Genomic DNA, 70,567 nt, shown 5'->3' on the forward strand with positions numbered 1-70,567 from the left:
AGAGAAACATTCCCTGTTCAGCTGGCTGAGACTTCCGCTGATTACAAAAACAACCCCTGCCCCATAAATCTCCCCACTAAAACCGGTCTACTCCTTCCTATGAAAGTAAAAGACACCCCCCTGCTCCACGCTTACCCCGACAGTGTGGTTTCCACTTCCGGGGCGCTCTCCCTACGGCAGTAGCCTGAATAATTTCAATGTCTTGAACTGTCTGCTTTTTGGCTTCAAAGGGTGCCTGTACCGCTCATGCAAACACAGTAAATAACGAAAATGAAACGCCAGACATGGGTTCTCAGAGGCGCAACCTAGCGCAAATCTCCCAGCCAATCATAGGAGAAATCGGCCTCCTCCCAAGCCTCCAGCCCAGTTCCCTGGTCCCTCGCCCATAAAATCACATCCGCTTCCTGGAGTCTCTCCCATAGCCTCCGGAAGCATTCGTCCAGTTCATGAGCCACGCTCCCGAAAGGGCCGCTCTAGGAACGGCGCGGCGCACCTCCGGAAAGTGCGGCCTCCACACCTTCTCCTGTCTCAGCCGAGCTGGGCGGCGTGGTTCGCGACAAAACACCCAGCCGCTCTCACATAGACACCCACTCGCTCCCTCTCCCGGCTCCGGCGGCTCGCGGCAGCCAATCGAAGGTCCAGTTTCTGGCCAGCGTCGCGTCCCTGTGACGCCGGCTAAACCCCGCCGGCGCCAGCTTCCGCGCTGCTGCCCCTCTAGCCTGCCGGTGGGCGGTTCCTCCCGGTTGTCTTAACCCTTCAATTCCGAGCCGGCCGCGCTGCGTTTCCAACGCAGAGGAAACGAGGCGCCGCGCTGGCGCCTGGACGGCTGGAACCGGCTCCGGAGCGAGAACGCGCGTGAGAGAGCCGGAGAGAGACGGAGAGCGAGCGAGCGAGCGCGCGCGCGGGAGAGACTGAGAGCGGGGGCGGGGAGGGGTGGGTGGGAGAGAGACTTTCAAAGAGACAGAGCGAGAGGCCGAGACCGAGGCTGTCCTTAGCACAGGCTGGGTGTCTTGGGACTCGAATCCCTGGGTTGGGCCGGGTGGGAGCGGGGCTTTGGGAGAAAGCAGGTGGTTTTCCCCGTCGTCCATATCTCGCCAATATGAGAATGGCGGTCGTGCACTCTGCGGGTGGCGTTGTTCTGTTTCCCTGCTTGGGGGTGGCTCTTTTTCGGCGGAGAAAGAGGATCCCGAGACGCCGCGGGCATTCGTAGCCGGCCGGGCTGCACCTGGGCTAGGATCATGTTCAGCGGGTTCAGAAATCACCGTGTCCTTGGCATCACCTCCCTCCCCACCTCCTCTCCCACCGCACGGCAGGAGACAAGTGACTGGAGAGTTTTCAAGGAGGACTGCATTGCCTCTATTGAAACAAACCGTCCGAGAAACCCTTTCTCGGACGTGTGACAGAGAGACGGTCATGTTGTGACATATGAGTAGACGTGCGTTTAAAGGGCGCTGTGATTCCTGCATTCGTGCGCAGGAATGGCCCAGGCCATTTGTGTCCAATAGCCGCACAAGCTGCAGAGTCTCATGTTTAGAGAAGGAGGGCCTGTCCGTCGTCCACCTTGCTGGAGTACAGGCGACCCTGGGCGGTAGCCCTCTGCGCCATCAGAAATGTGCTCTGAGTAGGCACAGATTTCCATTCGCATCTCCACTACCATTTCCCTCTACTAACATACCCCTGTTGGGTGCGTTGGATTTGTGCGTGGGTGTGAGGGTAGTTTCATATGTTTCCTCGCAAAAGGAAAAGTGAATGGCCTTCCTTGGCCGAGCTTATCAGGGTGCTAGCAGTGGAGAGAGAAAGGACTACTGTATTCTTAGGAGCAGAATCTCAACAACTCCCTGTAAAACGGGCAGTGTGTCTTACCTGGAATGCTTTGGCATTTAATAAAATGTCCTGTGAATACTTTTCATAGGGAAGCACTGTTTTTACTGTTTCTGGTTGGACAGTGGTTACATTTCAAATCGTAGTTCAGAATTCGTGCAGTACCCAAATTAAATCTCTACGTGGCAGTAATCCATTTTCTTTCCTTAGTGTGTGGTTGGAAGATTAATTTGAGTAAGTGTTCAGTTCTGGGCTGGGCAATCGTGCCGGGCACGGGAAATTTAGGTTCCTTAAGGGAAAGGCCTGATGTGCTAAAATGAAATCTAAACTGTATTTAGCCGCTTATGACAATATGAAGGTAAGGAGAGCCACAGGTAAGTATATGTCTGTGAATGCGAATTAAAACGGGTGACAATATAAAGAGAGATTGGTGTCACAAATGGTGAAGTGGCTTTTGTATTTCAGCAGACCTCAGTGAGAAATGGTCACCACCACTCCCTAGATGTGTGACCTTGAGTGAGTTGCTTAACCTCTCTGATCCTGTTACATCGTCTGCAACTGGGGATGACGATATATATCATAGCAAGCCCTGGGAGAAGCTGTTCCTGGCCACCTGGGCTATGGTGGTTTTGACTTCTGTGTCAGAAGTACCCCCGTCTCATGCCTACCATAGTTGTCTTTTTGTTTTGTTTTCTTTTGCGGGATGGTCTCACCTGTCACCGAGGTTGGACTGCACTGGCCTCAACCTCCTGAGTTCAAGTGATCGTCCCACCTCAGCCTCCCCAGTAGCTGGGACCATAGCTGTGCAGCATCATGCCTGGCTAATTTTTTAAATTTTTTGTTGAGATGGTGGTCTCGCCCTGTTGCTCAGGCTAGCCTCAAACTCCTGGGCTGAAGCAGTCCTCCCACCTCAGCCTCCCAAAGTGCTTGGATTAGAGGCGTGAGCCACCATTCCTGGCTCCTTGGACAATATTTTATTTCTCAGATTAAGACACGTCCTTGGGATGGGGCTGCATTGGATAATTCACTGAAGGCACCGCTGAATGGAGTGGGCCCTCAGTAAATACCTGGAGGAATGTGACCTGGCCAGTGAGGTTATTTTCTTTTGTAGGTGAAAGGTGTAGCAGTCACTCGGCCTACACCCACAGCATCGACCTTGTGAACCCAGCGACCTGACTGCCTTGGGTGAGTCTAGGCAAGCTCCATTCTCGCCAGAGCGGACTTGCTCCTTGTCTCCCTCTTGCTGCTCTGGCCACTCTTCTTGGTCCCTCCCCTGTTCCCCTCCCTGGACTCCCGGTTGTACTCCCGCTGCTTTTCTGTGTGCTCACCTGCTGGGAGACCCCTGATGCCAGCACCACGCTTCACTGCTGTCTTCATTTTCTTCTTTCTTTCTTAAAAGTGGGCATTGCTGGCTTTACTGACTACCTGTTCTTTTGTTACAAAGCTGCTAAAAATTGTATCTCCTCCACTCCAGACCCAGTAGGATAGAGATGATCTGTGTAGATATCAACAATATAGAACGTCTCCAAGTTGTGTGTAGGACAGACTCTTTCCTTAATCTGTGTGGCGTTGCGTGGCTAGGAGTTAGATTCCTTTGCCATGACACGGCATGAGACTAGGAGCACAGTTTTCAGCACCCAGCAACCTTGCATGGATCTTAGTCATTTTGCTGTAGGATTTTGCCATTTCTAGAAAAAAGTCCGTATATAATTGGGATTATTAAATGAAATCTGTGTCTTTAAACTGAAATAAATGCACTTTATAAGGGTATCTCATATCTTTGTGGAAGATTGAAAAAAGCATTGCATGTGTTTCAAAAGAAACACAAAGCTCTTCCTGGCGCTCATCTCCAGGACGTAGTCTGGATTCACTTGCTTAGCTGTTCTCTTTCTCCTTCCGCACAGGAGAATTGAAGCGAATGAGAGTGGGGAGTGTGAGAGGTGTGTTCGGTGCAGCATTTCTGGCATGGGAGCAGAACTGGTCAGGAGGAAGTGACGGTAAGGATTCGCAGCATTGCACCCGATCCCCGGGCAGCTGTGGACATGTGGGTCAGCCCCTAGGACTCTGCTGTCTAAACTCTTCCCTCAGGATTACTTTCTCGCTTAGGTGTCAGGGGAGGCTGAACACCCAGAGAGGCAGTGCCACCAAGGGTGTGTTCATCTGCAGTCAGGGAGACCTGGGAGGGAATTCTGTCCCTGAGTGGTTGTGTGATCTGAGGGAAGTTACTTGACCTCTCCATGCAGGAATTTCTGCCTTTGCAACGTGGGAAAATATGGATTCTGCAGGGTTGACTTGACATACTCAGTGAGATGTTTATCACGGGCCCCACATCCTTCTTGTTTCATTTGATAGATATTTGTGAATGTCCACTGGGCTCAAGGCTCTGTGATGGGTGAACAAGACAAAGTCCCTGGCCTCTGTCAGCTCCTGGGCTAGTGGGTTGACAGAGAAATAACCATCTGTTGACAGCTGAGTGGGATTGGGGCTGGGACAGGGGAAATACAGGGCGTTTTAGGAGCTTGGAGAAGGCTTCCTGGGAGAAGTCCTATCTCAGCTGAGTCATGCAGGGTGAATGAGAGGTGAAAGTCTTGCCAAGGGCCATGGCAGTCCCAAACTACAGGCACCCATCACTATACCCGGCTAATTTTTATTTTTAGTAGAGATGGGGTTTCACCCCGGTGGCCAGGCTGGTCTCGAACTGCTGACCTCAAGTGATCCACCCGCCTCAGCCTCCCGAAGCAGGGATGACAGGCGTGAGCCACTGTGCCCAGCGTGATTGTAAATGTTAATCATGTCCACAAATATCTTCCCAGCAACAACTAGAGTAGTATTTGACCGAAAGGGACCAGGCACCAAGCCTGGCCGAGTTGACCGATAAAACCATCACAGTGAGGGATTGGTACCCAGAGGCATCACCTCTCATGCTGAAGGTCTGACTGGTAAACTGTCTGGGTTTCCTGTCTCCAGTAGTCCTTCTCTTTCTTCAGTAGCTGCATGACATGATGCAGGAAACTTGAGGCTGTGGTGTTTCATGCAGAGATTTTTGATACAAGGTCTTTTACCTGGGGGCAAGTGCCTGTTGAAGAAATGACATTGGTGAGATGATGAAGGAAGGGAAGTCACATGTATTGCTGCAGCTGCTCCCCTCCACACACACAACGGACTTCTCTAGGCCTCACTGTCCTTAATGGCTCTGTCAGGGATCATGAGCAACTCCATGGGTGTGGTTTGAGAATCTCTGGATGAACCTACACATAGGACGGTAAAATGTTTCATTTCACAAAATTGCTGGAGGGAGAAAGAGAGAAAAGAGAGCGATGACTATGCGGGCCGGTTGTCAGTTGATGTCTCCAGAATCTTCCTATTTCTTTTTTTTCTTTTTCTTTTTTTTTTTTTTTTGAGACAGAGTCTTGCTCCGTTGCCCAGACTGGAGTGCAGTGGTGCAATCTCGGCTTACTGCAACCTCCGCCTCCTGGGTTGAAGTGATTCTCCTGCCTCAACCTCTCTATTACCTGGGATTACAGGTGCCCGCCACCACACCCAGCTAATTTTTTTGTATTTTCAGTAGAGATGGCGTTTCGCCTTGTTGGCCAGGCTGGTCTCAAACCCCTGACCTCAGGTGATCTGCCTGCCTCGGCCTCCCAAAGTGCTGGGATTGCAGGCATGAGCCACCACACCCGGCTCACATTTCTTCTCATAAAAGTGTTTGTGGCTGGGAGCAGTGGCTCATGCCTATAATCCCAGCACTCTGGGAGGCTGAGGCATGCAGATCATGTGGAGCTCAGAAGTTGTAGACCAGCCTAAGCAACATGGCAAAACTCCGTCTCTACAAAAAATACAAAAATTAGCCGGGCATGGTGGCTCACGCCTGTAGCGCAAGCTGCTCAGGCGTCTGAGACTGGAGGATCCCTTGAGCCCAGGAAGCAGAGGTTTCAATGAGCCAAGATTTTGCCACTGCACACCAGACTGGGTAACAGAGCGAGTCCCTGCCTCAAACAAACAAAACAACAAAAGAAACATGGGGGGTGGGGGTTGTAAGGTCTTTTCTCTCTCTAAGAATTGGCTTTCTACATGTAGAAATAGATCCTGAGAGAGTCCTTGTGACACAGAGAATTGGCTGGGAGATAATTGGGTTAAGATCATTTTCCAAACGTTTCACACATAACTGTTTGTGTCAGATAGTGGTGGCCCAAAGGATGTCAGGGAACTAACTCGTAGGAAAGATAGATTGCAATTTCTGAAAAGTTAAGAACTCTTTCTGGGATGTGTGTGTGTGTGTTTATATGTGTTTGTGTTCAGTACATATTCAAACTGTTGCTGATAGGGTTCTGTCTTTCTTGCCCCAGTGTGTGCTGATAGCCACGATTTGGTGAATAAACATTCAAAGGACCAGTATCCTCTGAAGAAAACTAGTGAATTCTTGGTTTCCACGTTTGTGAAAAGAATAGAGCCTGGGAGGCTGATCTAAAGTTTCCATTTAGCATTTAATGTCAATTTTTGGTTGCACTCATCCAAGATGTATTTATCAAAACAATACAGAGAGATACCCTTATCGCAAAATATGCCATTGGGTTTTTTCACTTAACCTACAGCAAGATTGACTTTTTTCCCTCAGGAGTACAGTTCTGTGAGCTTTGACACGGGCATCCATTCTTGTCACCACCACCACAGTCGGGATCCAGAACAGTCCCATCACCCCAGGACACTCCCTGGAACTGCCCCGTTGCGGTTACCCCTTCTTCATCCATCATCCCTGGTGTAAAGTGATCTGTTTCCTTCCCTCTAGTTTTGTCTTGGGGAAAGTGTTATGTCAATGACACCATACAGTTTGTGGCCTTGTGAGATGTTCCTTCTTTTGGCCCAGTGAACATCTCGGATGAGTGTCAGATGCCTCTGTCATAGGCTGTTGTTTTTTCATGAAGGCAGTTTCACTGTGTGGAAGACCACAGGTGTTCAGCCATCCTTCTACTGAATGACATTTTCCTCTGTCCAGTGTGGGGCAGTTTCGCATCGAGCTGCTTTTACAATTCAGTGCGGGCTTTTTTGTGAACCTAAGTTTTCATTTCTCTAGGGTAGATACCCAGGAGTGGGATGGCTGGGTCCTATGGTAAACATCTGTTTGACTTACAAGAAACTGCCAAACTGCTTCTCAAAGTTGCTGTGCTATTTCGCCCTCCCAGCTGCAAAGTGTGAGAGTTCCAGTCACCCAACATGTTCTCCTCGCTTGGCCTTGCCAGTCTCCATGGTGTTAATTTGCATTCCCCTAATGCTGAATGATGTTAAATATGGCTTCTTGCGCTCCCATTCAAGTCTTTCCCCCATTTTCTAGTTGGGGTGTTGATTTCCTTATTGTGGAGTTTTGAAAACACGCCATGTATTTTGGATATAAGATCTGTCAGGTCGGTGATTCTCAAACATTTCCTCCTAGTGGTGCAGCTTTGATTTTCATTCTCTGAACACACTGGCTCTTACACAGCCAAAGTTGTGTTGTATTATGTTGTGTTGTGTTGTATTGTGTTGTGTTGTGTTGTGTTGTGTTGTGTTGTGTTCTGTTTATTTAGAGACAGGGGCTCGCTATGTCGCCCAGACTGGAGGGCAGTGGCTCTATCTCGGCTCACTGCAGCCTCTGCCTCCTGGGTTGAGCAATTCTCCTGCCTCAGCCTCCCCAGTAGCTGGGGACTACAGGTATGTGCCACCATGCCAGCTAATTTTTGTATCTTTTGGTAGAGACGGGGTTTCACCATGTTGGCCAGGCTGGTCTCCAACAACTGAACTCTAGTGGTCTGCCCACCTTGGCCTCCCGAAGTGTTGGGATTACAGGCAGGAGCCACCACGCCCGGCCAGAGCCAGAGTTTTAAATTTTGCGAAACTCCTATTCATCCATCTTTCCTTTCCGTGGATCATGCATCTCAGGTCATGTCCTAGCCTCCCCTCACACAGATGTCCTCCTACGGTTTCTACCAAAAGTCATAGTATTGAACTTTGGCGTGTAGGTCTCTGAACCCTTTTTCCTTAATTGCGTGTAAAGGTTGAGGTTGAGGTGCATCTTTTTGCATAAGGATAGGCCACCTCATGTATTGAAAAGCTTATCCCTTCTCCATTGGATTCACTCTCACACCCATGTCAAAACTCATTGGACACATTTCTATGGATGGATTCGTGGACTCTATTTTATTCCATGGATCTACTCGTCTACCCCTGTAAGCCAGCAATCTCGATTATTACAGCTTTAGAGCAAATCTGAAAATCTGGTAACATCATCTCTCTAAAATCCCTTCTGCTTTTTGAAACATCAGATATTCCACGTGAATTGTAGAATCTGCTTGTTTATGCATGCAAATGTCCCTCAAGGATTCTGATTGGCAGGCACTGCATTCATTCTACAGATCAAGTTGGGGACAATGGACTGTTAACTTTTTTGGGTCTTTAAATATGGGAACACATTGTTTCTCTCCATTTAACTAAATCTTCTTTGATTTTTTCATTACCGTTTAATAGTTTTGGGCATACAGACCCCGTCCACGTATTTTAGCTTTATACATAACCATTTCATTGTGTTTGTAGCTTCTGTAGAACAGTATTATTTCTTAAATTTAGGTTTCCGGTTACTCATAGGATTGTTTTCCGTGTGTTGAGTTTCTCTCCTGTATCGCTGGTAAGCTCTCATTAATGAGCACTAAGCTCTTATTAGCTCTGAGAGTCTGGGGGAGATACATTGGTTGTTTCACGTAGACGATCACAGGACCTATGAAAAGGAGTACTTTGGTTTCTTGCTTTCTCCGGCGTGTGCCGTGACTCTTCTGGCATTATAGCACTGACTAGGCCTCAGCGTGACGTTGAATAGCTGTGGTGAGAGTGGGCGTCCTTGCCTGGTTCGCATCCTTCGGCAGAAAGCATCCAGTCGTTGACCATTAAGTGGCTTGTTAGTTGTAGGTCTGACTGTACACACCCTTTTTCAGGTTGAGGAAGTTGTCTTGTGTTCCTAGTGTGCTAGAGCTTTTATATCACCAGTGGACTTTGAATCTTATCAAATGGTTTTTCTGCATAGCTTGATGTGATCCTGTCATTTTTGTTCTTCATCTGATCTCTCAATCTGTGGGTTACATTGATTGATTTTCAGGTGTGGGAAGAACAACCCTTGCCTTCCCGCTATAAAACCCACTTGATCGTGGCTTATTCTTCTTCTCACATATTGCTGAATTCAAACTGCTAGGTTTTGTTGAATACTTTGGTGCCTGTATTAGGAAAGAATACTGGTCTGTCCTTTTCTTGGTATCCCTGTGGTGCTGGCCTCATAAAATCAGTGGGGCGCATTCCCTCTGCTTTGTTTCCTAGAAGAAGTTGTGTAAGTTGGTGATATTTCTTCATTAAACGTTTGGTAGACTTGGCCAGTGAAACTGTCTTGGCCCAGAGATCTTTTTGCAAATGTGTCTGCCTGTGAATTCAGCTTCTTTAAAACATATAGGACTGTGCACACAGTTCAGTGTTTGAAATCCATCCTGTGTGAGTTTCTGTAGCTCGTGGTTTTCAAGTATGTGCTACATTTCCTGTGACCTGTGGAATGTGAATCCGTAGAGTTGCGTGTATTCTCACCATATTGACCCTTTTATGTTTTCCGGGTCTGGAGTGAAATCTCTTCTTGCATTCCTGATATTGGTAACTTGTTTCTTTGCCCTCTTTTTTCCCAGCCAGTCCTGCCACGGGTGTATCAATTTCATTGATCACTTCAAAGAACCAGCTTTTTTTCTGGATTAATTGAATTCATCTATGTGTTTTTCTGTTTGAAGTCTCCTGGGGGTTTATGCTTCTGTTGTTTAGCAAAATAAATTCTTATCCACACTAGGAATTTGGAAACGATTTCCATAGGCATGAGCAGCCTTTTCGACTAGATGCAAACCCAGTGGTCAGGAAGGCGAACATACAAAAGGGTGTGTCCCCATGGTGCAAACGCTTACAGTTGAGTAAAAGTCTCCCTTGTGACTGGATGAAAATGAACGCTCATGGGCAGAGCACCTGTGAGTCACACATTGATTATTCTACAAATGATGCTTGGGAAGGGGCTGGAAAATGTCAGCAGGCAATTGACATCGTCGAACTGCATCGCATCCTTTTGCACCCCGTGTCACGTGGATGCATTAATCGGTATCATTTCTAAATCCTTTATTAGATGACATTAATATTCTAAGCTGGTGAGATGTGTGATCTCACGTCATCCTCAGAAGAAGCCTAGGACAGGGTCTCTCTATAATCCCCATTCTACACACAGGAAGTGGAGGGACAGAGAGGTTGAGTAAGATGAATAATTCTGTGTTTTCTTGTCTTATCACCTTGCGTTGCAGTCTGGGTTCTGCCCGCACACATTCCTCGCTACCTTCTTGGTGTCTGAGAACCTCCAGCTTCACCTCCTTTTCTGGACCTGGCGGAGCTTCCAGCTGGGACCAGACCTCCATGGATCCACTCCAGAAACAGAATCCAGCATCGCCTTCCAAATCTTCCCCGATGACAGCTGCAGAGACTTCCCAGGAAGGTCCAGCGCCCTCTCAGCCTTCATACTCAGAACAGCCGATGATGGGCCTCAGTAACCTGAGCCCCGGTCCTGGCCCCAGCCAGGCCGTGCCTCTCCCAGAGGGGCTGCTCCGCCAGCGGTACAGAGAGGAGAAGACGCTGGAAGAGCGGCGGTGGGAGAGGCTGGAGTTCCTTCAGAGGAAGAAAGCATTCCTGCGGCATGTGAGGAGGAGACACCGCGATCACATGGCCCCCTATGCTGTTGGGAGGGAAGCCAGAATCTCCCCGTTAGGTGACAGAAGTCAGAATCGATTCCGATGTGAATGTCGATACTGCCAGAGCCACAGGCCGAATCTTTCTGGGATCCCTGGGGAGAGTAACAGGGCCCCACATCCCTCCTCCTGGGAGACGCTGGTGCAGGGCCTCAGTGGCTTGACTCTCAGCCTAGGCACCAACCAGCCCGGGCCTCTGCCTGAAGCGGCACTCCAACCACAGGAGACAGAGGAGAAGCGCCAGCGAGAGAGGCAGCAGGAGAGCAAAATAATGTTTCAGAGGCTGCTCAAGCAGTGGTTAGAGGAAAACTGAGACGTGCACCCACGTGGGATGGAGACCCGAAGGGACTCAGACGGAGCCGCCGTGTTGGCAGCGCCTGGGTGTGGGCCCATTTTGGGGACCAAACAGCAAGCTGCGGTCGGATGAGTGCCAGGACCTGTGTACCGGGACACGTGGGAATCCTCCCAGCGTGATGCTTGACCGACCCGAGGAAGGTCCTCATCTTTCGTGCCTGTCATTCTTGGATGGCTGTGAGGCATTCCTTGGCAAGGGACGCTGCGTACCAGCGGTCCTCGCCACGTCTCACATGGCTCCTGTGATGCATGTTGTTGCTTTCCCACCCGGGATCTCCATCTCTCGTCCCTTCCTGCTGTCAGTAAGAGATCACATGTCTGTGTAGTGTGAATGCCTTGTCGCTGTCCTGTGCTTTTGCACCATTGAGTTGACTGCCTCTGAGAAGCAGCACTAGGCCTGTTGAAATGCAATGTGCTGCCTTGAGATCCAGTTTCAAGAATGGGCAGGTAAACGCAGTGTGGGAAAGGAATGTGGAATGAGAACTTGGTGGTTCACCGCTATACTATTTGTGTAAATGTTTATGTATGTGATAAGCTACATGTATGTAAATGTTGCAATACCCCTAACAGTCGAGTAGTAGTCTCCCTTACAGGAATTTTTGACGGGGTTCCTCATCATCAATACCAAATAAATACATGTAGGAATGGAAAATGGGTGTAGAATTCAGGTTTGTTCCTCAGTATTGGTTTGTTTCTCATTAGATCTGAGCTGGCTACCTTGAAATCTCCCAGCAGGGGATCCGGGTTTATTGAGGGAAGCTCTGCGCTGTGGAGACTGGGAACGGGGGAGGGAGGGCACCAGAGAACACAGCCCAGTCACTGTTTGAGCCCTGCAGCGGGACCAGCATCCAGACCAGCGAGGCAGGGCCATGGCTTCGAAGAGAGGCTTCCTGTGCACAGGAGACGTGGAAGCAGAGTCCGCCGCCCACGGTGAGAGCCCTGCGCATTGGTGCTGGTGCCCTGGCTTAGGGGCTGCGGCGCCATTGCTTGTTGTGTGGTGGGCCCGGGTGGGTGAAACTGAGCAGCAGTTTGCACCTGCTTTGTGAGAACCAGAGCATCCTTGGGTTCTTCCAACATCTTATTGGGATTTAGACATGTGTGTCTTTTAATTTTAGGAGGCACAAATGACTAAATCTACCTGTTTTTTTAACCTCTGCAGAATCCTGAGATGTGAACCCAGCCAGTACCCGTGTGACTCCTCTGAACCGAAAACAAATTCTGCTTTGTGTCGGTCTGTTTTAGGTAGTCCCCAGAGCTGTCTTGCTGCAAAAGTCTACGCATCTCCTGCCGACAGAAGTGGCTTGAAAACAGGTAAGTAAGTGTCTTAGATTCTGATGCTGAGATCTCATGAGAGAGTCGACAGTTGAACTGACCTAGCTCCAGGGGAGAAGGGAAAAAAAAGCAGGGCTATTCCTTCTTGAAACACAAAGGCCTAAATGGAGACCAGTGAATCCGGGAGGGTTTCAAAGGGGTTCGAGGCGTTGCCCTTTGGCTGATGTTTCCTAGGGTTCTGATGGTATTTTCCCCATTTCCACATGTCAGCTGCCTTCCTCCACTCCCACACACCCATCCTCTAGCAACATTTTCAGTTCCGCTTTATGAACTTCGAAAGCAGAACACCAGAGAAGTTAGGGAACTAGCCCACGGTGGCACAGGCAGTAAGAGGTAGAACTAGCACCCGAACCTAGGCAGGCTGGGATCGGAGCTGGCCCCCCTTCAGCAGTTCACCTCTGTGAAGGCTGTGGGTGAAGTGCCTAGAGCCGGGCTTTGGTGCTCATTTCATAGCTGGTAGCACCAAGTCTTGGTGAGATCCATTGCTGAATCCTCCACACAGTGCCGTGGGCCAGGTACAATCATCCCCACCTTGTGGAGAGTTTGTGCAGGTCCTAAAGTGGTGGCCAGAGATGCATGCCTTTGTCTCACTCCCCAACCACTCAAATGCTCTCTGCGGACCTTCTCAGTCAGCTCAGCAAGCACACCAGGTCCGTGCTGCCAGTGACAGTCATCATTTCAGCAATCATCAGGGTTTCCATTTTCTCACCTTGCCTCTCTCCCTTCTGGGCTACATCGACTGTCGTGGTGGGGAGGTGAGGAGGAGTTGCAGAGGTAGCCCCGCTCCGGGGGATTGAGCGATTCATCAGGGAGAGAGATCCGACCCCATCTTAGTCTGTGTCCTTCCACTATATCATGAAATACAACAGGCTGGGTGCTCTGGATTGGATACGGTGTGTTTATCCCCACCAAGAGTCAGGTTGAAGTTGAATCCTCAGTGCTGCAGTGTTGGGAGGTGGGTCCTAGTGGGAGGTGTTTGGGTCATGGTGGGGATCCCTCATGAATGAGTCAGTGTCCTGTGATGCCATCCTGTTGGGCTGAGTTCTTAACTCTCACAGGTATGGATTAGTTCGCAGGAGAGTGGATTGTTCACAAGATTCTGGCCTCCTTGGATTCTCTCTCCCTTCCTTCTTTCCATGTGATCTCGTTGCACACGCCAGCTCCCCTTCCACTTTCCACCATGAGTTGAAGCAGCCCGAGGCCCTCACCAGATGCAGTTGCCCAAAAATGAATGTTTCAGCCACCAGAATTGTGAGCCAGATAAACCAACTTTTTCTTTTTAAAAAATTTATTTATTTTAATTTTTTTTAAGAGACAGGGTGATGCTCTGTTGCCGACGAGAGTGGAGTGGCACGATCATGGCTCACTACAGCCTTGAACTCAGGTGGGATCCTCCCACCTGAGCCTCCCAAGTAGCTCAAGGATGTACTGCCATGCCAGGCTAATTTTTAAATGTTTTGTAGAGATAGTGTCTGGCCGTGTTGCCCAGGCACATCTCAAACTTCAGGCCTGAAGGTGATCCTCCTACCTTGGCCTCCCAGAATGCTGGGATTAACAGGCATGAGCCACCGTGCCTGGCCTCCAGTTTTCTTTAGAAATTACTGAGTCTCAGGTATTCTGTTATAGCAAAGCAAAATGGACCAAGACAGCTGGCAATTTGTAATGGAAACAAATTTATTTCTCGCGACCCTGGATGCTGGGAAGTCCAAAACAAAGGTACCAGTATCTGGTATCTGGCAAGAGTCTTCTTGGTGTTTCCTCACGTGGCAAAAGGTGGAAGGACAAGCCGGGGAGAATGTTATGTCCTCACATAGCAGAAGAGGAAAAGAGAGAGCAAACTCACTTCTGCAAGCTCTTTTCATAGCAGCATTCATTCACTCACGAGGGCTCTGCCGTGATGGCCTAAACACCTGCTGTTATTCCACACCTCCCAACACTGTTGCAGTGGGGATTAATTTCACTGTGAGTTTTGGAGGAAACACAAATATTGAAACGCTAGCAGATACGCATCGTTGTGTCAGAGAACAGGTGGTTGATCCCATGTGGTCCCAGTCTCAGGAGATGAAAGGAGTGAGAAGGATCTGAGTTGGAAAAAGCAGGCATCAGGGGCTTGCTCAGGGAGGTCACAGATGCACAATGCCACAGGGTCGCCAGGAACAGGCATGGAAGATGGGTGGGTGGAGGTAACTGAGGCACTCGGCACACCCTCCACATCCTCACCTCCAGGTCTTTGTCCCTGTACCTGTGTATGGGGGGTGGATGGGACTTGGGGGTCGTGTCTGAGACACCATAGTATCCCAAGTTATAGACTAGGATCTGCAGTCCCGTGATGTCCACAGGTGTCCAGCATGCGACATTTTAGAGTAGAGACCAAACCAAAGGCACCAGCAGGCTAGAGAGGATTGGGACAGAGAAAGGTGCAAATGCAGTGATCACGTGGGACATCTGAGTAGACCCGGAGAATGTAAGGAAATAGAAAGACTACATTAAAAATCTTCCCACTAGGGACAGTCTAGGCTCCACTGCCTCATTGGTGAAGTCTATCCAACATTTACAAAATACATAATACCAACCCTTCACAGATTCTTTCAGACTACAGAGGAGGGAACATTTCCCAACTTATCCTTTGAAAATTGTATTTTACCCTGCTACTAAAGGCAGATAGAAGCTGGGCGTGGTGGCTCACGCCTGGAATCCCAACATGTTGGGAGTCTGAGGTGGGCGGACCACCTGAGGTCAGGAGTTTGTGACCAGCCTGGCCAACATGGTGAAACCCCGACTCTACTAAAAATACAAAAATTAGCTGAGTATACTGGTGGGCACCTGTATTCCCAGCTACTCGGGAGGCGGAGGCAGGAGAATTGCATGAACCTGGGAGGCAGAGGTTGCAGTGAGCTCAGATCGCACCACTGCACTCCAGCCTGGGTGACAGAGCAAGACTTGTCTCAAAAACAATAATAAAATAGTAATAATAATAATAGTGCCAGAGACAGCAGAAGAATACCATAAACCAATATCCATCATGAATATGCGTGCAAAAATCCCCAACAAAATATTAACAAACCCCAATCCAGCGACACATACAGTGGGTCATGCAACATGACCAAGTGACATTTATTCTAGGAATGCAAGATTGGCTTAACATTCAAATTTCAGTTAAGGTAATCCACCCTGTTAATAGAGGACAGGAACTATATCATCATCTTCATAGACAGAGAAAAGTATTTGACAATATCTGACACCCATTAGTGATAAAATCATGTCTACACAAAGACATGTGCTCAGATGTTCACTGCAGCATTTTGCAGGAAGGCCCCAGATGGAAACAAGCCAAGTGTCTACCAACCAGTAAAGGGATAAAGAAGTGGTATATCCGTACAGCCGAATGTTACTGAGCCGTGACAAAGAACACACTGCTGATGCACGTTTGAGCCTCCAAGACATTATGCTAATTGACAGATGTCAGACACAGAAGACCACTTATTGCACAAGTCAGTTTATAGGAAATGCCCAGAGAGGCAGCTCTAAAGGAGCTTACTAGTTGCCTGGGTGGGCCTGGAGGTAAAGTAATGGGGATTGACTGCTGCTAGTGGGTACCAGCGATCTTTCTGGGGTGATGGAAGTATTCTGAAACTGGATAGTGGTGAGGGCTGCAAAACTGTGTGAATTTACTAAAACTCACTGTGTTATTCCCTTTAGGTACGTGAAGTTTGTGGCAAGCAAATTATACCTTAGTAAAGCCATTTAAAAAATGTAGTGCAAGTGTGACCGTAAGTCACGGAGGAAAGAGTATGCAGTCATTTTTTTCTACAACAGTAAGCAACATCCCCTCTCTTTCCCTGTTCCGCGTCCTGCCTACATGTCCTGCCTGGTCGCCTGGCCCCTCCACGTGCACTTGATGCTCCAGCCAGATAGACTGTGCACACCTGGGCAGAGGGAGTGCTGGTGAGTGCACATGTCTACGTGTGTGTCTGTGTGCGGTGTGCGCGCGTTCCTGCGCAGGCACCCTGTGGGTGCATGCACTAGTGACTGTCAATCCTCTGTCTGTGGGCTGGCTCCCATAATCCGTGCTACGTCCTGAATTCCACTGCCGGTTTTTCTGTTCACCAATCTCAAGGACCTGGCTTCAGTTTCCCTGGTAACCAGCCTCAGCCCTTAGCTTCGACCTCTGAGCACAGGAAGATAGCCAGAGTGGGGAGGGGTGGTGTCTCACCCACAGGGCCCCTGCCGGAGCTGAGCACCCCAATGGGATGAGTGGCAGCACGGTTACCAAGACAACAGAATGCTCGACCCCTTTCCACCTGCAAGGCTCTTCTCCCTCTCCTGGGCCTGCCGAGCATCAGGTCGGAAAGGGAAAGCTGTGGCATAACCACCCTCCTAAGTCCTTGAAATTGCTCTAGACGTGGCTGTAGAATAAATATGTCAAAAGATGCTCTTGAAAGAGAAGGCAACCCCTACTTTTTTTTTTCCAATTCATTAACTACAAACAAGGCTATGAAGTCCAAGGTTATATTTAAAAATCAGGGCAGGTGAAAGGGAGTGTGTGCTTATGTCTCTCAGCGTCAGCTGTGCATCAGGTCTCTCGTGGAGCATTTGTCCAAGAGCAGATGCCGGACCCCATCCCCAGAGAGTCTGACTTAGCAGGTCTGGAATGTGGCCCCAGCATGAGTATCATTTTATAACTCCTCTTATGAAAGACGAGGTGGCAGCTGCAGAAACGGAACCATCCTCATAGGAAGTAAAGCATATCTGAAACACAAGGTCCCTCGCCAAAGGGAAAGCAGGACGTCTTTGCTCCCTGCTATGCTGGCAGTTTCTAGGGCTAATAGATTTCCCGGGCTGAGGAAAGGTCAAAAACATTCAAAGTAATGTGAGTGCGTGTTTTACAGCTGACACTGTGCTCACCTTCTTCTATATTCCTGAAATCAAAATTTTCACGTTAACATGCTGCATTTGCCAGTGAAATTTATTGTTGTTTCTGGTGAGGGTCTCCTATGCTCGAGTTATTTTCTTTTTTTTTCTTTTTTTTAACTTTCCACACACCCTCTTTTTTATTACTATTATTATTATTATGATTATTATTTGTGTGTGTGTGTGTGTGGTAAGAACATTTAGCCAGAGATCTACTCTTTTAGTAAATTTGAAGTATACAATACAGTGTTTTTAGCTATAGGCATTATGCCATGTAGTAGATCTCTAGAACTTCTTTATCTTGCATAACTGAAACTTTGCAACTTTGACCATCAACCCTCCACTCCCTGCCCCAACCAGCCCCTGGCAACCACCATTCTACTCTCTGTTTATATAAGTTTAACTATTTTAGATTCCACATATAAGTGAGGTCACACAGTCTGTGTCTGGCATATTCACTTAGCATAATGTTCTCAAGGTCCATCCACGTGGTCACAAATGTCAGAATTTCCTTCTTTTTAAGGCTGAATAATATTCCATTGTATTTATCTACCACATTTTCTTTATTCATCCATCAATGAACACTTAGGTTGTTTTATATCTTGGTTATTATGAATAGTGCTGCAAAGAACATGGGGAGTATCTGGACTATAAATACCCAGAAGTGAGATTACTGGATCATATGGTAGTTATTTTCAAGGTGAGTAAAACACTGCATAGATACGTTCACGAGACATTGCACAGTCATTCCTTGAATCTAGAGATGGCTCAGATTTGTATTAGCCGATGTGGATGAATCAGCTCCCAGGCTTACTTATTGTGTTGAGATGCATTTTTCACATGTTATTATAATTAGTGATATCAGATGAATCCTTCTGCTTAAAGGGCCATAGAGGACTAGGAAATGTACGATGAAAAATACAATTCAGCAGTCCCTTGTTTCATGTGCACCCGTGGAGACCCACCTCCGCAAACTTCTCTTTATTTTCTTCAGCTATTTCTTCTGAATATTAACCTCTGTGTCTCTAAATGATGGGCTCCTACTGCCATGTCCCGATTTAGGGATTTGGAGGTTATCTGTTGAGTTCTCGGAGGAGATGAGCATTTCGGTCTCTGAGATATATTACAGGGCCCGGGTCTGCTCTTTGGCCTTCCCTGTGGGGGCCACCCCAGCCAGGGTCTGGGCCTCCACTCGGGTGCCTGTAGAGAGCCTCTGCCAATACGAAGCCTTCACGGGAGACTCTTTGCTCATCTGTGGCAATGTGGAGGTCATGGTTGGCTTTTTCCAGAGCCTTGCAGCAGAGTCACGGGGTGATCTGCAGCCAACCTGGCAGTATTCCTAGGTTCTGGGGTTCAGGAACTGAGTGGATGGCGGTGCCAACCCATGAGACAAGGGACACAGTTGGGGGTCACCCGCTGATTTGTTGGGCTTGTGGGATATCTGAGTGGACATGCTCCTGAAACCATGCCCTGTGGGGGCTCTGGGGCTCAGCTGGGATTTTCCTGGTGGAGTTCGTGATGCAGGAATCCATCAGCACACAAGCGGAGAAGGACGGAACCAAGTCTGGGTGGCCATGTGGGCACCCAGGGTCACCTACAGAATGAGGAGTGTCCAGGGCAAAGGTCGCAAGAGGGAGGAGGAGTCCCGCTGGGGGAGCACAGAGCAGTCTTGTGATGAGAGTGGTGGACCTATGGGGCTTGGAGTTGGGGTGATGGAAGGGGCTGGGCACTTGGTCTGGAGATTCACACCGAATGCCTGGTGTGAAGAGGTTTCTTTGTTTGGGACCATAGAAGCACGAGGAGCCATCAGAAGCCAGAAGAGGTTGTTCGTGTCTGTGGCCCTGGCCAGGATGGATTTCCAGCCTCTGTAAACCTAAGCCCTATCGTGAGAGCGGCCTCAAAGTGTTATCCCTCGTGGTGAGGAGGCTGTGCTTTTGGGCCCTTCAAGGGAGGATCAGAGAGACTTAGCCACAGGGTGACACAACAGAACTCCCCTGGGAGTTCTCCATGGGAACTGCGAGGGGCCCCGTGTTCCAGTATTCTTTGCAAATGCAAGGAGAGCCCCGAGTCTGGAGGTTCAGATATCTTGCAGCGAGCCACCTGTACCAGGCCGCCATAAATAATGGTGGGGTATGTTCCCCAGTTGAAGGAGCAGGGTGCAATGCAAGAAAGATTCCGGCCATCACTACCTGGCCACAGCCCAGGTGCCATCGGGAACTGAAGGTCTTTGTCAGGGAAACCCGTCATTGCAAAGCTCCTTAAACTCTCTGTGGGCGGTGGGGGGGGGTGGGGGGGGGGGCGGTCTCCGGGTGTCTACCTGGGCGGTACCCCCTGTAAGAAAAGGGGACCACATGGGGCATGAATGTGACAAGAGGAGAAGCATGCCCTTCCTCCAAATTGACCCCTTTAGAGATCCCAGGATGAGACACAAGGGCCCCGGGGGCCTCTCTGGGTCTGGTTCCTGGTGTGCATTTGCCAGACTCTTCGGCCTCAGAGCGCTGCTGGGGCGTGAAGAAGTGCTGTAGAAGTCATGATTTTCTCAGCGTCAAGAGCCCAGTCAGGATCTGGAAGTGGTGGCGTGGCCTCGGAGTTCCAGGTACTCGAGAGGCTGAGGTGGGAGGATGGCTTGAGCCGAGTTCAAGGCTGTAGTGATCTATGTTTGCACCACTGCACTCCATCCTGGGTGACAGAGCAAGACCTTATATCAAAAAAAAAACCCACAAAACCGAATCAGGCAATGCGTATATAAATGTTTTCTAAATCTTACAGCTCCATGTGAAGTAAGAGTGCTATTACTGATTTTGTTTTTGCTGCCTAACTGTGGCGGCTGCATCTATTAGTAACCGAGTTTTATTATTAAATGAAAACACTCAACGGGGCCCAAGACAGCTGACTCGCCCCGGGGTGGAGAAGCGAGACCTGCCCAAAGGGCCATGCCAGTGCACTAGGGCGCGTGGCGTCTGTGAGAAATGAGGAGGTTCTGCCTTGGAGAATGAGTTTCTGCCAGGATACAACGATGGGAGACAATTCTTGGGTCTGTCAGGAGCCACTGAAGTTCTCCCCTGTACCTGTCAACTCTTGGGAGGAAACTGGCATTATGTACATTTGAAAGAAATAAGAAGGAAAAAAGCCCTCCTTCTTTTAATAAGAAATTCTGGCTTGCTGCATTTCCTCCAGGCGTCATTCTCTGGCTGTAGAAACATTTTTTCACTCCACCCTCCAGGGCTCAGGCCCTGGGAAGTGGGGTCTATCTTAATAAAGAACACTGGAGCCCGGCGTGGCTGGGGATGTCAATGATGGCCCTCAAGGAGGCCCTGCTCACCTCGGTGACACTCTCATTGGCTGCTCCACTCTCTGTGTGTGTCTGGTTTTCTCCTCTTTCTGTGCTCTGTTTGGGGGGGGGGGGTCTATTTATGGGGCGTTAATATCATCTCAGATGATTAAAGAAGAGGTGGCAGCCATGTACACTGGTACACACCTGTAATCCCAATCATTTGGGAGGCTGAGGCCGGAGGATGCTTGAGCCCAGGAGTTGGAGACCAGCCTGGGCAACGTAATGAGACCTCATCTCTACAATGAATAAAAACATTAGCCGGCTGTGGTCGTGCAAGATTGTACTCCCAGCTACTGGGGTGGTTGAGGTGGGAGGATCTCTTGAGCCCAGGAGTTTGAGGCTGCAGTGAGCTACAGTCATGCTAACTATACTCCATCCTAGGTGACAGAAAAAAAGAAAAAGAGAAAGAAAAGAAGGGGGGAAAAAAAACCCTTCTTTTTATAAGAATCTTTGGCTTACTGCTTTTTCTCTAGGCGTCCTTTCCTGGCTCTGGACACATTTTTTGACTCCAAGCTCCATGGCTCAGGCCCTGGGAAATGGGGTCTGTCTTAATAAAGGACAGTAAAGCCTGGCCTTGCATGGGGAGGGGAACGACAGCTTCTCTATTCTGTGTGTCTGTCAGATTCTCTGCTCTTTCTGTGTCCTGTTTTGGGAGTCTGCTTATGAGGGGTTAAAATTGTCCTGGGTTACAGTAGGGAAGACAAGTATGTCCCATTCCCTTGCTACTGTGGACTGATAAGACAGTGTGCAGAGGAGGAGTCGCAGGGAATGGTATGCAGAGAGCACAAACTCACTCAAGCCCCTCACACCCCACAAGCACGCTGGTTTATTTATTCTCTCTGACTGATTTGACATTTGTCTTGCTTGTCCACCCTCTGGACTGGATAGTAAGGGGAAACAAACGCACTGGATTTTCGTCCAATCTGGTGTCATCTGATGCTGTCATGTAACCGGTCCATTTGTATAAATGCTCAGTCTGTTTTGGCGAAAATGATCAGTCTCTTGGATTGCCACCCCACCTCCCTACTCTTGTCCAAGATGGGGAAGGGGCATATATGGCTTTTGAGTCTCCATGGTGATGTGGGAAGGGGCCTATGACATTGTATGTTGACTGCAGTGTCCTCGGTGGTTTCTGAGGGAAGGCTCACTCTTGTCCCCAGGTCCTGCTGGCGACGCTGCCCTGCTCACCCATGTGTGAGGCTGGCATAACTTGCATTTTTGTCTCTCTCTCATCTTGATCAGGACCTTGTGCTCCCTGGCTGACTTGACCTCAGCCCACCTGTGCTGGCATCTGCGGACCCTTCTGAGTCTGGGCCTCATGCTCTCCCCGACCCCTGACCAGTGCTGTCCACTCCACAGCCTCAGCTGCAGGGTCTCCTAGCTCCTATCTGGCTTATGCTTGCTTCATGGTAGCACCGCTGGGTTTTGAATCAGCCACTTCCACATTCCCCTCTCAGAGAATGTAGAGCACTGAGGTCTCCCAAAACAGCAGGAACCAAGATCAGCTCTACAAAGTGAAATTCCTCAACTCCAGACATCCCTCTGCCCAAAGAGGCTACTGGGCCATTCTGCAAAACGAGCTCCAAATTTGCATGAGGTAAAACCCTCTTTTATTCGAAGCTTCTCTCCACTCCCTTGTCACACCTTCCTCCTCTGAGATTCCTCCTCTGAGATTCCTGCCTCTGGGGACCTCCTACCCCCTGTGACCAGAACAGGACACTTTCTTTGGCTTGTCTTTCATGTTCACCTCAGACTTGCCCTGTTATATCCAGGTCAAGAAGGTCACAGTTGGGAATTTGTACTTGGTTCAGAACAACGGTAGAATATGTTTCCAAGGGCCTGAGCCATGGAGCTTGGATTCAAAAAATGTGTCCAGAGCCAGGAAAGGACGCCTAGGGAAAAAGCAGTAAGCCAAAGGTTTACTGCTTCTTACTTATAAGAAGAAGGGGAGATTTTTCCCTCTTGTTTCTCTCTCTCTCTCTCTCTCTCTTTTTTTTTTTTTTTTTTTTGAGACACCCTCTCGTTCTGTCACCAAGGCTGGACTATAGTGGCACGATCATAGCTCACTGCAGCCTCAAAATCCTGGTTTCAAGAGATCCTCCCACCTCAGCCACCCCAAAATACAGATTAGGGACAAAAGCTCTATTGAAGGGAGTTGAGGAGGCCGTGGCCTCAGAACTCCAGGCAGCTTTTGTTGAAGGGCAGCACATTCTGTGCCAGCAGCTGCTGAAGGACATGTGGGGAGAGGGTGGGTTTTTCCTCCTTTGCTTGTGGAGTGCTCCAACGTAGAGGGGGCAGTTGATGACTTTGAAGGGAGGAGGGATCATTGCAGGAGCAAAGCCCCTGAGAAGGTGGGAGGTATGGGATCCTGAGCTGAGGTGAGGAGCTGGCTTCAGTTAGGAGCACTGTATGCAGAAGGGCGGCAGAGAATGCCAGGGCAGGCACGGGTAGACCGGGCTTGGGAAGCTCTAAGAGTTCCCAGTGGATTGCTTCTGTCTTCTCGATGAATCCTTAGGGTAGGCCACTGAAATGGAAGAGGGTTCCTAGCATACTTGGGGAGTATGTTAGCAATGGATGTAGGATGACAGTGAAAGTGAGAAGCAATCTCTCTTGGTCATGGAGAAAGGTACAACAGTAAGTAAGGCATTTTTTTCTCATCAGTGCTCAGCTCCTGAAAGGCCGGGCGCCCATCCTTTACTGCACATCGTGGAGGGGCGCGGTCTTTCCTGAGGCCCAGGGCATGAAGGTGGGCAGGAGGAGATCCCTGAAGACATAGGGGTTCTGGCGGTGGCTTGGTCAGCCCCGGGGGGGGGGGGGGGGGGGCGTTGAGATCGCCAGAGAGGATTTATAGAGTAAGGGCTGCGGGGGTACGGGGTGTGTGTCACGTGGGAAGCGTGTGCAAAGGCTGGCTTGGGCACTTTGGGAGGCCGACGCGGGGGGATCACAAGGTTAGGAGTTCGATACCAGCCTGGCCAATATGGTGAAACCTCGCCTCTACTAAAAATACAAAAATCAGCCGGGCATGGTGGCGGGTGCCTGTTATCCCAGCTATGCGTGAGGCTGAGGCAACAGAATCGCTTGAACCTGGGAGGCGGAGGTTGCAGTGAGCCGAGATCGCGCCACTGCACGCCAGCCTGGGCGAGAGAGCGAGACTCCGTCTCAAAAAAAAAAAAAAAAAGCCTGGCTTGGTAGGAGGAGAATGGCCTGGGGACTGACACAAGTCTCGAACGTGGCGCGGCTGGGGCAGTCGCGTCCCTCAGCCGTCAGCTCCCAACAGCAGGGAAGGAAGCCCTGGCGGACCCCGGGAAGGAGACAGGAGCCAACCTCCTTGGGCGCCGAAGTGCAGGCCCTGAGCCCGTTAATCTTACGCCAGGAACGCCCCACGGGTTGCGTGTTCTGGAGCTACAGGAACTTCCTGCGCGGTTGCTGTGGTTGCGAGGGCGTGAAAAGTGGGGGTTACCGGCTCCGCAAGCACTTCCTGCTCGGCTGCTGTGGTTGCGGTAACGGGACTAGCGCGGTTGCTATGGTTGCGAGGGCGTGACGGGGGGGGGTTCCGGCGCCGCAGGGACTTCTTGCGTGGTTGCTGTGATTGCGAGGGCGGGATTAGGGGAAGTTTTGTGCAGTGGTTGGTCCCTCTTCACTGTTCGCCGGAGCAATTGCGGCCCGTACCATTCCCTTCTCGGGTCGTAGTTCTCCTCCCTTTAGCCTGCCCCAGCCGGGCTGGAGGTCGAAAAGCAGAGGAGAAGATGGAATTTCCTCTGCAGTTGGCGGCGTTCGGTTTTTGCGGCCGGCAGGTGGCAATATTGCGCCATGGAGCCGCCCTGCTCGCCTCCCGCCCCGCCCTTCGCGGGCGAAAAAAGGTCGCCGAACCTTTTCCGAGAGCAGAGGCTTTTTTTGTTTGTTTGTTTCCTTCCCTGGGGTCTGCGCCCGTAGGTCCCAGAGGCTAAGATTCCGCCCTTTGAGGGGCCCCCTCGCTAAAACTCAGAGCCTGTGGACAAAGCCTTTTTGGTTTTTAAATCGGCCTGTCTCCTGCGAGGCTGCCCGCTTCCTTTAGCAACCCTCATTCTGCTGCGCTGAATGCTGTCGTCCTTTTTTTTTTGAGACAGAGTCTCGCTCTGTCACCCAGGCTGGAGTGCAGTGGCGGGATCTCCGCTCACTGCAAGCTCCGCCTCCCAGGTTCATGCCATTCTCCTGCCTCAGCCTCCCGAATAGCTGGGACTACAGGCGCCCGCGACCGCGCCCGGCTAATTTTTTGTATTTTTAGTAGAGACGGGGTTTCATCTGTTAGCCAGGATGGTCTCGATCTGCTGACCTCGTGATCCACCCGCCTCGGCCTCCCAAAGTGCTGGGATTACAGGCGTGAGCCACCGGTCCCGGCCTGGTCTCATCCTTCTTTTCCCCCACGCCGTCCTGGCGCCTGTGAACCTTCATCAACGTTTTTTTTTTGGTTTTTTTTTTTTTTTTTTTTTTTTGAGACAGAGTCTCGCTTTGTTGCCCAGGTTGGGGTGCAGTGTTGCGAGGCTCACTGCAAGCTCCGCCACCTGAGTTCAAGCGATTCTCCTGCCTCAGCCTCTTGAGTAGCTGAAATTACAGGCAGATGCCACCACACCCGGCTAATTTTTGTATTTTTAGTACAGACGAGGTTTCACCATGTTGGCCAGGCCAGTCTCCTGACCTCAGGTGATCCGCCCGCCTCAGCCTCCCAAAGTGCTGGGATTACAAGCGTGAGCCACCGCGCCCGGCCCATCAATGTATTCTTTCATTAGGGACTGCGTTCAGCCTCACTGGAGAACATTGGGAGGTGAGATAACGCAGAATAAAGAAAACGAATGTTAGCCACCGTCCCATCACGCAGCGGTGGTCATTCATTATGCTTTGTGATATTTCCTTAAGAAGGTTTTTCATCCATAAAGGTGCATTTTGCACATACTGAGATTCCTACTTCCGTCGCGACTTCAACATCCTTTTTAAACTCAGTTTCACATTTTTGAAAAATTCTTTTTGTAACTTTCATGGTTTTGATTGAAATAATAATGCAAACGTTTTCTGGAACGTTGAAAGTTCCTGTAAAACTTGAGTGCACAATTCATTAACTCGATATCCAAAGACAGCTGTCACTGTGTTATGAGGGCAGGAGCTGTGGTATGTGTGTGTTCCAGTCTTTTGTCCTCAGCACCTGGAAGACTACTTAGAATTTACTAGGTGCCTAATAAACATTGTGAATTAAACTGATATTTACATTTCCAGTCAATTTTCCTTATATATGTAGAGTTAATCTTTTCATAGCCCTGGATTATAATATAGCACCGGTTTTCTACATGATTTTTTTGTTTCACATTTTGTAGTGAGCATTTGCCTTTGTCGTTAACATTTCTTAAATGTTTAATTGTCTTGCATCGGTCAGGTCAATTCACTTACAGAAGATAATTTTACTTGTTTATGATATTCAGGAAAGAATTCAGGGCTTTGCATGTAAAACACTCCTCTCCTTAATTCCATAAAAATCTCACTGAAGCCGGCCAGCACAGTGGCTCACGCCTGTAATCCCAGCACTTTGGGAGGCCGAGGCGGGCAGATCACCTGAGGTTGAGAGTTTGAGACCAGCCTGGCTAACATGTTGAAACCCCGTCTCTACTAAAAATACAGAATTAGCTGGGCGTGGAGGTGCGCGCCTGTAATCCCAGCAACTCTGGAGGCTGAGGCAGGAGAACCGCTTGAACCCAGGAGGTGGAGGTTGTAGTGAGCCAAGATCACACCACTGCACTCCTGCCTGGGCAAGAGTGAGACTCTGCCTCCAAAAATAATAATCTCACTGAAGCTTGAGTAAGTTGTAGCCTAGAATTGCCTTGATAGAGACGGATCTTTTATTCTGTTTTAATCAGCTTTCAATATATTGGCTGTCTTCCATAGGACACTGCCCTAGATCAAATCAATTCATAGAACTGAGATTCTGGATGGCATGCTAAGGTTATCTGGCCCAGTGGTAAGAAGCTACAGTCAGCTTAGCTTGCTGCACTGATATAGTCATGTAATGATGTACTGGGGGCATAAAGAAAAATGCACTAAATATGAACTTAGGGGCCTAATTCCCAACGTGTCATTGGAGTCAGGGACACCATCACTTGACTGGAAGCACCATATGTGAGCCAAGGCTTATCTGACTGCAGTGGTCTTTCTCCATGTCTAGCTAATACTTGTGAAGCTGCTTTAAGCATGCCTCAAATAACTGAAAAAAATCACATACTTCTTTCCAAAAAGGGGGAGGGGGCTCACCGTAAACAGTACTGTACACAAATAATCGGAGTTAATTTATGCAGACAGCTTCTTTACCATAAAGCTGCGGTTTGATTTGGACAAGAAGTTCTTCACTAATATTCACTTCCTCTCACAGGGCCTCATGCAGGGCCTTGGGTCAGGCCTCAAGAGAAGTTCCTTTCTATTAATAGTTCCTGCCCTGCCAGCCTTACCTATTTGACTGAGTCACTTTGCTCCTCTGGGCTTGCAGCAGCATCCAGGGAGGGGTGTGGTGAGAGTGCCCCTGTTCCCAGCACAACAGCTCCTCTTTTTTCTCTTATGCATTGGATTTTTTTTTTTCAAGAAACATGCTTTTACTTTAACAAAAACTGAAATCCACTGGTCTACATGATTTCTAAGATTTCCTCTGTGCTTAGTCACCCACACATGAAAGGAAGGAAGATTGGACAGAAATGAAGTTATGAAAATGAGTAAGTACAGCCATCCATAGGAGTAGCAGCCACTACCAAGCAATCGCTCTGCTTAGGTCTCCAGCACTGTCAAGTTACTCTACTGGCCCTTGGCTTAATCAAAAGACTATTTGAAGATAAACTTTTATCTTTTGTTAAAGCTAATATATTTTTGCTGCCTCATTAAATAGATTAGCCTGTTTCCTAACTAAATAGTTATATAAGGGCCGGGCACGGTGGCTCATGCCTGTAATCCTAGCAATTTGGGAGGCCGAGGCAGGTGGATCACATGGTCAGGAGTTCAAGACCAGCCTGGCTAAGATGGTGAAACCCTGTCTCAACTAAAACTACAAATAATTAGCCAGGCGCTGTGGCAGGCACCTGTAATCCCAGCTACTTGGGAGGCTGAGGCAGGAGAATCGCTTGAACTCGGGCGGCAGAGGTTGCAGTGAACCGAGATCGCACCACTGCACTCCAGCCTGGGTGACAGAGACTCTGTCTCAAAATAATAATAATAATAATAATAGGCATATAAGAGCATAGACTGTAGCATCACTGAAAACCAAACTCTATAGAAATTTGAGTCCTTTTTTTCAATTTAGTGAGTTTTTCAATATCTTTTCCAAATAGCAAAACACAGTTTTTCCTATATTTGTTTCCCAGTGGCATCTTAGGTTGTATTATTTTGGCACAGACACCCTTTGTTTGTATTTTAAAGATGTAGGGACCCCGTCTCTACAAAAAATTTTTTTAAAATTAGCCAGGTGTGGTTCCAGCTACTCAAGAGGCTGAAGTGGAAGGATTGCTTGAGCCCAGTAGTTTAAGGCTACAGTGAGCTGTGATCATGCCATGGCACTCCAGCTTGGGCAACAGAGTGAGATCTTGTCTCGAAAAAAAAGATATAAAGAAAGTCTTTACTCTCCCTAAAATTATGATTCCAGAGACTGTATTCTTATCTATTTCAAATCATATGGATAAGATTTATTGAGCATATACTATGTGTTGGGTACTATATTGAGTCCTTTACATGTACTATTAGTCTCATTGATCATAGAAATATTTGGAGTTTGTTATTGGTTACTATAATTATTTCTGGTTAACAGATGAGAAAACTGCTGCTTAAAGAGACATCAATGCTCAGGTGTGTGATGCTAAAGATGTTTGTATAATGTGAACCCTATGATGACTCAAGGGACAGATTTCCTCATATTTTTTTTTTTTTTTCTTTTTTTTGAGACAGAGTCTCACTCCATCACCCAGGCTGGAGTGCAGTGGGGTGATCTCAGCTTACTGCAACCTCCGCCTCCTGGGTTCAAGCATTTCTCCTGCCTCAACCTCCCGAGTAGCTGGGATTACAAGCGCACGCTACCACGCCCAGCTAATCTTTTGTATTTTAGTAGAGACAGGGGGCATGAGCCACTGTACCTGGCTTTTTTTTTTTTTTTTTTTGAGACAGGGTCTCTATCACCCAGGCTGGAGTGCAGTGGTGCAATAATGGTTCACTGCAGCCTCGACCTCCTGAGCTCAAGAGATCCTCCCACCACAGCGTCCCAAGTAGCTGGAATCATACCTGGCTTTTTTTTTTTTTTTTTGAGACGGAGTCTCGCTCTGTCACCAGGCTGCAGTGCAGTGACACGATCTTGGCTCACTGCAATCTCCGCCTCCCAGGTTCAACCGATTCTACTCCGTCAGCCTCCCGAGTAGCTAGGATTACAGGTGCGTGCCACCATACCCAGCTCATTTTTTCATATTTTTAGTAGAGACAGGTTTTCACCATATTGGCCAGGATAGTCTCGATCTCCTAACCTCGTGATCCACCTGCCTCAGCCTCCCAAAGTGCTGGGATTACAGGTGAGAGCCACCACGCCTGGCCATACCTGGCTAATTTTTAAAAATTAAAAACAAATCCCAGCACTTTGGGAGGCCAAGGTGGGAGGATCACTTGAGGTCAGGAGTTCGAGACCATCTGGGCCAAGATGGTGAAACCCCGTATCTACTAAAAATACAAAAATTGGCCAGGCATAGTGGCACGTGCCTGTAGTCCCAGCTACTCCGGAGGCTGAGGCGTGAGATTCGCTTGAACCCAGGAGACAGAGGTTGCAGTGAGCCGAGATTGCACCACTGCACTCCAGCCTGGGCAACAGAGTGAGACCCTATCTCAAAATAAATAAATTATTTTTCCAGTCCCTTCTCTTAGACAAGATGAACTCCTTTCATTGCCAGCATATTCTTTTTTGGAGAGAAAAAAAATTATAAGGATATATCATATTCAGGAATTGAGCCAAGAAGGCCTCCATAATGGATCTGAGGAGCAGTTTGTTATTTGGTCTTCTGTTCCTTAGTCGTAGCATGGATCATCCATTTGGACAGGAGAGTGCTGCTGGTCTTAACTAGATGTGATTGGATAGACTTCATGAGGAGTATTCCTATGAAAATAAAAAGAAAAATTATCACTATATCTTGGAAAAGCAGCGCATCCCCAGGACTGTATCCCTGTTGGGAATATTCAAGGGAAAAGGTCATATTCTCAGCCACCCAATGATAACCCAGAGGTCCCAGAGATCAGGACTAGGTGGCAATTCATCAAAAAGACATCAGAAAGGTGTTGGGGGATATATGTACAGCAGTCGTCTCTGACAACTGCACAAGCACATCCATCTCCTAGATCTGCCCGGATGATGGCTAATGCCAGTTGATGATGGACAACAGCCTCTGGAGTTCTTGCATTTCTTGAGTGATTGTGTTAATATTTTTCGTGACATCACTGGTGACTTGGTTGGCTTCATGAATGAGAGCATGGAAAACTCGGGCATTGGGTTGAGCTTCTTCAGTAACCCACAGAGCTGGTTTACCAGAAAAGCCTGCAACCTGAGACCTGTCCCTGTTGGGGGCGAACACATCTAAAACCATTCCAAGTCTTTTAGCTTCTTCAGACAGTTCCTGTTCATCTCCTGGAGAGAATGGCTGTTTTGCAGAGGGATGTTCTCACTCCTGACAATGGATTGTTCTGTGCAGGAGTGAGAGTTTTATTCTACTTCTGAAAAGGTGATAAGTTGTTAAAACTCTATGCAAATGTATAATCAGAAAGGGAGAAAGAGATGGGTAAGATAACATGACTATCCAATTGGCTGGTTAAAAAAAAAAAAGGTAGTGAACCCACAACAAAGTATGAACTGCTTCGGTATTCTCTGGGGGAGTGGGGGGAGCAATTGTCACAATTTATCATGTAACTTTCCTAGGTGCGGCTGGTGTTGGGGCTAAACCCAAGATACCCACTGCCCTCATTTGGGCTAATAACCTGGCCGGTTTCCTTTGCAGTAGCTTAGGCTCACAAATTTATGATTACAAACAAACACTTCCTTTGGATAAAAACAAGTTCATCTCCTTTGGTGCGTATCCTGGGTAGGGTGTGTTCATTTTGGAGAGTTGTCAGAGGTCCAGTTGGTATGGGAATATGCCTCAAATGGCAGCCGTACTGGTGGAGAGATTTCTTCCAGGGTAGGAAATGGAGGAGTTGTAAAATACAATTGACAGGAAAAGGTGAGCAGAGCCAATAGGTGACATTAGCTTCATAAGCCTGAGCAAGAAAATGAGAAAGATTTGAGGTATTGAGTAAGGGCAGAGGAGAAAAGGAGCAGGAAATGGGGAGAACAAGGAGAGGAAACAGAAATAGCAGAGTGAGGATACAAGTTGGTAGCAATAGTATAATTTTTGGCTAACAGGAAAACACCTTACAAAGTTTCTTAATTATAATTTCAGTAAAATGAGTAAGTAGAGATTCCCCAGATAGGAAATACAAATTCTAATGTTCTTAAAAGTCACAGTAAGAGCTGTTGCCTTAGAGCAAGGGAATTAAGGAAATTAAATGTTTTGTGATGCAGGGAGTTCTATAAAGTCCATCTGTAAATCTTCAAAAGGTCCCTGGAGCTGTGGTTCCTGTCCATGTCCCACATTTACAGTTTGTCCAGGATTATAAAGTGTTGCAGGTGGAACATACCCTGGGGACATCATCTGCTACTCAAATAAAATTCCCCACCACTGTTGGCCCAGAGGAGTTTTCAAGTTTGTTTACTGTGATGGATCATAGCCTACACATTTTTCATCAAGCTCCAATTCAGACTGGAGAGGGCAAACAGCAGTCTTGGTATCTCCATTGCCCATCTCATAGGAGGGAACATTGGGTTTCTTCCAATATCTTATTTTACTGTGGCAAAATATACATAACATAAAATTTACTATTTTAACCATTTTTAAGTATACAGTTCAGTTCCATTGAATACATTCATATTGTTCTGCAGGCACCACCACCATCCATCTCCAGAACTCTTTTCATCTTGCAAAACTGAAACTCTGTCCCCACTGAACCATAGCTCCATATTCCCCCCTCCTTCCAGCCCCTGGCAACTACCATTCTACTCCCTGTCTCTATGAATGTGACTACTCTAAATACCTCATATAAGTGAAATTGTATAATGTTTGTCTTTGTGACTGTCTTATTTCACTTAGTATGTCTTCAAGGTTTTTTAATGTTGTAGCATGTGTCAGAATGTCATTCCTTTTTTAAGGCTGAATAATACTCCATTGTATTTATATACCACATTTTGTGTATCTATTCATCTGTCAATGGACACTTGGGTTGCTTCCACATTTTGGCTATTGAGAATAATGCTGCTATGAAAATAGGTGTACAAATATCTGGTCATGTCCCTGACTGCAGTTCTTTTGGGTATATACCAATAAGTGGGATTGCTGGATTATATGGTAATTCTATGTTTAATTTTTTGAGGAACTGCCATTCTCCCTTATCTCTTTTATAGAATCGAATGCTTGTGACTGCAGTTTTCCCAAGGTATCACAGAAGTGGTCTGGAGGCTCTTCAAGGAGAACTACAAACCACTGCTGAAGGAAATAAGAGAGGACACAAACAAATGGAAAAACATTCCATGCTCATGGATAGGAAGAATAAATATCGTGAAAATGGCCTTACTGCCCAAAGTAATTTATAGATTCAATGCCATCCCCATCAAGCTACCACTGACTTTCTTCACAGAATTGGAAAAAAACTACTTTCAACTTCATATGGAATCAAAACAGAGCCCGCATAGCCAAGACAATCCTGGGCAAGAAGAACAAAGCTGGAGGCATCACACCACCTGACTTGAAAGTTTACTACAAGGCTACAGTAACCAAAACAGCATGGTACTGGTACCAGAACAGAGATATAGACTAGTGGAACAGAACGGAGGCCTCAGAAATAATACCACACATCTACCACATCTGATCTTTGACAAACCTGACACACACAAGCAATGGGGAAAACATTCCCTGTTTAATAAATGATGTTGGGAAAACTGGCTAGCCATATGCAGAAAACTGAAACTGGACCCCTTCCTTACACCTTATACAAAAATTAACACAAGATGGATCAAAGACTTAAACGTAAGACCTAGGACCATAAAAATCCTAGAAGAAAACCTGGGCAATACCATTAGGCATGGGCAAAGACTTCATGTCTAAAACATCAAAAGCAATGGCAACAAAAGGCAAAACTGGCAAATGGGATCTAATTAAAATAAAGAGCTTCTGCACAGCAAAAGAAACTATCATCAGAGTGAACAGGCAACCTACAGAATGGGACAAAATTTTTGCAATCTACCCATCTGACAAAGGGCTAATACCCAGAATCTACAAAGAACTTAAACAAATTTACAAGAAAAAAACAACCCCATAAAAAAATGGTCAAAGGGTATGAACTGACACTTCTCAAAAGAAGACATTTATGCAGCCAACAGACATATGAAAAAATGCTCATCATCACTGGTCATTAGAGAAATGCAAATCAAAACCACAATGAGATACAATCTCACGCCAGTTAGAATAGCGATCATTAAAAAGTCAGGAAACAACAGATGCTGGAGAGGATGTGGAGAAATAGGAACGCTTTTACACTGTCGGTGGGAGTGTAAATTAGTTCAACCATTGTGGAAGACAGTGTGGCGATTCTTCAAGGATCTAAAACTAGAAATACCATTTGACCCAGCAATCCCATTACTGGGCATATACCCAAAGGATTATAAATCATTCTACTATAAAGACACGTGCACACGTATGTTTATTGCGGCACTATACACAATAGCAAAGACTTGGAACAACCCAGATGTCCATCAATGATAGTCTTGATTAAGAAAACATGGCTCATATACACCACAGAATACTATGCAGCCATAAAAAAGGATGAGTTTGTGTCCTTTGCAGGGACATGGATGAAGCTGGAAACCATCATTCTCAGCAAACTATCACAAGATCAGAAAACCAAACACCACATATTCTCACTCATAAGTGGGAGCTGAAGAATGAGAACACATGGACACAGGGAGGGGAACATCACACACCGGTGCCTGTGGGGGGTGGGGGGATAGAGGAGGGATAACATTAGGAGAAATACCTAATGTAGGTGATGGGTTGATGGGTGCAGCGAACCACCATAGCATGTGTATACCTATGTAACAAAACTGCATGTTCTGCACATGTAGCCCAGAACTTAAATTATAATAAATAAATAAATAAGTGGTCTGGAGGAACCAGACCATCATTAGTTTGCTGAATATGAATGAGAGCGAATTGTTTAACATACCAGTCAAGGACTTTCCTTTTGTTTCACAGGTTTATTTCCCAGTAGGAGCTTTGACTACACTTACAGCCAATTCCTGGAGCAAGGTTTCTAGTAAAGCTCGACCTTGCTCACCATACTTAATATAAGAAGTACCAGCAGCAGGTAGGAAACCCTGTTGTTTCTGTAGAATACCGAAATTATAAACCACAGCATCGGCACACATGCTTGCCTAGCTGTGTTGTATTTGTAGAGGCCCTTGTGTTTCCCTTAGGTGAAGTTGAGGGCCATAAGACTGTGCATGCAGTTTTCTCCTCATTTATCATACTTTCTTCAAAATACTGAGCTAAGTGTTGTAACTCATGGATGGGTATGACCTGCCCACGTATTTTCTGCTTCTGAACAGCAGCTGATATTTCAGGCTTAGGGCCATTAACAAAAAAGGTGGAGAACTCCCTGGTGGCATCAGCATTAATGCCCAACCTCTAGCATTCCTGATAGTAGTATCTAATTGGTCTCTATAGTTAGAGACAGATTCATCCTACCTTTGTCAACAGGATTGGATTGTTCTCTAGTAATTGTGAGGGGGTAAACTTCAGGGATAGCCTTTAAAAGACACTATCCTATTTCTGGGGCTTTTACATATGCAGAGCAGGTGTTATTTCTAGGAGCATTACCTAAATCCTCATTTATGGTGGCCTTGTCAAACCATGCTCAGGGATCTCCTGGTCTTACTAAAAGGTGTGCTAAATGATACAGGTCAAGGAGCTCAGGCAGGTCAAGGAGCTCAGGGTGGCCAGGTGCAGTGGCTCACGCCTGTAATCCCAGCACTTTGGGAGGCCGAGGCAGGTGGATCACCTGATGTCAGGAGTTCGAGACCAGCCTGGCCAACATGGTAAAATCCTGTCTCTACTAAAAATACAAAAATTAGCTGGGTGTGGTGGTGGGCGCCTGTAATCCCAAGTACTCAGGAGGCTGAGGCAGGAGAATTGCTTGAACCCAGGAGGCAGAGGTTGCAGTGAGCCGAGATTGCACCATTGCACTCCAGCCTGGGCAACAAGAGTGAAACTCCATAAATAATAATAATAATCAGAGATAGTGAAAAATATATACGTACAAAAATATTCTTTACATTTTATGGAGGGAATATCTTTGAGGAATGTATCAATATGCTTTCCTCCTACACATTTCCTTGCATGAATTTCCCTAGTGATTAGTAGAGTGCATTTTCTACCAGAAGGCAAAAATGGGAAATGAAAGAACACATAGCAGCTATAACTAAATTTCAAGACTAGATTTTACTACATGCACTCTAAAAAAAAATCTGGCTTAAAAATCCGGTTGGGCGCCATGGCTCATGCCTGTAATCCTAACACTTTGGGAGGTTGAGGCAGGTGGATCGTTTGACGCCAGGAGTTCAAGACCAGCCTGGTCAACATTGTGAAACCCTGTCTCTAATAAAAAGACAAAAATCAGCCAGGCGTAATCCCAGCTACTCAGGAGGGTGAGGCACAAGAATCGCTTGAACCTGGGAGGCAGAGGTGCAGTGAGCCGAGATCATGCCACTGCACTCCAGGCTGGGAGACAGAGCGAGACTCCGTCTCAAAAAAAAAAAAAAAAAAAAAAATCTGTACCTACTACACACGTAATAGAAAATATTAGACACAACAACAGTAGTGTGACATCTACAACTGCCAGGATCCAAGCCAAGTACCTGTTGGGCTGTTTATGATGAACACTACCCCCTGAAGCAGATGCTGTTACCACCCTTAATCTACACTTGTGGAAACAGGCACACAGATGTGGAGTCAGTTGTCCCTGGTCTGTCAGACTCTATATTACACACTGGCTTGCAGAATGCTTTCCTGTCCCCAGTATAAGAATAAAAGACACACTGGGGAAGTGTTTAAAAGAGCCAGCAAAACATTTTTAAAAAATCATGGCAGTCACTGCTCACAGAAATAGTGCAAAATGGAAAGAAAAAATAAACCATGTAGGAAAATGTTCAAAGAGTAGGACCTAAGTATTATGAAATGATACCTTTTTTTTTTTTTTTTTTTGAGACAAGGCCCAGGTTGGAGTATAGTGGTGCAATCAAGGCTCACTGCAGCCCTGACCTCCTGGGCTCAAGCGACCCTCCCACTTCAGCCCCCTGTGGCTCCCAAAAGCTGGGACTATAGGTACACACCACCACAGCCTGCCAATTTTATTGTTTATGTTTTGTAGAGACAGGATCTCACTGTGTTGCCCAGGCTGGCCTCCAACTTGATCCTGGGATCAAGCAATCCTCCTGCCTTGGCCTCCCAAAGTGCTGGGATTACAGGCCTGAGCCACGACGCCTGGCCTATTTTTTTTTTTTTTAAATCACCTGGAAGACATTAGGCACTTGTATTTGTATTCATCAAATGTCTATATTGACAAGACAAAGCTAGGCACTGTTCTGGTAATGTGCTGAAAATACATTGGTGAGCAAAAACAAAGCAAAACAAATATAGTTCCTGTCCTTATAATGATCACTTTCTGATATTAACCTTTGAAATAGGGAGTCAGGGGTTATTTCTGTTGTCCAGCTTAATTGTTAAATTTTTTTTTTTGCTCTTCTATACTACTACTCTTCTATACTACTTCTATACTATATTTTTTATTCATGAATAAAAAATGTTCAAGTCTTTTTGAAATAATTTGTGGGACACCTTAATGCTAAATAGTTTAAAAATTTTTGAAAGAAATGATGCAAACATCAATCTCAGTATGTTTAAAATGTACCTTTATAGATGAAAAACCACTAAGGAAATAAAAAAATCTGATTACTGATGATGGCATGTTGATGGAACTGTGGATAGTTTTCTTCACTATATTTTATCTCTCAGTGCTATGAAAAGATTGTTTCTACACGTATAAAGAAAAATGACGGGAAATATAAATATTTTATTTCACAATGTTTATTAGGCACCCAGTAAATTCTAAGTGCCCTTGCAGGTACTGAGGACAAAAGACTGAAACACACACAGACCACAGCTCCTGCCCTCATAAGAGAATACGGTGACAGCTGTCTTTGGATCACGAGTTAATGAATTGTGCACTGGAGTTTTACAGGAACACTGAACATTCTAGAAAACGTTTGCATTATTTCAATCAAAACGACGAAAATCACAAAAACCGTTTTTCAAAAATGTGAAACCGAGTTTTAAAATAAGGATGTTGAAGTCGTGACGCCAAGTAGGAATGTATGTGGAAAATGCACCTTTATGGATGAAAAACCCTCTAACGAAGAAATTTCACAAAGCATAATGAATGGCCACCGCTGAGTGATAGGACGGTGGCTAATATTCGTTTTCTTTATTCTGCGTTATCTCGCCTCGCATGTTCTCCAGCAAGACTGAACGCCCTACCTAATGAAAGAATACAGTGATGAAGGCCCACGGATTCCAGGACGACGTGGGGGAAAGACCATTCAGAGCAGCAGAATAAGGGTTGCTAAGGGACGCGGGCAGGTCCGCGGGAGACAGGCCGATTTGAAAAGCAAAAAGGCTTTGTCCACCAGTGCTGAGTTTCAGCGAGGGACGCCCCCCGCCCCCCACCCCCGAAGGCGGCAACTTAGGCTCCAGGACCAGCCGGTTCACACGCCAGGGAAGGAGAAAAAAAAAAGACCTCTTCCCTCGGAAAAAGATGGGCAACGTTTTTTCGCTCGCGAAGGGCGGGGCGGAAGGCGAGGAGGGGGACTCCACAGTGCAACACTGCCACCTGCCGACCAGAGAAACCGAACACCACCAACCGCAGAGGAAATTCCATCTTCTCCTCTGCTTTTCGGCACCAAGCCCGGAGAGCGCCACTGGGGCAGGAAAGGAGAGCGACGAACAGAGAAGGGACTGGAAAGGGCCGCAATGGCTCCGGCGAACAGGGAAGAGGGACTCACCCCTGCACAAAAGCCTCCCCTAGTCCCGCCCTCGCAACCATAGCAACTGCGCAATAAGTTCCTGCGGCGCCAGACACCCCCCACTAGTCCCGCCCTCGGAACCATAGCATCCGCGCAGAAAGTTCCTGCGCCGCCGGAAAAACGCAGTCCGGAGGGCGGGGCTGGCCTAGGAATGACGAGCTCTGGGCCTGCGCGTCGGAGCCCGGGGAGGTCGGCTCGTCTCCTTATCGGGGTTCGCCGCATGCTTCCTTCCCTGCGGATGGGAGCTAACGGCTGAGGGACGCGACTGCCCAGCCGCCCCGCGTTCGAGACCTGTGCCAGTCCCAGAGCCATTCTCCTCCCACCCAGCCAGCCTTTGAACACGCTTCCCAAGGGGCACACCCCGTGTTCCCCGCAGCCCTTAATCCACCGATCCTCCCTGGCGATTTCAGCGCCCCCAGGGGCTGACCAGGCCACCGCCAGAACCTCTCCGTCCTCAGGGGTCTCCTCCTGCCCACCTAAGTCTCTTCTGCCAGCGGTCATGCCCTGGGCCTCAGGAAAGACCGCGCCCCTCCACGATGTGCAGTAAAGGATGGGCGCCCGGCCTTTCAGGAGCTGAGCACTGATGAGAAAAAAATGCCTTACTTACTGTTGTACCTTTCTCCATGACCAAGAGAGATTGCTTCTCACTTTCACTGTCATCCTACATCCATTGCTAACATACTCCCCAAGTATGCTAGGAACCCTCTTCCATTTCAGTGGCCTACCCTAAGGATTCATCGAGAAGACAGAAGCAATCCACTGGGAACTCTTAGAGCTTCCCAAGCCCGGTCTACCCGTGCCTGCCCTGGCATTCTCTGCCGCCCTTCTGCATACAGTGCTCCTAACTGAAGCCAGCTCCTCACCTCAGCTCAGGATCCCATACCTCCCACCTTCTCAGGGGCTTTGCTCCTGCAATGATCCCTCCTCCCTTCAAAGTCATCAACTGCCCCCTCTACGTTGGAGCACTCCACAAGCAAAGGAGGAAAAACCCACCCTCTCCCCACATGTCCTTCAGCAGCTGCTGGCACAGAATGTGCTGCCCTTCAACAAAAGCTGCCTGGAGTTCTGAGGCCACGGCCTCCTCAACTCCCTTCAATAGAGCTTTTGTCCCTAATCTGTATTTTGGGGTGGCTGAGGTGGGAGGATCTCTTGAAACCAGGATTTTGAGGCTGCAGTGAGCTATGATCGTGCCACTATAGTCCAGCCTTGGTGACAGAACGAGAGGGTGTCTCAAAAAAAAAAAAAAAAAAAAGAGAGAGAGAGAGAGAGAGAGAGAAACAAGAGGGAAAAATCTCCCCTTCTTCTTATAAGTAAGAAGCAGTAAACCTTTGGCTTACTGCTTTTTCCCTAGGCGTCCTTTCCTGGCTCTGGACACATTTTTTGAATCCAAGCTCCATGGCTCAGGCCCTTGGAAACATATTCTACCGTTGTTCTGAACCAAGTACAAATTCCCAACTGTGACCTTCTTGACCTGGATATAACAGGGCAAGTCTGAGGTGAACATGAAAGACAAGCCAAAGAAAGTGTCCTGTTCTGGTCACAGGGGGTAGGAGGTCCCCAGAGGCAGGAATCTCAGAGGAGGAATCTCAGAGGAGGAAGGTGTGACAAGGGAGTGGAGAGAAGCTTCGAATAAAAGAGGGTTTTACCTCATGCAAATTTGGAGCTCGTTTTGCAGAATGGCCCAGTAGCCTCTTTGGGCAGAGGGATGTCTGGAGTTGAGGAATTTCACTTTGTAGAGCTGATCTTGGTTCCTGCTGTTTTGGGAGACCTCAGTGCTCTACATTCTCTGAGAGGGGAATGTGGAAGTGGCTGATTCAAAACCCAGCGGTGCTACCATGAAGCAAGCATAAGCCAGATAGGAGCTAGGAGACCCTGCAGCTGAGGCTGTGGAGTGGACAGCACTGGTCAGGGGTCGGGGAGAGCATGAGGCCCAGACTCAGAAGGGTCCGCAGATGCCAGCACAGGTGGGCTGAGGTCAAGTCAGCCAGGGAGCACAAGGTCCTGATCAAGATGAGAGAGAGACAAAAATGCAAGTTATGCCAGCCTCACACATGGGTGAGCAGGGCAGCGTCGCCAGCAGGACCTGGGGACAAGAGTGAGCCTTCCCTCAGAAACCACCGAGGACACTGCAGTCAACATACAATGTCATAGGCCCCTTCCCACATCACCATGGAGACTCAAAAGCCATATATGCCCCTTCCCCATCTTGGACAAGAGTAGGGAGGTGGGGTGGCAATCCAAGAGACTGATCATTTTCGCCAAAACAGACTGAGCATTTATACAAATGGACCGGTTACATGACAGCATCAGATGACACCAGATTGGACGAAAATCCAGTGCGTTTGTTTCCCCTTACTATCCAGTCCAGAGGGTGGACAAGCAAGACAAATGTCAAATCAGTCAGAGAGAATAAATAAACCAGCGTGCTTGTGGGGTGTGAGGGGCTTGAGTGAGTTTGTGCTCTCTGCATACCATTCCCTGCGACTCCTCCTCTGCACACTGTCTTATCAGTCCACAGTAGCAAGGGAATGGGACATACTTGTCTTCCCTACTGTAACCCAGGACAATTTTAACCCCTCATAAGCAGACTCCCAAAACAGGACACAGAAAGAGCAGAGAATCTGACAGACACACAGAATAGAGAAGCTGTCGTTCCCCTCCCCATGCAAGGCCAGGCTTTACTGTCCTTTATTAAGACAGACCCCATTTCCCAGGGCCTGAGCCATGGAGCTTGGAGTCAAAAAATGTGTCCAGAGCCAGGAAAGGACGCCTAGAGAAAAAGCAGTAAGCCAAAGATTCTTATAAAAAGAAGGGTTTTTTTTCCCCCCTTCTTTTCTTTCTCTTTTTCTTTTTTTCTGTCACCTAGGATGGAGTATAGTTAGCATGACTGTAGCTCACTGCAGCCTCAAACTCCTGGGCTCAAGAGATCCTCCCACCTCAACCACCCCAGTAGCTGGGAGTACAATCTTGCACGACCACAGCCGGCTAATGTTTTTATTCATTGTAGAGATGAGGTCTCATTACGTTGCCCAGGCTGGTCTCCAACTCCTGGGCTCAAGCATCCTCCGGCCTCAGCCTCCCAAATGATTGGGATTACAGGTGTGTACCAGTGTACATGGCTGCCACCTCTTCTTTAATCATCTGAGATGATATTAACGCCCCATAAATAGACCCCCCCCCCCCAAACAGAGCACAGAAAGAGGAGAAAACCAGACACACACAGAGAGTGGAGCAGCCAATGAGAGTGTCACCGAGGTGAGCAGGGCCTCCTTGAGGGCCATCATTGACATCCCCAGCCACGCCGGGCTCCAGTGTTCTTTATTAAGATAGACCCCACTTCCCAGGGCCTGAGCCCTGGAGGGTGGAGTGAAAAAATGTTTCTACAGCCAGAGAATGACGCCTGGAGGAAATGCAGCAAGCCAGAATTTCTTATTAAAAGAAGGAGGGCTTTTTTCCTTCTTATTTCTTTCAAATGTACATAATGCCAGTTTCCTCCCAAGAGTTGACAGGTACAGGGGAGAACTTCAGTGGCTCCTGACAGACCCAAGAATTGTCTCCCATCGTTGTATCCTGGCAGAAACTCATTCTCCAAGGCAGAACCTCCTCATTTCTCACAGACGCCACGCGCCCTAGTGCACTGGCATGGCCCTTTGGGCAGGTCTCGCTTCTCCACCCCGGGGCGAGTCAGCTGTCTTGGGCCCCGTTGAGTGTTTTCATTTAATAATAAAACTCGGTTACTAATAGATGCAGCCGCCACAGTTAGGCAGCAAAAACAAAATCAGTAATAGCACTCTTACTTCACATGGAGCTGTAAGATTTAGAAAACATTTATATACGCATTGCCTGATTCGGTTTTGTGGGTTTTTTTTTTGATATAAGGTCTTGCTCTGTCACCCAGGATGGAGTGCAGTGGTGCAAACATAGATCACTACAGCCTTGAACTCGGCTCAAGCCATCCTCCCACCTCAGCCTCTCGAGTACCTGGAACTCCGAGGCCACGCCACCACTTCCAGATCCTGACTGGGCTCTTGACGCTGAGAAAATCATGACTTCTACAGCACTTCTTCACGCCCCAGCAGCGCTCTGAGGCCGAAGAGTCTGGCAAATGCACACCAGGAACCAGACCCAGAGAGGCCCCCGGGGCCCTTGTGTCTCATCCTGGGATCTCTAAAGGGGTCAATTTGGAGGAAGGGCATGCTTCTCCTCTTGTCACATTCATGCCCCATGTGGTCCCCTTTTCTTACAGGGGGTACCGCCCAGGTAGACACCCGGAGACCGCCCCCCCCCCACCCCCCCCCACCGCCCACAGAGAGTTTAAGGAGCTTTGCAATGACGGGTTTCCCTGACAAAGACCTTCAGTTCCCGATGGCACCTGGGCTGTGGCCAGGTAGTGATGGCCGGAATCTTTCTTGCATTGCACCCTGCTCCTTCAACTGGGGAACATACCCCACCATTATTTATGGCGGCCTGGTACAGGTGGCTCGCTGCAAGATATCTGAACCTCCAGACTCGGGGCTCTCCTTGCATTTGCAAAGAATACTGGAACACGGGGCCCCTCGCAGTTCCCATGGAGAACTCCCAGGGGAGTTCTGTTGTGTCACCCTGTGGCTAAGTCTCTCTGATCCTCCCTTGAAGGGCCCAAAAGCACAGCCTCCTCACCACGAGGGATAACACTTTGAGGCCGCTCTCACGATAGGGCTTAGGTTTACAGAGGCTGGAAATCCATCCTGGCCAGGGCCACAGACACGAACAACCTCTTCTGGCTTCTGATGGCTCCTCGTGCTTCTATGGTCCCAAACAAAGAAACCTCTTCACACCAGGCATTCGGTGTGAATCTCCAGACCAAGTGCCCAGCCCCTTCCATCACCCCAACTCCAAGCCCCATAGGTCCACCACTCTCATCACAAGACTGCTCTGTGCTCCCCCAGCGGGACTCCTCCTCCCTCTTGCGACCTTTGCCCTGGACACTCCTCATTCTGTAGGTGACCCTGGGTGCCCACATGGCCACCCAGACTTGGTTCCGTCCTTCTCCGCTTGTGTGCTGATGGATTCCTGCATCACGAACTCCACCAGGAAAATCCCAGCTGAGCCCCAGAGCCCCCACAGGGCATGGTTTCAGGAGCATGTCCACTCAGATATCCCACAAGCCCAACAAATCAGCGGGTGACCCCCAACTGTGTCCCTTGTCTCATGGGTTGGCACCGCCATCCACTCAGTTCCTGAACCCCAGAACCTAGGAATACTGCCAGGTTGGCTGCAGATCACCCCGTGACTCTGCTGCAAGGCTCTGGAAAAAGCCAACCATGACCTCCACATTGCCACAGATGAGCAAAGAGTCTCCCGTGAAGGCTTCGTATTGGCAGAGGCTCTCTACAGGCACCCGAGTGGAGGCCCAGACCCTGGCTGGGGTGGCCCCCACAGGGAAGGCCAAAGAGCAGACCCGGGCCCTGTAATATATCTCAGAGACCGAAATGCTCATCTCCTCCGAGAACTCAACAGATAACCTCCAAATCCCTAAATCGGGACATGGCAGTAGGAGCCCATCATTTAGAGACACAGAGGTTAATATTCAGAAGAAATAGCTGAAGAAAATAAAGAGAAGTTTGCGGAGGTGGGTCTCCACGGGTGCACATGAAACAAGGGACTGCTGAATTGTATTTTTCATCGTACATTTCCTAGTCCTCTATGGCCCTTTAAGCAGAAGGATTCATCTGATATCACTAATTATAATAACATGTGAAAAATGCATCTCAACACAATAAGTAAGCCTGGGAGCTGATTCATCCACATCGGCTAATACAAATCTGAGCCATCTCTAGATTCAAGGAATGACTGTGCAATGTCTCGTGAACGTATCTATGCAGTGTTTTACTCACCTTGAAAATAACTACCATATGATCCAGTAATCTCACTTCTGGGTATTTATAGTCCAGATACTCCCCATGTTCTTTGCAGCACTATTCATAATAACCAAGATATAAAACAACCTAAGTGTTCATTGATGGATGAATAAAGAAAATGTGGTAGATAAATACAATGGAATATTATTCAGCCTTAAAAAGAAGGAAATTCTGACATTTGTGACCACGTGGATGGACCTTGAGAACATTATGCTAAGTGAATATGCCAGACACAGACTGTGTGACCTCACTTATATGTGGAATCTAAAATAGTTAAACTTATATAAACAGAGAGTAGAATGGTGGTTGCCAGGGGCTGGTTGGGGCAGGGAGTGGAGGGTTGATGGTCAAAGTTGCAAAGTTTCAGTTATGCAAGATAAAGAAGTTCTAGAGATCTACTACATGGCATAATGCCTATAGCTAAAAACACTGTATTGTATACTTCAAATTTACTAAAAGAGTAGATCTCTGGCTAAATGTTCTTACCACACACACACACACAAATAATAATCATAATAATAATAATAGTAATAAAAAAGAGGGTGTGTGGAAAGTTAAAAAAAAGAAAAAAAAAGAAAATAACTCGAGCATAGGAGACCCTCACCAGAAACAACAATAAATTTCACTGGCAAATGCAGCATGTTAACGTGAAAATTTTGATTTCAGGAATATAGAAGAAGGTGAGCACAGTGTCAGCTGTAAAACACGCACTCACATTACTTTGAATGTTTTTGACCTTTCCTCAGCCCGGGAAATCTATTAGCCCTAGAAACTGCCAGCATAGCAGGGAGCAAAGACGTCCTGCTTTCCCTTTGGCGAGGGACCTTGTGTTTCAGATATGCTTTACTTCCTATGAGGATGGTTCCGTTTCTGCAGCTGCCACCTCGTCTTTCATAAGAGGAGTTATAAAATGATACTCATGCTGGGGCCACATTCCAGACCTGCTAAGTCAGACTCTCTGGGGATGGGGTCCGGCATCTGCTCTTGGACAAATGCTCCACGAGAGACCTGATGCACAGCTGACGCTGAGAGACATAAGCACACACTCCCTTTCACCTGCCCTGATTTTTAAATATAACCTTGGACTTCATAGCCTTGTTTGTAGTTAATGAATTGGAAAAAAAAAAGTAGGGGTTGCCTTCTCTTTCAAGAGCATCTTTTGACATATTTATTCTACAGCCACGTCTAGAGCAATTTCAAGGACTTAGGAGGGTGGTTATGCCACAGCTTTCCCTTTCCGACCTGATGCTCGGCAGGCCCAGGAGAGGGAGAAGAGCCTTGCAGGTGGAAAGGGGTCGAGCATTCTGTTGTCTTGGTAACCGTGCTGCCACTCATCCCATTGGGGTGCTCAGCTCCGGCAGGGGCCCTGTGGGTGAGACACCACCCCTCCCCACTCTGGCTATCTTCCTGTGCTCAGAGGTCGAAGCTAAGGGCTGAGGCTGGTTACCAGGGAAACTGAAGCCAGGTCCTTGAGATTGGTGAACAGAAAAACCGGCAGTGGAATTCAGGACGTAGCACGGATTATGGGAGCCAGCCCACAGACAGAGGATTGACAGTCACTAGTGCATGCACCCACAGGGTGCCTGCGCAGGAACGCGCGCACACCGCACACAGACACACACGTAGACATGTGCACTCACCAGCACTCCCTCTGCCCAGGTGTGCACAGTCTATCTGGCTGGAGCATCAAGTGCACGTGGAGGGGCCAGGCGACCAGGCAGGACATGTAGGCAGGACGCGGAACAGGGAAAGAGAGGGGATGTTGCTTACTGTTGTAGAAAAAAATGACTGCATACTCTTTCCTCCGTGACTTACGGTCACACTTGCACTACATTTTTTAAATGGCTTTACTAAGGTATAATTTGCTTGCCACAAACTTCACGTACCTAAAGGGAATAACACAGTGAGTTTTAGTAAATTCACACAGTTTTGCAGCCCTCACCACTATCCAGTTTCAGAATACTTCCATCACCCCAGAAAGATCGCTGGTACCCACTAGCAGCAGTCAATCCCCATTACTTTACCTCCAGGCCCACCCAGGCAACTAGTAAGCTCCTTTAGAGCTGCCTCTCTGGGCATTTCCTATAAACTGACTTGTGCAATAAGTGGTCTTCTGTGTCTGACATCTGTCAATTAGCATAATGTCTTGGAGGCTCAAACGTGCATCAGCAGTGTGTTCTTTGTCACGGCTCAGTAACATTCGGCTGTACGGATATACCACTTCTTTATCCCTTTACTGGTTGGTAGACACTTGGCTTGTTTCCATCTGGGGCCTTCCTGCAAAATGCTGCAGTGAACATCTGAGCACATGTCTTTGTGTAGACATGATTTTATCACTAATGGGTGTCAGATATTGTCAAATACTTTTCTCTGTCTATGAAGATGATGATATAGTTCCTGTCCTCTATTAACAGGGTGGATTACCTTAACTGAAATTTGAATGTTAAGCCAATCTTGCATTCCTAGAATAAATGTCACTTGGTCATGTTGCATGACCCACTGTATGTGTCGCTGGATTGGGGTTTGTTAATATTTTGTTGGGGATTTTTGCACGCATATTCATGATGGATATTGGTTTATGGTATTCTTCTGCTGTCTCTGGCACTATTATTATTATTACTATTTTATTATTGTTTTTGAGACAAGTCTTGCTCTGTCACCCAGGCTGGAGTGCAGTGGTGCGATCTGAGCTCACTGCAACCTCTGCCTCCCAGGTTCATGCAATTCTCCTGCCTCCGCCTCCCGAGTAGCTGGGAATACAGGTGCCCACCAGTATACTCAGCTAATTTTTGTATTTTTAGTAGAGTCGGGGTTTCACCATGTTGGCCAGGCTGGTCACAAACTCCTGACCTCAGGTGGTCCGCCCACCTCAGACTCCCAACATGTTGGGATTCCAGGCGTGAGCCACCACGCCCAGCTTCTATCTGCCTTTAGTAGCAGGGTAAAATACAATTTTCAAAGGATAAGTTGGGAAATGTTCCCTCCTCTGTAGTCTGAAAGAATCTGTGAAGGGTTGGTATTATGTATTTTGTAAATGTTGGATAGACTTCACCAATGAGGCAGTGGAGCCTAGACTGTCCCTAGTGGGAAGATTTTTAATGTAGTCTTTCTATTTCCTTACATTCTCCGGGTCTACTCAGATGTCCCACGTGATCACTGCATTTGCACCTTTCTCTGTCCCAATCCTCTCTAGCCTGCTGGTGCCTTTGGTTTGGTCTCTACTCTAAAATGTCGCATGCTGGACACCTGTGGACATCACGGGACTGCAGATCCTAGTCTATAACTTGGGATACTATGGTGTCTCAGACACGACCCCCAAGTCCCATCCACCCCCCATACACAGGTACAGGGACAAAGACCTGGAGGTGAGGATGTGGAGGGTGTGCCGAGTGCCTCAGTTACCTCCACCCACCCATCTTCCATGCCTGTTCCTGGCGACCCTGTGGCATTGTGCATCTGTGACCTCCCTGAGCAAGCCCCTGATGCCTGCTTTTTCCAACTCAGATCCTTCTCACTCCTTTCATCTCCTGAGACTGGGACCACATGGGATCAACCACCTGTTCTCTGACACAACGATGCGTATCTGCTAGCGTTTCAATATTTGTGTTTCCTCCAAAACTCACAGTGAAATTAATCCCCACTGCAACAGTGTTGGGAGGTGTGGAATAACAGCAGGTGTTTAGGCCATCACGGCAGAGCCCTCGTGAGTGAATGAATGCTGCTATGAAAAGAGCTTGCAGAAGTGAGTTTGCTCTCTCTTTTCCTCTTCTGCTATGTGAGGACATAACATTCTCCCCGGCTTGTCCTTCCACCTTTTGCCACGTGAGGAAACACCAAGAAGACTCTTGCCAGATACCAGATACTGGTACCTTTGTTTTGGACTTCCCAGCATCCAGGGTCGCGAGAAATAAATTTGTTTCCATTACAAATTGCCAGCTGTCTTGGTCCATTTTGCTTTGCTATAACAGAATACCTGAGACTCAGTAATTTCTAAAGAAAACTGGAGGCCAGGCACGGTGGCTCATGCCTGTTAATCCCAGCATTCTGGGAGGCCAAGGTAGGAGGATCACCTTCAGGCCTGAAGTTTGAGATGTGCCTGGGCAACACGGCCAGACACTATCTCTACAAAACATTTAAAAATTAGCCTGGCATGGCAGTACATCCTTGAGCTACTTGGGAGGCTCAGGTGGGAGGATCCCACCTGAGTTCAAGGCTGTAGTGAGCCATGATCGTGCCACTCCACTCTCGTCGGCAACAGAGCATCACCCTGTCTCTTAAAAAAAATTAAAATAAATAAATTTTTTAAAAAGAAAAAGTTGGTTTATCTGGCTCACAATTCTGGTGGCTGAAACATTCATTTTTGGGCAACTGCATCTGGTGAGGGCCTCGGGCTGCTTCAACTCATGGTGGAAAGTGGAAGGGGAGCTGGCGTGTGCAACGAGATCACATGGAAAGAAGGAAGGGAGAGAGAATCCAAGGAGGCCAGAATCTTGTGAACAATCCACTCTCCTGCGAACTAATCCATACCTGTGAGAGTTAAGAACTCAGCCCAACAGGATGGCATCACAGGACACTGACTCATTCATGAGGGATCCCCACCATGACCCAAACACCTCCCACTAGGACCCACCTCCCAACACTGCAGCACTGAGGATTCAACTTCAACCTGACTCTTGGTGGGGATAAACACACCGTATCCAATCCAGAGCACCCAGCCTGTTGTATTTCATGATATAGTGGAAGGACACAGACTAAGATGGGGTCGGATCTCTCTCCCTGATGAATCGCTCAATCCCCCGGAGCGGGGCTACCTCTGCAACTCCTCCTCACCTCCCCACCACGACAGTCGATGTAGCCCAGAAGGGAGAGAGGCAAGGTGAGAAAATGGAAACCCTGATGATTGCTGAAATGATGACTGTCACTGGCAGCACGGACCTGGTGTGCTTGCTGAGCTGACTGAGAAGGTCCGCAGAGAGCATTTGAGTGGTTGGGGAGTGAGACAAAGGCATGCATCTCTGGCCACCACTTTAGGACCTGCACAAACTCTCCACAAGGTGGGGATGATTGTACCTGGCCCACGGCACTGTGTGGAGGATTCAGCAATGGATCTCACCAAGACTTGGTGCTACCAGCTATGAAATGAGCACCAAAGCCCGGCTCTAGGCACTTCACCCACAGCCTTCACAGAGGTGAACTGCTGAAGGGGGGCCAGCTCCGATCCCAGCCTGCCTAGGTTCGGGTGCTAGTTCTACCTCTTACTGCCTGTGCCACCGTGGGCTAGTTCCCTAACTTCTCTGGTGTTCTGCTTTCGAAGTTCATAAAGCGGAACTGAAAATGTTGCTAGAGGATGGGTGTGTGGGAGTGGAGGAAGGCAGCTGACATGTGGAAATGGGGAAAATACCATCAGAACCCTAGGAAACATCAGCCAAAGGGCAACGCCTCGAACCCCTTTGAAACCCTCCCGGATTCACTGGTCTCCATTTAGGCCTTTGTGTTTCAAGAAGGAATAGCCCTGCTTTTTTTTCCCTTCTCCCCTGGAGCTAGGTCAGTTCAACTGTCGACTCTCTCATGAGATCTCAGCATCAGAATCTAAGACACTTACTTACCTGTTTTCAAGCCACTTCTGTCGGCAGGAGATGCGTAGACTTTTGCAGCAAGACAGCTCTGGGGACTACCTAAAACAGACCGACACAAAGCAGAATTTGTTTTCGGTTCAGAGGAGTCACACGGGTACTGGCTGGGTTCACATCTCAGGATTCTGCAGAGGTTAAAAAAACAGGTAGATTTAGTCATTTGTGCCTCCTAAAATTAAAAGACACACATGTCTAAATCCCAATAAGATGTTGGAAGAACCCAAGGATGCTCTGGTTCTCACAAAGCAGGTGCAAACTGCTGCTCAGTTTCACCCACCCGGGCCCACCACACAACAAGCAATGGCGCCGCAGCCCCTAAGCCAGGGCACCAGCACCAATGCGCAGGGCTCTCACCGTGGGCGGCGGACTCTGCTTCCACGTCTCCTGTGCACAGGAAGCCTCTCTTCGAAGCCATGGCCCTGCCTCGCTGGTCTGGATGCTGGTCCCGCTGCAGGGCTCAAACAGTGACTGGGCTGTGTTCTCTGGTGCCCTCCCTCCCCCGTTCCCAGTCTCCACAGCGCAGAGCTTCCCTCAATAAACCCGGATCCCCTGCTGGGAGATTTCAAGGTAGCCAGCTCAGATCTAATGAGAAACAAACCAATACTGAGGAACAAACCTGAATTCTACACCCATTTTCCATTCCTACATGTATTTATTTGGTATTGATGATGAGGAACCCCGTCAAAAATTCCTGTAAGGGAGACTACTACTCGACTGTTAGGGGTATTGCAACATTTACATACATGTAGCTTATCACATACATAAACATTTACACAAATAGTATAGCGGTGAACCACCAAGTTCTCATTCCACATTCCTTTCCCACACTGCGTTTACCTGCCCATTCTTGAAACTGGATCTCAAGGCAGCACATTGCATTTCAACAGGCCTAGTGCTGCTTCTCAGAGGCAGTCAACTCAATGGTGCAAAAGCACAGGACAGCGACAAGGCATTCACACTACACAGACATGTGATCTCTTACTGACAGCAGGAAGGGACGAGAGATGGAGATCCCGGGTGGGAAAGCAACAACATGCATCACAGGAGCCATGTGAGACGTGGCGAGGACCGCTGGTACGCAGCGTCCCTTGCCAAGGAATGCCTCACAGCCATCCAAGAATGACAGGCACGAAAGATGAGGACCTTCCTCGGGTCGGTCAAGCATCACGCTGGGAGGATTCCCACGTGTCCCGGTACACAGGTCCTGGCACTCATCCGACCGCAGCTTGCTGTTTGGTCCCCAAAATGGGCCCACACCCAGGCGCTGCCAACACGGCGGCTCCGTCTGAGTCCCTTCGGGTCTCCATCCCACGTGGGTGCACGTCTCAGTTTTCCTCTAACCACTGCTTGAGCAGCCTCTGAAACATTATTTTGCTCTCCTGCTGCCTCTCTCGCTGGCGCTTCTCCTCTGTCTCCTGTGGTTGGAGTGCCGCTTCAGGCAGAGGCCCGGGCTGGTTGGTGCCTAGGCTGAGAGTCAAGCCACTGAGGCCCTGCACCAGCGTCTCCCAGGAGGAGGGATGTGGGGCCCTGTTACTCTCCCCAGGGATCCCAGAAAGATTCGGCCTGTGGCTCTGGCAGTATCGACATTCACATCGGAATCGATTCTGACTTCTGTCACCTAACGGGGAGATTCTGGCTTCCCTCCCAACAGCATAGGGGGCCATGTGATCGCGGTGTCTCCTCCTCACATGCCGCAGGAATGCTTTCTTCCTCTGAAGGAACTCCAGCCTCTCCCACCGCCGCTCTTCCAGCGTCTTCTCCTCTCTGTACCGCTGGCGGAGCAGCCCCTCTGGGAGAGGCACGGCCTGGCTGGGGCCAGGACCGGGGCTCAGGTTACTGAGGCCCATCATCGGCTGTTCTGAGTATGAAGGCTGAGAGGGCGCTGGACCTTCCTGGGAAGTCTCTGCAGCTGTCATCGGGGAAGATTTGGAAGGCGATGCTGGATTCTGTTTCTGGAGTGGATCCATGGAGGTCTGGTCCCAGCTGGAAGCTCCGCCAGGTCCAGAAAAGGAGGTGAAGCTGGAGGTTCTCAGACACCAAGAAGGTAGCGAGGAATGTGTGCGGGCAGAACCCAGACTGCAACGCAAGGTGATAAGACAAGAAAACACAGAATTATTCATCTTACTCAACCTCTCTGTCCCTCCACTTCCTGTGTGTAGAATGGGGATTATAGAGAGACCCTGTCCTAGGCTTCTTCTGAGGATGACGTGAGATCACACATCTCACCAGCTTAGAATATTAATGTCATCTAATAAAGGATTTAGAAATGATACCGATTAATGCATCCACGTGACACGGGGTGCAAAAGGATGCGATGCAGTTCGACGATGTCAATTGCCTGCTGACATTTTCCAGCCCCTTCCCAAGCATCATTTGTAGAATAATCAATGTGTGACTCACAGGTGCTCTGCCCATGAGCGTTCATTTTCATCCAGTCACAAGGGAGACTTTTACTCAACTGTAAGCGTTTGCACCATGGGGACACACCCTTTTGTATGTTCGCCTTCCTGACCACTGGGTTTGCATCTAGTCGAAAAGGCTGCTCATGCCTATGGAAATCGTTTCCAAATTCCTAGTGTGGATAAGAATTTATTTTGCTAAACAACAGAAGCATAAACCCCCAGGAGACTTCAAACAGAAAAACACATAGATGAATTCAATTAATCCAGAAAAAAAGCTGGTTCTTTGAAGTGATCAATGAAATTGATACACCCGTGGCAGGACTGGCTGGGAAAAAAGAGGGCAAAGAAACAAGTTACCAATATCAGGAATGCAAGAAGAGATTTCACTCCAGACCCGGAAAACATAAAAGGGTCAATATGGTGAGAATACACGCAACTCTACGGATTCACATTCCACAGGTCACAGGAAATGTAGCACATACTTGAAAACCACGAGCTACAGAAACTCACACAGGATGGATTTCAAACACTGAACTGTGTGCACAGTCCTATATGTTTTAAAGAAGCTGAATTCACAGGCAGACACATTTGCAAAAAGATCTCTGGGCCAAGACAGTTTCACTGGCCAAGTCTACCAAACGTTTAATGAAGAAATATCACCAACTTACACAACTTCTTCTAGGAAACAAAGCAGAGGGAATGCGCCCCACTGATTTTATGAGGCCAGCACCACAGGGATACCAAGAAAAGGACAGACCAGTATTCTTTCCTAATACAGGCACCAAAGTATTCAACAAAACCTAGCAGTTTGAATTCAGCAATATGTGAGAAGAAGAATAAGCCACGATCAAGTGGGTTTTATAGCGGGAAGGCAAGGGTTGTTCTTCCCACACCTGAAAATCAATCAATGTAACCCACAGATTGAGAGATCAGATGAAGAACAAAAATGACAGGATCACATCAAGCTATGCAGAAAAACCATTTGATAAGATTCAAAGTCCACTGGTGATATAAAAGCTCTAGCACACTAGGAACACAAGACAACTTCCTCAACCTGAAAAAGGGTGTGTACAGTCAGACCTACAACTAACAAGCCACTTAATGGTCAACGACTGGATGCTTTCTGCCGAAGGATGCGAACCAGGCAAGGACGCCCACTCTCACCACAGCTATTCAACGTCACGCTGAGGCCTAGTCAGTGCTATAATGCCAGAAGAGTCACGGCACACGCCGGAGAAAGCAAGAAACCAAAGTACTCCTTTTCATAGGTCCTGTGATCGTCTACGTGAAACAACCAATGTATCTCCCCCAGACTCTCAGAGCTAATAAGAGCTTAGTGCTCATTAATGAGAGCTTACCAGCGATACAGGAGAGAAACTCAACACACGGAAAACAATCCTATGAGTAACCGGAAACCTAAATTTAAGAAATAATACTGTTCTACAGAAGCTACAAACACAATGAAATGGTTATGTATAAAGCTAAAATACGTGGACGGGGTCTGTATGCCCAAAACTATTAAACGGTAATGAAAAAATCAAAGAAGATTTAGTTAAATGGAGAGAAACAATGTGTTCCCATATTTAAAGACCCAAAAAAGTTAACAGTCCATTGTCCCCAACTTGATCTGTAGAATGAATGCAGTGCCTGCCAATCAGAATCCTTGAGGGACATTTGCATGCATAAACAAGCAGATTCTACAATTCACGTGGAATATCTGATGTTTCAAAAAGCAGAAGGGATTTTAGAGAGATGATGTTACCAGATTTTCAGATTTGCTCTAAAGCTGTAATAATCGAGATTGCTGGCTTACAGGGGTAGACGAGTAGATCCATGGAATAAAATAGAGTCCACGAATCCATCCATAGAAATGTGTCCAATGAGTTTTGACATGGGTGTGAGAGTGAATCCAATGGAGAAGGGATAAGCTTTTCAATACATGAGGTGGCCTATCCTTATGCAAAAAGATGCACCTCAACCTCAACCTTTACACGCAATTAAGGAAAAAGGGTTCAGAGACCTACACGCCAAAGTTCAATACTATGACTTTTGGTAGAAACCGTAGGAGGACATCTGTGTGAGGGGAGGCTAGGACATGACCTGAGATGCATGATCCACGGAAAGGAAAGATGGATGAATAGGAGTTTCGCAAAATTTAAAACTCTGGCTCTGGCCGGGCGTGGTGGCTCCTGCCTGTAATCCCAACACTTCGGGAGGCCAAGGTGGGCAGACCACTAGAGTTCAGTTTTTGGAGACCAGCCTGGCCAACATGGTGAAACCCCGTCTCTACCAAAAGATACAAAAATTAGCTGGCATGGTGGCACATACCTGTAGTCCCCAGCTACTGGGGAGGCTGAGGCAGGAGAATTGCTCAACCCAGGAGGCAGAGGCTGCAGTGAGCCGAGATAGAGCCACTGCCCTCCAGTCTGGGCGACATAGCGAGCCCCTGTCTCTAAATAAACAGAACACAACACAACACAACACAACACAACACAACACAACACAATACAACACAACACAACATAATACAACACAACTTTGGCTGTGTAAGAGCCAGTGTGTTCAGAGAATGAAAATCAAAGCTGCACCACTAGGAGGAAATGTTTGAGAATCACCGACCTGACAGATCTTATATCCAAAATACATGGCGTGTTTTCAAAACTCCACAATAAGGAAATCAACACCCCAACTAGAAAATGGGGGAAAGACTTGAATGGGAGCGCAAGAAGCCATATTTAACATCATTCAGCATTAGGGGAATGCAAATTAACACCATGGAGACTGGCAAGGCCAAGCGAGGAGAACATGTTGGGTGACTGGAACTCTCACACTTTGCAGCTGGGAGGGCGAAATAGCACAGCAACTTTGAGAAGCAGTTTGGCAGTTTCTTGTAAGTCAAACAGATGTTTACCATAGGACCCAGCCATCCCACTCCTGGGTATCTACCCTAGAGAAATGAAAACTTAGGTTCACAAAAAAGCCCGCACTGAATTGTAAAAGCAGCTCGATGCGAAACTGCCCCACACTGGACAGAGGAAAATGTCATTCAGTAGAAGGATGGCTGAACACCTGTGGTCTTCCACACAGTGAAACTGCCTTCATGAAAAAACAACAGCCTATGACAGAGGCATCTGACACTCATCCGAGATGTTCACTGGGCCAAAAGAAGGAACATCTCACAAGGCCACAAACTGTATGGTGTCATTGACATAACACTTTCCCCAAGACAAAACTAGAGGGAAGGAAACAGATCACTTTACACCAGGGATGATGGATGAAGAAGGGGTAACCGCAACGGGGCAGTTCCAGGGAGTGTCCTGGGGTGATGGGACTGTTCTGGATCCCGACTGTGGTGGTGGTGACAAGAATGGATGCCCGTGTCAAAGCTCACAGAACTGTACTCCTGAGGGAAAAAAGTCAATCTTGCTGTAGGTTAAGTGAAAAAACCCAATGGCATATTTTGCGATAAGGGTATCTCTCTGTATTGTTTTGATAAATACATCTTGGATGAGTGCAACCAAAAATTGACATTAAATGCTAAATGGAAACTTTAGATCAGCCTCCCAGGCTCTATTCTTTTCACAAACGTGGAAACCAAGAATTCACTAGTTTTCTTCAGAGGATACTGGTCCTTTGAATGTTTATTCACCAAATCGTGGCTATCAGCACACACTGGGGCAAGAAAGACAGAACCCTATCAGCAACAGTTTGAATATGTACTGAACACAAACACATATAAACACACACACACACATCCCAGAAAGAGTTCTTAACTTTTCAGAAATTGCAATCTATCTTTCCTACGAGTTAGTTCCCTGACATCCTTTGGGCCACCACTATCTGACACAAACAGTTATGTGTGAAACGTTTGGAAAATGATCTTAACCCAATTATCTCCCAGCCAATTCTCTGTGTCACAAGGACTCTCTCAGGATCTATTTCTACATGTAGAAAGCCAATTCTTAGAGAGAGAAAAGACCTTACAACCCCCACCCCCCATGTTTCTTTTGTTGTTTTGTTTGTTTGAGGCAGGGACTCGCTCTGTTACCCAGTCTGGTGTGCAGTGGCAAAATCTTGGCTCATTGAAACCTCTGCTTCCTGGGCTCAAGGGATCCTCCAGTCTCAGACGCCTGAGCAGCTTGCGCTACAGGCGTGAGCCACCATGCCCGGCTAATTTTTGTATTTTTTGTAGAGACGGAGTTTTGCCATGTTGCTTAGGCTGGTCTACAACTTCTGAGCTCCACATGATCTGCATGCCTCAGCCTCCCAGAGTGCTGGGATTATAGGCATGAGCCACTGCTCCCAGCCACAAACACTTTTATGAGAAGAAATGTGAGCCGGGTGTGGTGGCTCATGCCTGCAATCCCAGCACTTTGGGAGGCCGAGGCAGGCAGATCACCTGAGGTCAGGGGTTTGAGACCAGCCTGGCCAACAAGGCGAAACGCCATCTCTACTGAAAATACAAAAAAATTAGCTGGGTGTGGTGGCGGGCACCTGTAATCCCAGGTAATAGAGAGGTTGAGGCAGGAGAATCACTTCAACCCAGGAGGCGGAGGTTGCAGTAAGCCGAGATTGCACCACTGCACTCCAGTCTGGGCAACGGAGCAAGACTCTGTCTCAAAAAAAAAAAAAAAAGAAAAAGAAAAAAAAGAAATAGGAAGATTCTGGAGACATCAACTGACAACCGGCCCGCATAGTCATCGCTCTCTTTTCTCTCTTTCTCCCTCCAGCAATTTTGTGAAATGAAACATTTTACCGTCCTATGTGTAGGTTCATCCAGAGATTCTCAAACCACACCCATGGAGTTGCTCATGATCCCTGACAGAGCCATTAAGGACAGTGAGGCCTAGAGAAGTCCGTTGTGTGTGTGGAGGGGAGCAGCTGCAGCAATACATGTGACTTCCCTTCCTTCATCATCTCACCAATGTCATTTCTTCAACAGGCACTTGCCCCCAGGTAAAAGACCTTGTATCAAAAATCTCTGCATGAAACACCACAGCCTCAAGTTTCCTGCATCATGTCATGCAGCTACTGAAGAAAGAGAAGGACTACTGGAGACAGGAAACCCAGACAGTTTACCAGTCAGACCTTCAGCATGAGAGGTGATGCCTCTGGGTACCAATCCCTCACTGTGATGGTTTTATCGGTCAACTCGGCCAGGCTTGGTGCCTGGTCCCTTTCGGTCAAATACTACTCTAGTTGTTGCTGGGAAGATATTTGTGGACATGATTAACATTTACAATCACGCTGGGCACAGTGGCTCACGCCTGTCATCCCTGCTTCGGGAGGCTGAGGCGGGTGGATCACTTGAGGTCAGCAGTTCGAGACCAGCCTGGCCACCGGGGTGAAACCCCATCTCTACTAAAAATAAAAATTAGCCGGGTATAGTGATGGGTGCCTGTAGTTTGGGACTGCCATGGCCCTTGGCAAGACTTTCACCTCTCATTCACCCTGCATGACTCAGCTGAGATAGGACTTCTCCCAGGAAGCCTTCTCCAAGCTCCTAAAACGCCCTGTATTTCCCCTGTCCCAGCCCCAATCCCACTCAGCTGTCAACAGATGGTTATTTCTCTGTCAACCCACTAGCCCAGGAGCTGACAGAGGCCAGGGACTTTGTCTTGTTCACCCATCACAGAGCCTTGAGCCCAGTGGACATTCACAAATATCTATCAAATGAAACAAGAAGGATGTGGGGCCCGTGATAAACATCTCACTGAGTATGTCAAGTCAACCCTGCAGAATCCATATTTTCCCACGTTGCAAAGGCAGAAATTCCTGCATGGAGAGGTCAAGTAACTTCCCTCAGATCACACAACCACTCAGGGACAGAATTCCCTCCCAGGTCTCCCTGACTGCAGATGAACACACCCTTGGTGGCACTGCCTCTCTGGGTGTTCAGCCTCCCCTGACACCTAAGCGAGAAAGTAATCCTGAGGGAAGAGTTTAGACAGCAGAGTCCTAGGGGCTGACCCACATGTCCACAGCTGCCCGGGGATCGGGTGCAATGCTGCGAATCCTTACCGTCACTTCCTCCTGACCAGTTCTGCTCCCATGCCAGAAATGCTGCACCGAACACACCTCTCACACTCCCCACTCTCATTCGCTTCAATTCTCCTGTGCGGAAGGAGAAAGAGAACAGCTAAGCAAGTGAATCCAGACTACGTCCTGGAGATGAGCGCCAGGAAGAGCTTTGTGTTTCTTTTGAAACACATGCAATGCTTTTTTCAATCTTCCACAAAGATATGAGATACCCTTATAAAGTGCATTTATTTCAGTTTAAAGACACAGATTTCATTTAATAATCCCAATTATATACGGACTTTTTTCTAGAAATGGCAAAATCCTACAGCAAAATGACTAAGATCCATGCAAAGTTGCTGGGTGCTGAAAACTGTGCTCCTAGTCTCATGCCGTGTCATGGCAAAGGAATCTAACTCCTAGCCACGCAACGCCACACAGATTAAGGAAAGAGTCTGTCCTACACACAACTTGGAGATGTTCTATATTGTTGATATCTACACAGATCATCTCTATCCTACTGGGTCTGGAGTGGAGGAGATACAATTTTTAGCAGCTTTGTAACAAAAGAACAGGTAGTCAGTAAAGCCAGCAATGCCCACTTTTAAGAAAGAAAGAAGAAAATGAAGACAGCAGTGAAGCGTGGTGCTGGCATCAGGGGTCTCCCAGCAGGTGAGCACACAGAAAAGCAGCGGGAGTACAACCGGGAGTCCAGGGAGGGGAACAGGGGAGGGACCAAGAAGAGTGGCCAGAGCAGCAAGAGGGAGACAAGGAGCAAGTCCGCTCTGGCGAGAATGGAGCTTGCCTAGACTCACCCAAGGCAGTCAGGTCGCTGGGTTCACAAGGTCGATGCTGTGGGTGTAGGCCGAGTGACTGCTACACCTTTCACCTACAAAAGAAAATAACCTCACTGGCCAGGTCACATTCCTCCAGGTATTTACTGAGGGCCCACTCCATTCAGCGGTGCCTTCAGTGAATTATCCAATGCAGCCCCATCCCAAGGACGTGTCTTAATCTGAGAAATAAAATATTGTCCAAGGAGCCAGGAATGGTGGCTCACGCCTCTAATCCAAGCACTTTGGGAGGCTGAGGTGGGAGGACTGCTTCAGCCCAGGAGTTTGAGGCTAGCCTGAGCAACAGGGCGAGACCACCATCTCAACAAAAAATTTAAAAAATTAGCCAGGCATGATGCTGCACAGCTATGGTCCCAGCTACTGGGGAGGCTGAGGTGGGACGATCACTTGAACTCAGGAGGTTGAGGCCAGTGCAGTCCAACCTCGGTGACAGGTGAGACCATCCCGCAAAAGAAAACAAAACAAAAAGACAACTATGGTAGGCATGAGACGGGGGTACTTCTGACACAGAAGTCAAAACCACCATAGCCCAGGTGGCCAGGAACAGCTTCTCCCAGGGCTTGCTATGATATATATCGTCATCCCCAGTTGCAGATGATGTAACAGGATCAGAGAGGTTAAGCAACTCACTCAAGGTCACACATCTAGGGAGTGGTGGTGACCATTTCTCACTGAGGTCTGCTGAAATACAAAAGCCACTTCACCATTTGTGACACCAATCTCTCTTTATATTGTCACCCGTTTTAATTCGCATTCACAGACATATACTTACCTGTGGCTCTCCTTACCTTCATATTGTCATAAGCGGCTAAATACAGTTTAGATTTCATTTTAGCACATCAGGCCTTTCCCTTAAGGAACCTAAATTTCCCGTGCCCGGCACGATTGCCCAGCCCAGAACTGAACACTTACTCAAATTAATCTTCCAACCACACACTAAGGAAAGAAAATGGATTACTGCCACGTAGAGATTTAATTTGGGTATTGCGCGAATTCTGAACTACGATTTGAAATGTAACCACTGTCCAACCAGAAACAGTAAAAACAGTGCTTCCCTATGAAAAGTATTCACAGGACATTTTATTAAATGCCAAAGCATTCCAGGTAAGACACACTGCCCGTTTTACAGGAAGTTGTTGAGATTCTGCTCCTAAGAATACAGTAGTCCTTTCTCTCTCCACTGCTAGTGCCCTGATAAGCTCAGCCAACCAAGGCCATTCGCTTTTCCATTTGCGAGCAAACACACCAAACTACCCTCACACCCACGCACAAATCCAACGCACCCAACGGGTCAGTGAGTAGAGGGAAATGGTATTGGAGATGCAGATGGAAATCTGTGGCTACTCAGAGCACCACATTTCTGATGGCGGAGAGGGCTACCGCCCAGGGTCGCCTGTACTCCAGCAAAGTGGACGGCGGAGAGGCCCTCCTTCTCTAAACATGAGACCCTGCAGCTTGTGCGGCTACTGGACATAAATGGCCTGGACCATTCATTGCGCACGAATGCAGCAATCACACCGCCCTTTAAACGCATGTCTAGTCGTATTTCACATTACGACCGTCCCTCTGTCACACGTCGGAAAAAGGGTTTGTCGGACGGTTTGTTTCAATAGGGGCAATGTAGTCCTCCTTGAAAACCCTCCAGTCACTGTCTCCTGCTGTGCGATGGGAGAGGAGGTGGGGAGGGAGGTGATGCCAAGGACACGGTGATATCTGAACGCTCTGAACACTGATCCTAGCCCAAGTGTAGTCCCGCCGACTACCAATGCCCGCGGCATCCTTTTTCTCCGCTGAAAAAGGCCACCCCCAAGTAGGGAACGAGAACAACGCCACCCCCAGAGTGCACGACCGCCATTCCCACACCGGGGAGATATGGACGACGTGGAAAATCACCCGCTTCCTTCGAAAGCCCCACTCCCGGCCAGCCCAACCCAGGGATTCGAGTCCCAAGACACCCTGGCCTGTTCTAGGGACAGCCTCGGTCTCGGCCTCTCGCTCTGTCTCTCTGGAAGTCTCTCTCCCACCCCCCTGCTCTCAGTCTCTCCCGCGCGCTCGCTCGCTCTCCGTTTCTCTCGGGCTCTCTCACGCGCGTTCTCGCTCCGGAGCCGGTTCCCGCCGTCCAAGCGCCAACGCGGCGCCTCGTTTCCTCTACCCTGGAAACGCAGCGCCGCCCGCTCGTAATTGAAGGGTTAAGACCATCGAGAGGAGCCGCCCTCCGGCGGGCTAGAGGCGCCGCAGCGCGGAAGGGGGCGTCGGCGAGGATGTGTTCACATCACAGGGATGCGACGCCGCTGAGAAACTGAACCTTTGATTGGCTGCCGCGGACCGCCGGAGCCGGAAGACGGAGCGGTTGGGTGGCTTCTCGCGACCGACGCCGCTCGGGTGGGCTGCGAGAGGAGAAGGCGTGGAGGTCATCTCTTCCGGAGGTGCGCCGCGGCGTTCCCGTAGCGGCCCTCTCTGAAGCGTGGCTCGTGGACTGCCGAATGCTTCCGGAGGCCATGGGAAGAGACTCCCTGTAGCGGACGTGACTTCCCGGGTGAGGGATGTGGGAACTGGGCTGGAGCGTTGGGAGGTGGCTGACTTCTGTGATTGGCTGGGAGTTTTGAGTTAGGGCGCGCCGCTGAGAACCGACACGTGCTCTTTTTTTTTTTTTTTTTTTTTTTTTTTTTTACTGTTTTTGCATGAATGATAAATGCACCTTGGTAAAGACAGAAACCAAACAATCTAATACATTGAAATTATTCGGGCTACTGCCTTAGGGAGAGCACCCCAGAAGTGGAAATCCCACTGCTGGGGTAACCGGGGCGGGGCGGGGGTGTCTTTTACTTTCATAGGAAGGAGTAGACCGGTTTCAGTGGGGAGATTTATGGGGCAGGGTTTTTTTTTCTTGTAATTAGCGGAAGTCTCAGCCAGCTGAACAGGGAATGTTTCTCTCTGTGCCTAGCTACTTTTAGGAGGACAGACTTTCCGTCTAAGTCCATCATTTGTGATACCCTACCTTGTTTTAACCTGAGTGACTCTCTCCTAGCAGAGAGAGCCGGACAGACTCCATTTTAGTTCCTTCACTTGCAGCCCCCTTTATCCCCCTTAAGGGAATAACTAGTGCAAGCTGACTCCAAGCACATCCAAGAATACACCTGCTGATAAGATATTGAGGCAGGCTGTACCAGCAGCTCCTGGGAATGTGCTCGGTGGAAAGTACTTAAAAGCCCCTGCGTTTCTCTCTTAGTGATAGTTTAAGCCCCTGCACCTGGAACTGTTTATTTTTTGTAACTGCATCTATAACAAATTTTTTTTAACTTTTTGCCTATTCTGCTTCTGTAAAATTGCTTCAGCTAAACTCCCCCCTCCCCTATTTAGACCACGGTATAAAAACAAAACTAGCCCCTTCCTCAGGGCCAAGAGAATTTTGAGCGTTAGCTGCCTCTAGGTCGCCGCTAATAAAGGTCCCCTTAATTTGTCTCAAAGTGTGGCGTTTCTTTATAACTCGCTTGGTTACAACATTTGGAGGCCCCAGCGAGATTTCGCCACCGGGTGAGAGCCAGACTCATTCCAGGCTCCCCCGGACAGACAGTGGACTTACAGGGGAGGTGCCACCTAAAGACGTTCCAGGGCCCCGTAAGACCCAGTCTTCCAGAGGGGAATGGATCGACCACCGGTGTGTGCCCACAAAAATTCAACTCCTGAGTCCTCAGTTTCTGGTCACGGGAAGGTAAGTCAGATCTGACTGTTTCTGTGGGAGGCAAGTGGCTCTGACAAGGGCCCTCCCTTTTTGACTCTGCTCGCGTTCTAGGACACTGGAGGACAGAGTCATGGTTTTCTATTAGGCGCCTCTGTGCCTCTCTGGGAGGGAAGTGGCTCTGACAGGGGCCCTCCCTTGACTCTGTCCATATTCCAGGACGCTGGAGGACTGAGTCCTGGTTTCTGGCAGGGCAGCCTCTCCATTAAGACTAGTAGTCTGTCTGTCTCTGTCTCTCTCTCTGTCTCTCTCTCTGTCTGTCTCTCTCTCTCTCTCTCCCTCCCTCCCTCCCTCCCTCCCTCTCTCTCTCTCTCCCTCCCTCCCTCCCTCTCTCTCTCTCTCTCCTCTCTCTCCTCTCTCTCTCTCCCCCTCCCCCCTCTCCCCCCTCCCTCCCTCTCCCCTGCCTCCCCCCTCCCTCCCTCCCCCCTGCCTCCCCCCTCCCTCTGTCCCTCCCTCCCCCCTCCCTCCCCCCCTCCCTCCCCCTCCCTCCCCCCCTCTCCTTCCCTCCCTCCCCCCTCCCTCCTCCCTCCCCCCTCCCTCCTCCCTCCCCCCTCCCTCCCTCCCTCCCTCCCCCTCTCCCCCTCTCCCCCTCTCCCTCCCTCCCTCCCCCTCCCTCCCCCTCTCCCTCCCTCCCCCCCTCCTTCCCCCTCTCCCTCCCTCCCCCTCTCCCCTCTCGTCTCTCTCTCCTTCCCTCCCTCCTTCTTCCTCTGTCTTTCCTCCTTTTCTCGTTCAGGTCTTCTGGAGACCTCTGTTTTAGAACAAGAATAAGAAAACTGTTATAAACTCTGTGTGAATGAGTGCGTGAATGGGGAGTTCAAGGGCTTGCACTTGAATTTCCAGTTTGTAGCTCCGCAGTGAAAGCCACGGAGTTCGAGTGGGCCCTCACCTGCGGTTTTGTGGTGACCTCATAAGGCTTAAGGCAGCATCGGGCATGGCTCGATCCGAGCCAGCGGTTTATACCGACCTGCCAATGCTAAGAGGAGCCTAAGTCCCCTCAGGGGGAGCGGCTAGGTGGGCATCTGACTGATCCTATCATGGGACCCCCACCCCTTGTCTGTCTATAAAAAGAGAAAAAAAATTGTCAAACTTGTTTATATGCACTATTGTCTATTGTCTTCTTTAGTGTCTAAGTTTCATATGTCGCGTCGCCAATACTGCCCAAGGCGACTGGAAAAGAATGTCTTTAAGGTCCTCAGTACTGATTTTCTACCACAGGTGGTCAAATTCCTCATCAGTCGTTTGGGCTGGCCGTCCCAGTCCTGCCTTTTCTGTCAGAAACAAATCAGGTGTTGTTACGGGAAAGAGTGTGAGAAACATTCGCCCATTTGAAATTTCTGGCACCATAAAGGCTGCTGGCGTTTAAATTGCCACATCCCACGCCCAAGTGACTGGACCGCCTCCACATTAGATCAGTGGTGGATTCAAAATGGCCACCCTGCAAATCTCCTTGCCCACATTTTCTGTCATCCTGTAACTTTTCCCGTGCCTTTGAATAGAAGACTGCAGAGAAACCTATGCTCGTACTGCTTTACTCCGTCTGGACTCTTATTCTGTCCCCCCGTGGCTACTCTCCTACCTTAGGAAAGATCTGAGTGGCCCCTTTCCTCCTCATCCTTATCCCTTACCCTGCACATCTCGTTTTCCTGTGTCACAGCAAGTCCAGTGCCTCCAAGATTTAGCCCTGCTCTCCCTCCTAAAACCCTTGAAAGAAAGGGCTGAGTTTGAACTTTTTGCCTTTGACTCGTGGAGACACCAAAAATATTTAGGCTATAGGTCAAGGGAAAGAGGGAGGTCATCTAGGTCCAGCTGGCCAAGAAGCCCTCGGGTCGGCCTCTAGTCCTCCCTAAATCTGAAAGCTTAAGAAAACCAACTTAATGTGGCAGGAAGTGTTGGCTATAGTTGTTTTCCTGCTCCTTCTGGTTATTTCTGTTCTTCCGATACGCCAGCCCCCCAGGTTGTGAATTTCTCTGTCCATGCTGGGTTTAATATCTCTGCTCAAACCTTGTTAAACTACCTCCAAAATGGGAAACTCCTCTTCCTGGCCTTGTAAAGATTAGAGCTCTCTCCAATGTATGCTGCAGAATTTCTCTCTAGGCTTCTCAGAGGATTACAGAGTCCGCCTTAAGAAAGGCAAACTCCGTACACTGTGAAGTAGAATGGCCACAGTTTGGAACCGGGTGGCCCCCAGAAGGGTCATTTAACCCCACAGCTGTTCAGGCTGTGTGGCGGGTCATTACTGGAAGTCCCGGTCACCCCGATTAGTTTCCCTACATTGATCAATGGCTGGATTTGATCCAGAGCCCTCCTCCCTGGCTCCACTCATGCGCCATTCATGATCCCACTTCCAAGGTCCTTTTGAGCTGGTCTGCATTTTTGCCCCGACCCTCAGCTCCCTCAGCTCCTCCTGTACTGCCTCCTTATGAAGAAGAGGAAAGTTTTCCTCACCCAGTTCCGCCGCCCTATAACCCTCCTGCTCCCTCAGATTCTTCCCTTGTCTCCTCAATTACATTTCCTTTGGGCTCTCCGCCCATAGCCTCCCGATTACGGCCGAGGCAGGAGGAGGTAGCCCCCCTCCTCTGGCTGAGAGAGGCCCAAATCCCTCCGGGTGATGAGCGCTCAGCTCCCTTCTTAGTTTATGTCCCTTTTTCTACCTCTGACCTGTACAACTGGAAGGCTCACAATCCCCCCTTTTCTGAAAAGCCCCAGATTTTGACCTCACTAATGGAGTCTGTGCTCCGGACTCACCGACCAACATGGGATGACTGTAAGCAACTCCTTTTAACCCTTTTCACCTCTGAAGAGAAGGAACGTATCCGAAGGGAGGCCAGAAAGTATTACCTTACATCAGCTGGTGGGCCAGAAGAGGAAGCCCAAGACCAAATTGAGGAGGTTTTTTCCTCTACCTGGCCTAATTAGGACCCAAACTCCTCCTGTAGGAAGAGAGCTTTAGACGATTTTCACCGGTATCTCCTTGTGAGTATCAAGGGAGCCGCTCGAAAACCCATAAATTTGTCTAAGACAACTGAAGTTGTCCAGGGGCCTGATGAGTTGTCCAGGAGCGTTTTTGGAACGCCTCCAGGAGGCCTATCGGACTTACACCTCTTTTGACCCAGCAGCTCCCAAAAATAGCCGTGCTTTTAATTTGGCATTTGTGGCTCAGGCAGCCCCTGACATTAAAAGAAAATTATAAAAGCTAGAGGGATTTGCTGGAATGAACATCAGTCAACTTTTAGAGATAGCTCAAAATGTTTTTGACAACCGAGAGTTTGAAAAGCAGCAACAGGCAGCTCAGGCAGCTGAAAAGGCTGCTGACAAAGCATCCAAAAGACAGGCAAAAATCATAGTGGCTGCCATTCAGGAAGTCAAGAAGGAAAGGCCCCCATCACAGAAAAATGGTCAGGGAACCCCGGGTCCCCGCCAAAAGGGCCAGAAAGGGGAGCAGGCTCCCCTGGAAAAAAAACCAATGCGCTTATTGCAAGCAGATGGGACACTGGAAAAAGGAATGCCCATTAAGACCAGAGAAAAAACTAGAAGAGGAAAAAGTCCTCACCCTCCCTGCTGTGGAGGAATCTGATGATTGACAGGGCCAGGGCTCCTTTATACTTGGCGCCCAGGAGCCCATGGTGACCGCTACAGTTGGGGGCCAGCCTGTACGCTTCCTAATTGACACTGGGGCAGAACACTTGGTACTGCAGATGCTCCTAGGCAGTGTCTCTAATAGGAAAGTGGCTGTACAGGGGTCTACTGGAGTTATTCAGGAATATCCTGTCACCCACTCACGAGAGGTAAGTTTAGGACAGAAGAGAGTAACCCACTCGTTCCTCGTGGTCCCAGGGTGTCCTTTTCCCCTCCTAGGACGAGACCTGCTCCATGAGCTACAGGCATCTATTTCCTTCTCAGCCCAACAAGTTCACTTCATGTTAGGGGACACAATGCCCCCCACTGCTCAGCTCTGCTAACCACCCGTCTGTCAGAAGAATATCTCTTAGTTTCACCTCCACAACCGCCGGAAAATAAAACTAATCCTCTCCTACTGGACTTACAGACTCTCTTTCCGTGAATCTGGGCCAAGTCAAACCCCCGGGACTGGCTAAACACCATCCGCCAGTGGTAGAACTCCTGGCCACCACCTTGCCAGTCCAGGTAAAGCAATATCCTATGAGTCAGCGGGCTAGGGAGGGAATCAACCCTCATATTCAGCGACTGTTACAAGCTGGCATACTCGTGCCATGTCAGTCCACCTGGAATACTCCATTTTTGCTGGTCCAAAAACCCGGAACAAATGATTACCGGCCTATACAGGACTTAAGGGAAGTTAAGAGACGGACAGTCACTGTCCACCCAACTGTCCCTAAGCCTTATACTTTACTCAGCCTGTTCCCGCCAGAACAGTGTACAGTGTCCTTGATTTAAAAGATGCTTTCTTTGCTATTCCTCTGGCCCCCAAAAGCCAACCTATCTTTGCTTTTGAATGGACAGATCCTGGCTCAGGAGACACCACCCAACTGACCTGGACTCGGTTATCTCAAGGTTTTAAAAATTCCCCCACCCTTTTTAAGGAAGCCCTCCAAGAGGATCTTATACCATTTCGAGCCAGACACCCTAATTGTACTCTTCTTCAGTACGTAGACAACTTTTTATTAGCTATTGAAACTACTGACAGTTGCCTGAAACATACTAGGGACCTACTTTACCTCCTTCAGGAACTCGGGTATCGAGTTTCGGCCAAAAAGGCCCAGCTTTGTTTTCCCAGAGTCTCCTACCTAGGGTATGAGATAAACAGAGGAAAAAGGGCACTCACCAGTGCTAGTAAGGAAGCCATCCTGCGAATCCCCACTCCCACCACCAAGAAACAGGTACGTGAATTCCTGGGGGGCAGTGGGATACTGTCGTCTGTGGATATTAGGGTTCACAGAGATTACCAAGCCCCTGTACACTGCTACTGGAGGGAATGGCCCACTAGTTTGGACTGACACCGAAGAACAGGCTTTCAAAAACCTGAAAAAAGCATTAACTGAGGCCCCCACTCTAGCCCTCCCTAGTATCTCAAAACCATTTCACTTTTTTGTTCATGAAAGCCAGGGAGTTGCTAAGGGGGTGCTCATCCAGACTTTAGGACCCTGGAGATGCCCAGTAGCCTATTTGTCTAAGAGATTGGACCCTGTGGCCTCTGGATGGCCAAGTTGTCTGTGAAGCAGTAGCGGCAGGTACCTCGGCACAGAAGGCTGAATTGATCGCCCTCACTCAGGCTCTCTGATGAGGTAAGGACAAATGTATTAATATTTACACTGACAGCAGGTATGCTTTTGCTACTGTACATGTACATGAAGCCATCTATCAAGAGCATGGACTACTTAACTTCAGCAGGAAAGATTATCAAAAACGAATAAGAAATTTTAGCCCTGCTTGAAGCTGTTTGGCTTCCTCAGCAGGTGGCTGTAATTCACTGCAAAGGACATCAAAGAGAACACAGCCATTGCCGTGGTAACCAAAGCTTCTCTGTAGCCCGAGAAGCCACTCAGCTCCCAGTCATGCCCTTGGTCCTACTGCCCGCTGTGTCCTTTCCACAGCCCAACTTGCCAGATCACCCAAAATACTCCACAGAGGAAGACAAACAGGCTTCAGATCTTCAGGCTAATAAAAATCAGGAAGGTTGGTGGATTCTTCCTGATTCCAGAATCTTCATACCCCAAGCCCTCGGGAAAACTTCAATCAGGCATCTGCATTCTACCACCCATTTGGGAGGAGTAAAACTGGCCCAGCTTCTAAGGAGCCATTTCAAGATCCCTCACCTTCAGGACTTAGCTAACCAAGCAGCTCTCCAGTGTACGGCTTGTGCTCAGGTAAACGCCAAGCAAGGTCGCAAACCCAGCCCAGGCCACCATCTCCATGGAGACTCACTGGGAGAGAGGTGGGAAATTGACTTTACAGAGATAAAACCGTACCGGGCAGGGTATAAATACCTCCTGGTGCTAGTAGACACCTTTTCCGGGTGGACTGAGGCATTTGCCACCAGAAACGAAACTGCCACCACAGTAGTTAAGTTTTTACTAAATGAAATCATCCCAAGACATGGGCTGCCTGTTGCCATAAGGTCTGATAATGGGCCAGCCTTCACCTCATCCATAGCTCAGTCAGTCAGCAAGGCATTAAACATCAACTGGAAACCATTATGCCTATCAACCCCAGAGCTCTGGACGGGTAGAACGCATGAACTACACCCTAAAAAATACTCTTACAAAACTAATTCTAGAGACCAGTGAGAATTCGGTGAGGCTCCTTCCTTTAGCCCTTCTTAGAGTAAGATGCACCCCTTACCGAGCTAGGTTTTCACCTTTTGAAATTATGTATGGAAGGGCTCCGCCTATCTTGCCTAGGTTGAGAGACACCCATTTTGCAGAAATCTCTCAAGCTAATTTATTACAGTACTTGCAGTCTCTCCAATAGGTACGAGACATCATCCAGCTGCTTGTCCAGGGAGCACACCCCAATCCAGTTCCTGACCAGATGGGACCCTGCCACTCTTTCCAGCCAGGTGACCTGGTGTACGTTAAAAAGTTCCAGAAAGAAGGACTTATTCCTGCCTGGAAAAGACCTCATACTGTCATCCTCACCATGCCGACAGCTCTAAAGGTGGATGGCATTCCTGCTTGGATTCATCACTCTCGCATCAAAAAGGCCAGCAAGGCCCAGCAAGAAACATGGGTCCCCAAGCATGGGACAGGCCCCTTAAAACTGTGTCTAAGTCGCGTGAAGCCATCAAATTAATTCTTTTTATTTACCTCTTTTGTTTGTTTCTGCCTATTATGCCCTCTGCTCCATCCTACTCTTTTCTCCTTTCACGACAGGACATGTGTTGGTAAACACTACTTGGAAGGCAGGAACCTCCAAATAAGTCTCTTTTGCAGTCGATTTATGTGCTTTATTCCCAGAGCCTGCCCTTACCCATGAAGAGCAACACAATCTGCCAAGCAGGAAACAGTGACCTGGCTGCAGGATTCAGACACACAGGAAGCTGGACTGGATGTGGGAGCTCTAAAGGTGCAGAAAAAGGACTCCAGAGTGTTTTTACCTGTGTCCTGGAAATCACCCTAATTCTAGTTGTCGAGATTCCTATCAGTTTTTCTGCCCTCACTGGTCATGTGTAACACTGGCCACTTACTCTGGAGGATCAACCCAGTCCTCAACCCTCTCCATAACTCACACTCCCCATCCTAGACCGTGTACTATAGAAAATTGCAACCCTCTTACTATAACTGTCCGTAACCCTAATTCGGCTCAATGGTATTATGGCATGTCATGGGGATTAAGGCTTTATATCTCAGGATTTGATGTTGGAACTATGTTCACCATTCAGAAAAAGGTCCTGGTCCCGTGGAGCCCTCCTAAGCCAATCGGACCTCTAACTGATTTAGGTGACCCTATGTTCCAAAAACATCCAGACAAGGTCAATTTAACTGTCCCACCACTCCTGGTTTCTAAATCTCAACTACAACAACAACATCTCCAACCCAGCCTGATGTCCATTCTAGATGGAGTGCATCACCTCCTTAATCTTACCCAGTCTAAACTAGCCCGAGATGGTTGGTTGTGCCTAAAAGCCAAACCCCCATATTATGTTGGTTTAGGAGTAGAGGCCATTTTCAAGGTTAACTCTCTTTCTTGTCATACACAACCCCATGCCCTTACACTAGGAGATGTGTCAGAGAACGCCTCCTGTCTAATTAGCAACGGGTATAACTTATCTGCGTCTCCCTTTCAGGCCACCTGTAATCAATCTCTACTTACTTCCTTAAACGCCTCAGTTTCCTACGAGGCACCTAACAATACCTGGTTGGCTTGTACTTCAGGCCTCACTCGCTGCATCAATGGGACTGAACCTGGACCTCTCCTGTGTGTGTGTGTTCATGTACTCCCCCAGGTCTATGTGTACAACGGGCCAGAAGGGCAACTTCTTATTGCTCCCCCTGAATTGCATTCCAGGTTTCCCTGAGCTGCCCCGCTCCTAGTACCCCTCCTTGCCAGCCTTAGCATAGCTGGGTCAGCAGCCATTGGCATGGCTGCCCTAGTTCAGGGAGAAACTGGACTAATGTCCCTGTCTCAGCAAGTAGATGCCGATTTAAGCAATCTCCAGTCAGCCATAAATATGCTACATACCCAGTAGAGTCTCTAGCTGAAGTAGTTCTTCAAAATCGCCGAGGCTTAGATCTATTATTTCTCCCCCAAGGAGGGTTATGTGCA

The 70,567-nt window shown here is 48.3% G+C and overlaps 2 protein-coding genes and 3 long non-coding RNA genes across 19 annotated transcripts in view; 3 read left to right on the forward strand and 2 right to left on the reverse strand.

Annotated features, from left to right (window-relative positions):
* The first annotated feature begins 540 nt into the window (after window positions 1–540).
* On the forward strand, window positions 541–11,604 carry LOC100453676 (protein FAM156A/FAM156B). Of its 9 annotated transcripts, none has more exons than XM_054544573.2 (4): window positions 541–636; window positions 2,933–3,006; window positions 3,726–3,818; window positions 10,161–11,604. In XM_054544573.2, the coding sequence occupies exon 4, from the start codon at window positions 10,270–10,272 to the stop codon at window positions 10,909–10,911; it is 642 nt and encodes a 213-aa protein (XP_054400548.1). In that variant the 5' UTR covers window positions 541–636; window positions 2,933–3,006; window positions 3,726–3,818; window positions 10,161–10,269; the 3' UTR covers window positions 10,912–11,604. The 9 variants fall into 9 exon arrangements, with proteins under 9 accessions (XP_054400548.1, XP_063577479.1, XP_054400549.1 ...); XM_009234874.4 differs by lacking the exon at window positions 541–636 and adding an exon at window positions 765–855; XM_009234876.4 differs by lacking the exon at window positions 541–636 and adding an exon at window positions 835–1,621.
* Window positions 11,605–22,550: 10,946 nt separating this feature from the next.
* On the forward strand, window positions 22,551–35,755 carry LOC129052938 (uncharacterized). The gene is made up of 2 exons (XR_008518073.2): window positions 22,551–24,029; window positions 32,051–35,755. It is a non-coding gene; the product is annotated as an uncharacterized LOC129052938 (long non-coding RNA).
* On the reverse strand, window positions 28,414–39,072 carry LOC134760928 (uncharacterized). Its single transcript, XR_010139056.1, has 2 exons — window positions 38,388–39,072; window positions 28,414–29,659 (listed from the first exon to the last, which is right to left on the reverse strand). It is a non-coding gene; the product is annotated as an uncharacterized LOC134760928 (long non-coding RNA).
* A 10,873-nt stretch (window positions 39,073–49,945) lies between these two features.
* The window catches only part of LOC112128537 (protein FAM156A/FAM156B), a 25,796-nt gene continuing 5,174 nt past the window's right edge, over window positions 49,946–70,567 (reverse strand). The window contains exons 1-4 of one of the 7 annotated variants that reach the window (XM_054544577.1): window positions 60,893–60,911; window positions 58,549–58,622; window positions 57,737–57,829; window positions 49,946–51,389 (exon numbers count right to left, since the gene is read on the reverse strand). In XM_054544577.1, the coding sequence (XP_054400552.1) occupies window positions 50,639–51,280 (642 nt within the window). In that variant the 5' untranslated portion in view covers window positions 51,281–51,389; window positions 57,737–57,829; window positions 58,549–58,622; window positions 60,893–60,911 and the 3' untranslated portion in view covers window positions 49,946–50,638. Of the gene's footprint in view, window positions 51,390–57,736; window positions 57,830–58,548; window positions 58,623–59,217; window positions 60,840–60,892; window positions 60,912–70,567 lie in introns of those variants that run through there. The other 6 variants (XM_024240535.2, XM_024240536.3, XM_024240533.3 and 3 more) reach the window with 6 other exon arrangements.
* LOC129052937 (uncharacterized) overlaps window positions 60,859–70,567 on the forward strand; it is an 11,522-nt gene continuing 1,813 nt past the window's right edge. The window contains exons 1-3 of the long non-coding RNA XR_008518072.1: window positions 60,859–61,123; window positions 62,056–62,299; window positions 68,762–70,567. The exon at window positions 68,762–70,567 is cut by the window's right edge and continues 1,813 nt beyond it. This is a non-coding gene — a long non-coding RNA (uncharacterized LOC129052937). The remainder of the gene's footprint in view (window positions 61,124–62,055; window positions 62,300–68,761) is intronic.

This window comes from Pongo abelii, chromosome X (genome assembly GCF_028885655.2).
Source record: "Pongo abelii isolate AG06213 chromosome X, NHGRI_mPonAbe1-v2.0_pri, whole genome shotgun sequence".
Classification (NCBI taxonomy): Eukaryota; Metazoa; Chordata; class Mammalia; order Primates; family Hominidae; genus Pongo; species Pongo abelii.

Coding starts and splice junctions, on each gene's coding strand:
- LOC100453676 (XM_054544573.2), top strand. CDS start 10,270: ATGGATCCACTCCAGAAACAGAATCCAGCATCGCCTTCCAAATCTTCC.